Raw genomic sequence first — 72089 nt, forward strand, 5'->3', positions numbered from 1 at the left:
TATGATCAATGATGATCAAAGATGATTATATGAGATATGGAGGATGACGGTGGAAGTACCGTGTATGCCATGAGCCGGAGGGCTATATTTATTGATAAATGGCCCGTTCTTGATTGGACCATGAGCCGGATGGCTGAGTTATTGCCGGGTTACGGCAAAGCCATTATTGTTTATGGCTGAGTATAAATGCATATATGATTAATGAATGAATATGTTAAATGGATAATAATGAAAAATATTGAAATGTGATGTGCGACCCCGGGTAGTAGGCAGTGGCGTTGTCCACTTGCTCCGGGTATGAGACGGAAAAGGAGGATTATGATAAACGAGTTTAATCGTGGGGTTTTGAATAAATGTGTATTTGTGATACCTGGGTAGTAGCAAGGGTCATGGTTCGTCCCGCTTGCTCCGGGTCATTGTCTGAGGATTGATAATAATGAAGGGTGATTATGAATAAATGTTTATTTGTGATACTTGGGTAGTAGCAAGGGTTGTGGTTCGTCCCACTTGCTCCAAGTTAATGTTTGAGATTTGGTAACAATGAATGTTGATAATATGAATTGAGATTGAATGAATATATGTTTGAGATGCCTGGGCAGTAGCAAGGGTTGTGGTTCGTCCCACTTGCTCCGGGCCAATGCTTGAGATACCTGGGTAGTAGCAAAGGTTGTGGTTCGTCCCACTTGCTCCAGGTCAGAGATTGCGACGCCTGGGTAGTAGCGGCAGTAGTGGTGAATCCACTCGCTCCAGGTTGAGCTTTTAGACACCCGCCTGGGTAGTAGCCGCAGTAGTGATTATTTCACTGGCTCTGGGTTGAACGGGCAGTAGCAAGGGGGTTGTAGCTCAAACCTACTTGCTCCGCAAGGGGTGTTTCTGTCCAATGGTTAGCTACCAGGACATGTCGGGTTGGCTATATAACCGACAGATGATATCATCAGCCATAGGGCAGGCATTCATCATTTGCATATGTTTGAATTGTTTGGGTTTGCCATTTGTCTTGGATTTCTACATCATATATGCCATGTTACCTGACTATATGCTACTTGTTCTACTTGTATCATGTTTGTGTATTACTTGCCTGTATTGCTTGTGTTTGTACAACTGAGAGGCCCCTCATGCTGGTGTCGGTGGGTGTGAGGGCTGTTCTTGATGGGATGAATTGATGATGCGATTGCATGATGATGTATTGATATAGAACTGCTGAGGCAGAACAACTGGTGATGGTTTTGCTTATGATTCTGAGTCTGATTCGTGAAAGAGTCAGCGAGTTGGGAAACATGTGAAACATGAATTGAATTTAGCACTCCCTTATGACAGTTGCCTGTTCATGGATTAGTGAGAACCTAGGATGAATAATTGGTGAAGAAGTTTAGGATGCTTAGTGAGTTTTTGTTGCAGTACATTGAATTTATTTGGCACTTTTACCGTACTGGGAACCCATGGGCCCGGGGTTCTCATTCCGTATATATCTCTTGTTTTTCAGATACAGGTCCAGGTGCTCAGAAGTGAGTTGTGGGTCGTCTGAGAGACGGCGAAGATCTTTATTTTCTCTACTTTGTGTTTTGATTAGAATCTCTCCACATTTGTTTTGGAAAGTTTATATTATGTATTGAACTCTTTGAATTTGCCTATAGAGGCTCTCATGTTTCCTTCGGGAGAGATTAGGATATACTGTTGTCAACTAATTTCATAATGTACTCTAGCCGACCTAAACTTCGCGGGTCGCGACTAGTAGCTACTTACTTATGTTATATATATCTATCTGTTATCTATCTCTTAATCTCCTCTACGCCTTGTCCGTATATTGTTTTCGGCTTCACGGTTTATCTTTTGTTGTCGAAACGTGAGAGATACGTCTTCGCGATTTTATTTCTACTCTTTTCAGACTTCTCGATTAATACTCCTTTCGAAATTACCTATATTTATTTATTAAAAATCCACCTGAGAGTCGTACCACCGTAATATCATTGACTTATGACTCGAGCATAAGGATTTGAATATTAGGGTGTTACAAAAACCGTGACTGCTCTGCAATGCATAAAACCAGAAAAACAGCAGCAGCATGTGATATTCAAAATTCAATATAAAATCCAAGTTAAATCCAATGACTTTAAAAATTAATTTAGTTAAACTTCACTCATTCAGGGTTCTTTCTCAATTAGTTCTGAGTTAATACCATTTTTAATGAAGAAGTTACATTACCTGGAAGTTAAGTAAAAATGAGTCAAAATCTGTTTTAGAAACCAACAAGCTTAGTACCTTTCAATTTAAATAACTTTTATTACAAAACTACAATTAAGCTAAATTTTGATTTGGAAACTCCTAGCTCATCCAAAAACAAGTGTGTTATGGTTGTAACCCAATTTCTATTCAATTCTAAGAGTTACAAGCATTGGAAGTTGATGCATAGCTTGCTGAAATCTGTTAATTTTCAGCTTTGACTACCAATATTCAAAAATTCACAATTCCCAATCCTCAACTCTTAAAATTCTGAAGTTTTAGAGTAATAAAGCAAGTTAATCAAATTTTATAACAAAATTAGTTTTGCTCCAAAACTCAATTCATAGAAGTCGCAGCAAGACAAACAAGTTGCTGCCTTGTTTGACCTTTTCTGCTACAGGACAGATTTAACAACTTAACTTTAAAAATTTGCCATAAATTGTATATTTAACAAAAAGATCCCAAATTTTTCAGTTTAGTTCCTTATATTCCCAAGTTTTGTCCAAACTTAGTCTCATGCAATTCTGATAATTACATAATCAGTTACAGTATATGCAATACCACCACAACACAACTCTACATCCTTATTAACAAACACCAATCCTAATCCATCATAAATAAATATAAAAGCACACCATTAATAACTTCCATACCTCATAATTCTAATATATATATCCACCAATAAATCTATTCCAACAACATTACAAGACTAATCTTTAAGTACAACAAACAATTCAACTTATCCTATGGTTCCTCTAACCTAAGTTTTCACAACACCGTAAATATTAAACGTGCGAAACTTAAACCATACTATGGCCGATCACTTAGTTCACCCAAGTCAGCCTCACAACTCAAAATTACAGCTCCTCCAAGCTCAATCAAACAGCCCCAAAATAAGCCTTGGTCATCAACAAACCTCCAAGTAATCCCAATTCAATTCCAATGCTTATATACCCACTTAATCTACACCTAATACATATATATGTTCCAATTTCATATTTCTCATCATAAATTCAAGATTGGGCTAGGATTTAGATTGTCTTTATCATGACCACACGCGTAACAACTCGAGCTCAATAAGCTCCGCAAGCTAAATTAAACCTAAAATATCAAATTATACAAAATCTCAACACCAAAGCCCAATAAATTTAGAACTGGAAATGAGAAAATTGAGAAAGAAAGCGTGGCTTTCTTACCTTACAATATTATGAGCTTTGTAGAGCTCGACGTTGCGGTCGCGTGGCCGCAAACGGATCGTCAATCGGAGCTCGAAACGAGAAGTTTTGTGGATTTGAATGAAATCAAAGGTTTTGTAATCTTCAACATGTTCTTTCCCATTTTGTCTTTGCCCAGCGTGTTCTGCATGCTGAATGGAAATGAAATGAGCTTTAGCTCATTATTTATAGTGAGTTGGTTGGGCCCACGGGCCCCGTTCAGGTCCGATTTGACCGGTTCGGCCCAATTTTGGGCCAAATTTTTCAAAAGTGATATCAAAATTCTCGTTTTGACGAGCTCTATCCTATTTTGATATTAGTTTTGCATATTTAATTTTCCTATTGAAAATTTGATTTATTGACTAATTATTTACCAATTTAGCGGGGTTTACAGATTGTGTCCGTCGAAGTAATCAAATAGTGTGTACACGTGACTCATTAAATAATTTAGGTATAATTGTGACTAGCGTGTGAACTTTCAAGTGTATTTTTGTCTATTCTTCTTAAAAATAAATTATTAAACTCAAATTAAAAAAATATTTTAATTATCCTTTTCAATTTTTTTATTTGAAAAATTATCCTTTCAAATAAAATAGAATATAACTAAACTTAACTAAAAAAATTAATTCTAGTTTAAATAGAATTAGATTCCTTCGAATTTTGGATGTCAACTTTATAAATTCTCTTATAGATTTAAGTAATAAAAAATATATATTTATTTTTTATTTCATCTAAATATAATTTATGGGAGAAGATTTTTCTTATGATTCAGGATCATTTATTATAAACCGTAATAAAATCGTATTAGAAAATAAGAAAAATAGAATCTAACCTAATCACTATCCCTGGATTTATTTTCTGTCGATGTATTAATAAAACAGTATGCTAAAATGGTTATAAAATCCACCATCTTCGTCTCTAAAATTTCATCACAATTGGATCAAATATTTAAACCCAAATCACGTTTGCAATCAAAACATTCCTTAGCCATTTCTTACGATTTGCATCATTGTGCGAATTTTTACAAGATATTTTGATCTTATTGTTTTTTTCATGGTATTGATTCATGAGTTTGATTTTTTTTTTCAGGGTTTTTAAAGGATATTTTTTATCCTTGTTAATTAATTCATATAAAAAATATATTAGGTGATTCACACCATATAATTTTTTGTTGAATTTATCCTAATCGCTATTCCTGTTTTTGTTTTTCCGTCGCTAAATTATCATTTTAGTGTGCCAAAAAAGTTTTAAATCCACTATTTTTGCCTATAAAGTTTTATCACTGTTAGGTCAAAAAATTCAAACTGAAATCACGTTTACAATCAAAATATATCTTAAGCGTTTCTTACAATTTGTATCATTGTGCGAATTTTACAAGGTACTTTAATTATTTGTTAAATTTGTTATCACTTTTGTAACAAATTTCTATTTTTTATCAAAAAAATTTGTTACAAAATATTACTTTGTATTGTAACAGTTTCATTTTTTGTTACAAAAATTTTTTGTAACGGGACATACTGCAACAGGTCTTTTTTGTTACAAATTCTTTTTGTTTCAAAATTTTGGTTTTTTGTAACAATTTTTTTTGTTACAAATATTATTTTTTCTTGTAGTGAGCATAACCCCATGTGTGCACTAAAAGTAACGACGACACACGCCGATGTCTGGAAGGGTGAATGTGTCCATCGAAGTAATCAAATGGTGTGTGCATGTGACTCATTAAATAATTTAGGTATAATTGTGACTAGCGTGTGAACTTTCAAATGTATTTTTGTCTATTCTTCTTAAAAATAAATTATTAAACTCAAATTAAAAAATATTTTAATTATCCTTTTCAATTTTTTTATTTGAAAAATTATCATTTTAAATAAAATAGAATATAACTAACCTTAACTAAAAAAATTAATTCTAGTTTGAATAGAATTAGATTCCAACGAATTTTGGATGTCAACTTTATAAAGTCTCTTATAGATTTAAGTAATAAAAAATATTTATTTATTTTTTTATTTCATCCAAATATAATTTATGGGAGAAGATTTTTTTATGATTCAGGATCATTTATTATAAACCGTAATAAAATTGTATTAGAAAATAAGAATAATAGAATCTAACCTAATCACTATCGCTGGATTTATTTTTCTGCCGCTGAATTAATAAAACAGTGTGCTAAAAGGGTTATAAAATCCACCAACTTCGTCCCTAAAATTTCATCACTATTGGATCAAAAAATTAATCCCAAATCACATTTGCAATCAAAACATACCTTAGCCATTTCTTATGATTTGCATTATTGTGCGAATTTTTACAAGGTACTTTAATCTTATTGAATTTTTTTTTCATGGCGTTGATTCATGAGTTTAATTTTTTTCACGGTTTTTAAAGGATATTTTTTATCCTTGTTAATTGATTCATATAAAAAATATATTAGGTGATTCACTCCGTATAATTTTTTGTTGAATTTAACCTAATCGCTATTCCTGTTTTTATTTTACCGTCGCTAAATTATCAAATTAGTGCGCCAAAAAGGTTTTAAATTCCACCATTTTTGCCTATAAAATTTTATCACTGTTAGGTCAAAAAATTCAAACTAAAATCACGTTTACAATCAAAATATATCTTAAGCATGTCTTACGATTTGTATCATTGTGCAAATTTTTACAAGGAACTTTAATTATTTGTTAAATTTGTTATCACTTTTGTAACAAATTTCCCTTTTTTATCAAAAAATTTTGTTACAAAATATTACTTTGTATTGTAACAATTTCATTTTTTATTACAAAATTTTTTTTAACAGGACATACTGTAACAGGTCTTTTTTGTTACAAATTCTTTTGGTTTCAAAATTTCGCTTTTTTGTAATAATTTTTTTTGTTACAAATATTATTTTTTATTGTAGTGAGCATAGCCTCAGGTATGCACTAAAAGTAACGACGATACACGTCGATGTCTGGAAGGGTGAATGTGTCCGTCGAAGTAATCAAATGGTGTGTACACGTGACTCATTAAATAATTTAAGTATAATTGTGACTAGCGTGTGAACTTTCAAGTGTGATTTTGTCTATTCTTCTTAAAAATAAATTATCAAACTCAAATTAAAAAATATTTTAATTATCCTTTTCAATTTTTTATTTGAAAAACTATCCTTTTAAATAAAATAGAAAATAACTAACCTTAACTAAAAAAATTAATTATAGTTTAAATAGAATTAGATTTCTTCGAATTTTGAATGTCAACTTTATAAAGTCTCTTATAGATTTAAGAAATAAAAAATATATATTTATTTTTTTATTTCATCCAAATATAATTTATGAGAGAAGATTTTTTTTATGATTCAGGATCATTTATTATAAACCGTAATAAAATCGAATTAGGAAATAAGAAAAATAGAATCTAACCTAATCACTATCCCTGGATTTGTTTTTCCACCGCTGAATTAATAAAACAGTGTGCTAAAAGGGTTATAAATCCACCATCTTCGTCCCTAAAATTTCGTCACTATTGGATCAAAAAATTAAACCCAAATCACATTTGCAATCAAAATATGCCTTAACCATTTGTTACGATTTGCATTATTTTGCAAATTTTCACAAGGTACTTTAATCTTATTGAATTTTTTTCATGGCGTTGATTCATATGTTTGATTTTTTTTCCCAGTGTTTTTAAAGGATATTTTTTATCCTTGTTAATTGATTCATATAAAAAATATATTAGGTGATTCACTCCATATAATTTTTTGTTGAATTTAACCTAATCATTATTCCTGTTTTTATTTTTCCGTCGCTAAATTATCAAATTAGTGTGCCAAAAAGGTTTTAAAATCCACCATTTTTGTCTATAAAATTTCATCACTGTTAGGTCAAAAAATTCAAATTGAAATCACGTTTACAATCAAAATATATCTTAAGCATGTCTTACGATTTGTATCATTGTGCAAATTTTTACAAGGAACTTTAATTATTTGTTAAATTTGTTATCACTTTTGTAACAAATTTCTCTTTTTTATCAAAAAATTTTGTTACAAAAGATTACTTTGTATTGTAACAGTTTCATTTTTTTTTACAAAAATTTTTTTAACAGGACATACTGCAACAGGTCTTTTTTGTTACAAATTCTTTTTGTTTTAAAATTTTGCTTTTTTGTAACAGCTTTTTTTGTTACAAATATTATTTTTTCTTGTAATGAGCATAGCCCCCAGGTGTGCAGTAAAAGTAACGATGATACACGCCGATGTCTGGAAGGGTGAATGTGTCCGTCGAAGTAATCAAATAGTGTGTACACGTGACTCATTAAATAATTTAGGTATAATTGTGACTAGCGTGTGAACTTTCAAGCGTGATTTTGTCTATTCTTCTTAAAAATAAATTATTAAACTAAAATTAAAAAAATATTTTAATTATCCTTTTCAATTTTTTTATTTGAAAAACTATCCTTTTAAATAAAATAGAAAATAACTAACCTTAACTAAAAAATAAATTCTAGTTTAAATAGAATTAGATTTATTCGAATTTTGAATATCAACTTTATAAAGTCTATTATAGATTTAAGAAATAAAAAATATATATTTATTTTTTTATTTCATCCAAATATAATTTATGAGAGAAGATTTTTTTATGATTCAGGATCCTTTATTATAAACCGTAATAAAATCGAATTAGGAAATAAAAAAAATAGAATCTAACCTAATCACTATCCATGGATCTGTTTTTCTGCCGCTGAAATAATAAAACAGTGTGCTAAAAGGGTTATAAATCTACCATCTTCGTCCCTGAAATTTCATCACTATTGGATCAAAAAATTAAACCCAAATCACGTTTGCAATCAAAATATGCCTTAGCCATTTGTTACGATTTGCATCTTAGTCATTTGTTACGATTTGCATCGTTGTGCGAATTTTCACAAGGTACTTTAGTCTTATTGAATTTTTTCCATGGCGTTGATTCATATGTTTGATTTTTTCCAGGGTTTTTAAAGGATATTTTTTATCCTTGTAAATTGATTCATATAAAAAATATATTAGGTGATTCACTCCATATTATTTTTTGTTGAATTTAACCTAATTACTATTCCTGTTTTTGTTTTTTCGTCGCTAAATTATCAAATTAGTGTGCCAAAAAGGTTTTAAAATCCACCATTTTTGCCTATAAAATTTCATCACGGTTAGGTCAAAAAATTCAAACTGAAATCACGTTTACATTCAAAATATATCTTAAGCATTTCTTACGATTTGTATCATTGTGCGAATTTTTACAAGGTACTTTAATTATTTGTTAAATTTGTTATCACTTTTGTAACAAATTTCTATTTTTTATCAAAAAAATTTATTACAAAATATTAGTTTATATTGTAACAGTTTCATTTTTTTGTTACAAAAATTTTTTGTAACGGGACATATTGCATCAGGTCTTTTTTATTACAAATTCTTTTTGTTTCAAAATTTTGGTTTTATGTAACAATTTTTTTGTTACAAATATTATTTTTTCTTGTAGTGAGCATAGCCCCCATGTGTGCACTAAAAGTAACGACGATACAAGCCGATGTCTGGAAGGGTGAATGTGTCTGTCGAAATAATCAAATGGTGTGTACACGTGACTCATTAAATAATTTAGGTATAATTGTAACTGGCGTGTGAACTTTCAAGTGTATTTTTGTCTATTCTTCTTAAAAATAAATTATTATACTCAAATTTAAAAAATATTTTAATTATTCATTTCAATTTTTTATTTGAAAAATTATCCTTTATAATAAAATAGAATATAACTAACCTTAACTAAAAAAATTAATTCTAGTTTAAATAGAATTAGATTCCATCGAATTTTGGATGTCGACTTTATAAAATCTCTTATAGATTTAAGTAATAAAAAATATTTATTTATTTTTTTATTCCATCCAAATTTAATTTATGGGAGAAGATTTTTTTTATGATTCAGAATCCTTTATTATAAACCGTAATAAAATCGTATTAGAAAATAAGAAAAATAGAATCTAACCGAGTTACTATCCCTAGATTTGTTTTTCTGCCGCTGAATTAATAAAACGGTGTGCTAAAAGGGTTATAAAATCCACTATCTTCGTCCCTAAAATTTCATCACTATTGAATCAAAAAATTAAACTCAAATCACATTTGCAATCAAAACATACCTTAACCATTTCTTATGATTTGCATTATTGTGCGAATTTTTACAAGGTACTTTAATCTTATTGAATTTTTTTCCATGGCGTTGATTCATGAGTTTAATTTTTTTTCAAGGTTTTTAAAGGATATTTTTTATCCTTGTTAATTGATTCATATAAAAAATATATTACGTGATTCACTCCATATAATGTTTTGTTGAAATTAACCTAATCGCTATTCCTGTTTTTGTTTTTCCGTCACTAAATTATCAAATTAGTGTGCCAAAAAGGTTTTAAATTCCACCATTTTTGCCAATAAAATTTCATCACTGTTAGGTCAAAAAATTCAAACTGAAATCATGCTGACAATCAAAATATATCATAAGCATTTCTTACGATTTGTATCATTGTACAAATTTTTACAAGGAACTTTAATTATTTGTTAAATTTGTTATCACTTTTGTAACAAATTTCTCTTTTTTATAAAAAAAATTTGTTACAAAATATTGCTTTGTATTGTAACAGTTTCATTTTTTGTTACAAAAAATTTTTTTTTAACAGGACATACTGCAACAGGTCTTTTTTGTTACAAATTCTTTTTTTTCAACATTTTGATTTTTTGTAACAGTTATTTTTGTTACAAATATTATTTTTTCTTGTAGTGAGCATAGCCCCAAGTGTGCACTAAAAGTAACGATGATACACGCCGATGTCTGAAAGGGTGAATGTGTCTGTTGAAGTAATCAAATGGTGTGTACACGTGACTCATTAAATAATTTAAGTATAATTGTGACTAGCGTGTGAACTTTCAAGTGTGATTTTGTCTATTCTTCTTAAAAATAAATTATAAAACTCAAATTAAAAAATATTTTAATTATCCTTTTCAATGTTTTTATTTGAAAAACTATCCTTTTAAATAAAATAGAAAATAACTAACCTTAACTAAAAAAATTAATTCTAGTTTAAATAGAATTAGATTCCTTCGAATTTTGAATGTCAACTTTATAAAGTCTCTTATAGATTTAAGAAATAAAAAATATATATTTATTTTTTTATTTCATCCAAATATAATTTATGAGAGAAGATTTTTTTTATGATTCAGGATCATTTATTATAAACCGTAATAAAATCGACTTAGGAAATAAGAAAAATAGAATCTAACCTAATCACTATCCCTGGATTTGTTTTTCCACCGCTGAATTAATAAAACAGTGTGCTAAAAGGGTTATAAATCCACCATCTTCGTCCCTAAAATTTTATCACTGTTGGATCAAAAAATAAACCCAAATCACATTTGCAATCAAAATATGCCTTAACCATTTGTTACAATTTGCATCATTGTGCGAATTTTCACAAGGTACTTTAATCTTATTGAATTTTTTTTCATGGCGTTGATTCATATGTTTGATTTTTTTTCCCAAGGTTTTTAAAGGATATTTTTTATCCTTGTTAATTGATTCATATAAAAAATATATTTGGTGATTCACTCCATATTATTTTTTTTTTGAATTTAACCTAATCACTATTCCTATTTTTGTTTTTTCGTCGCTAAATTATCAAATTAGTGTGCCAAAAAGGTTTTAAAATCCACCATTTTTGCCTATAAAATTTCATCAATGTTAGGTCAAAAAATTCAAACTGAAATCACGTTTACAATCAAAATATATCTTAAGCATTTCTTATGATTTGTATCATTGTGCGAATTTTTACAAGGTACTTTTATTATTTGTTAAATTTGTTATCACTTTTATAACAAATTTCTATTTTTTATCAAAAAAATTTGTTACAAAATATTACTTTGTATTGTAACAGTTTCATTTTTTGTTACAAAAATTTTTTGTAACGGGACATACTGTAATAGGTCTTTTTTGTTACAAATTCTTTTTGTTTCAAAATTTTGGTTTTATGTAACAATTTTTTTTGTTACAAATATTATTTTTTCTTGTAGTGAGCATAGCCCCATGTGTGCACTAAAAATAACGACGACGCACGCCGATGTCTGGAAGGGTGAATGTTTCCGTCGAAGTAATCAAATGGTGTGTACACGTGACTCATTAAATAATTTAGGTATAACTGTGACTAGCGTGTGAACTTTCAAGTGTATTTTTGTCTATTCTTCTTAAAAACAAATTATTAAACTCAAATTAAAAAAATATTTTAATTATCCTTTTCAATTTTTTTATTTCAAAAATTATCCTTTTAAATAAAATAGAATATAAATAACCTTAACTAAAAAAATTAATTCTAGTTTAAATAGAATTAGATTCCTTCGAATTTTGGATGTCAACTTTATAAAGTTTCTTATAGATTTAAGTAATAAAAAATATATATTTATTTTTTTATTTCATCCAAATATAATTTATGGGAGAAGATTTTTTTATGATTCAGGATCATTTATTATAAACCGTAACAAAATCGTATTAGAAAATAAGAAAAATAGAATCTAACCTAGTCATTATCTCTGGATTTGTTTTTCTGCCACTGAATTAATAAAACAGTGTGCTAAAATGGTTATAAAAGCCATTATCTTCGTCCCTAAAATTTCATCACTATTGGTTCAAAAAATTAAACCCAAATCACATTTGCAATCAAAACATACCTTAGCCATTTCTTACGATTTGCATCATTGTGCGAATTTTTACAAGGTACTTTAATCTTATTGAATTTTTTTCATGGCGTTGATTCATGAGTTTAATTTTTTTTTTAGAATTTTTAAAGGATATTTTTTATCATTGTTAATTGATTCATATAAAAAATATATTAGGTGATTCACTCCATATAATTTTTTGTTGAATTTAACCTAATCGCTATTCCTGTTTTTGTTTTTCCGTCGCTAAATTATCAAATTAGTGTGCCAAAAAGGTTTTGAATTTCACCATTTTTGCCTATAAAATTTCATCACTGTTAGGTCAAAAAATTCAAACTGAAATCACGTTTACAATCAAAATATATCTTAAGCATTTCTTACTATTTGTATCATTGTGCAAATGTTTACAAGGAACTTTAATTATTTGTTAAATTTGTTATCACTTTTTTAACAAATTTCTCTTTTTTATCAAAAAATTTTGTTACAAAATATTACTTTCTATTGTAACAGTTTCATTTTTTGTTACAAAATTTTTTTTTAACAAGACATACTGCAACAGGTCTTTTTTGTTACAAATTCTTTTTGTTTCAAAATTTTGGTTTTTTGTAACAGTTTTTTTTTGTTACAAATATTATTTTTTCTTGTAGTGGATTTTCCCATTTAGGGACGTATTGTCTTCTCCTTTTAGTGTAGAAAAGGTCATTTTCTAGCCAAAATGTTTTGAACTTACCTTCTCTAGCCAACTCTACCAACTTCTTTTCTAATGGATCGTGATGCAACCCTTCCTTGATGGTTTGCACAATATCTCCTTCAACCATAGAAATGGCCGCCAACTCAGCGCATCTGCTACCACATTAGTTTTGCCTAACTTGTATTTAAATTCAAAATCAAACTTAACTAAGAAATCTTGCCACCTAGCTTGTTTGGGACTTAACTTCTTCTGAGTTTGGAAGTAGCTTGTAGCTACTGTCTGTGTTGACAATGAAGTGTGAACCAAGTGGTTAGTGACGCCAAGTTCTCAGACAATGCACTACCGCGATCATCTTCTTCTCTTGGATGGTATATCACCTCTCTGTATTATTCAAATTGCGACTCTCAAAGGCAATCGGATGTCCTTCTTGCATCAGAACCCCTCCAATAGCGTAGTCAAAAGCATCAGTGTGGACTTCAAATACCTTTGAGTAGTCGGGTAGTGCTAGTACTGGTCCTTTTGTGATAGCAGCCTTCAACTCATCAAAGGCCTTTTGACACTCCTTTGACCATTTCCAAGAGTGATTCTTCTTGAGAAAATCAGTTAATGGTGTAGCCTTGCAGAGTAACCCTTGATAAACCTCCGATAGTAATTAGCCAACTCAAGGAATGACCTTAATTTAGATACCTTATTTGGCGGCTCCCATTCTTTGATAGCCCTCACCTTTCCTTGATCCATGCAGAGAGTTCCATCTTTAATGATATGTCCCAAGAAGTGGACTTCGTCCCTTGCAAAGGAACACTTTTTCTTCCTCACATATAGGTTATTCTCTCGTAAAATCTTAAACACGGTTCGTAAGTATTCTACATGTTCCTCCAAGGTATTGCTATAGACAACAATGTCATCCAAGTAGACAACTACAAACCGATCAAGGTAAGGTCAAAAGATCTCGTTCATTAAGGTATAGAAGGTCGCAGGAGCATTGGTCAAGCCAAAAGGCATCACTAACTACTCATACGATCCATACCTCGTGACACACGTGGTCTTAGGCTCATCAGCATCAGCAATTCTCACTTGGTGATATCCTGATCTCAAATCCAGCTTTGAGAACCACTTAGCTCTACCAAGTTGATCAAACAAATCGGCTATCAAAGGAATATGGTATTTGTTCTTGATGGTTACCATGTTAAGTGCTCGATAGTCGATGCATAGTCTTAACGAACCATCATGCTTCTTTTGGAACAAGACTGGTGCGCCATAAGGTGCCTTCGATGGACGGATGAATCCAACATCTAGCAAATCCTTGAGTTGCTTCTTCAACTCCTCAATTTTTGGCAGTGCCATCCTATAAGGTGTTGAAGCAGGCGGCTTTGCTCTTGACTCTAATTCAATCTTGTGGTCTACCTTCCTCCTTGGTGGTAGTTGTTTTGGCAACTTGGGAGGCATCACATCCTTATTTTCTTCAAAGGCTTACTTAATTTTGGAAGGAATGTCTTCTCTTTTAGGTGTTGATTCCTCTTGTAATAGAGCCAAATATGTAATTTTGCCCTTCTTGAATCCTTTCTTGAGTTGCATAGCAGAGAGCATCGGTGATCCTCCAACTTTAGAGACTATAGGGACCACGCATGGAGACCCTTTCTCCATGACACATACCATGTCATAGTATGGCATAGGTATTATATTTGCCTTCCTTTGTAAATCAAGCCCGATGACTATTTTAAAATCGTTCATGGGTGCTACTGAGAAATCTACAAGGCCCTTCCAAGAACCAAGAGTCATCTCAACCCCTTTTACTACTCCCTTAAGGGGTTCACCCTTGGTGTTCACGAGTTTGAACCAACGATTCTTTTCGGTGATCTTTAACCCAAGCCTCTTTGCTTCATCAGGTTTGATGAAGTTGTGTGTAGCACCAGTGTCAATTATAGCCATGACAGGTTTTTCATTGATAAAGACTTTGACATACATCAAGCCTTTCTTTTCTGCAGTGCTTACCTCTTTGCCCTTCACAGCATTTATGTGTTGGATAGATCCAACACACTTAGTTACTTGAGTTTGAGCTTCTCGTTCTTCGGTGATAGATGCCAAAGTCTCTAGCTTGGGACAATCCTTCATTTGGTGTGGTCCCTTGCACACGAAGCATCCTCCTTTGGGCACAAAAGCCTTCTTTTTTTCTTTGTACTCTTTCTTTGAAGAGTATTTTTCTTCCTTCTTGGTTGAGAAACTCTTCCCCTTGTCTCCACCATCTTTAGTAGAACTAGGCTTGGAAGAAGACTTCGGTTTATAGTCTCCCTTATGATACTCAGTAAGTGATTCGGCCACCACAATGGCCTCATCGACATCTTTAACATTTCTTCTTTGTAGTTCTTGTTTTGCCCCAGGTTAGAGTCCATCAATGAAGAAGAACAATGCATCCTCTGATGCTAAGTTAGGAATTTGAAGCGTGAGAGTAGTGAACTCCTTTACGTAGTCGCTAATCATACTCTTGTGCTTCAACTCCCTCAACTTCTTCCTTGCTTCATAAACCATATTTTCAGGGAAGAATTGTCTTTTCAACTCCCTTTTGAAATCTTCCCATGTGGTTATATTGCAAGTACCATTTTCCATATCTACGCACTTTTCCCGCCTCCACAAAGTAGCATTATCAAAAAGGTAGAGAGCTGCAGTGCATACCTTTATTGCTTCTTCGATCACCCCTTAGCATTCAAAGTACCTCTCCATTTGTCATAGGAAGTTCTCCACCTCTTGAGCGTCCCTCACGCCCTTGAACTCCTTTGACTTTGGAAGATCAATCTTTGTCGTCTTCCTTATAATGGTTGGTCGAGATTTTGCCTCCTCAAACCAAACTTGAACTTTCTCAAATAACTTCAAGAAATTCTCAAGCTTATCTTCGATTCGGAGCATGCTTTCTTTTAAAGCATCTAGTTCTCCTAACACGTGAGCCTCGAAAGTCTCTTTGTCATGTTCTATCCTTTGGAAGTGCTCATCCATAGAGGATAGAATATTCTCCAACATAGAAATTCTCTCTTCTAAGAAGTTAGAGTCCTTACCTCTAGACTCAGTTAAAGAGCGCACCTTCTTACTTCTCCATTGAGAAGGAATAATATCCCTTCCCCTTTGAGACTCAACATGCTCCATGGTTACACTAGAAGTCATACCCACAAATCACTTGTACTCCCTCTCAAACCTTGCTCTGATGCTCAATTGTCACGGCCTTGGACACACTCCAACGCTACCGTGCCGGCACTCAGACTTACTCAACCTCTTGAGCTAAGACCAAGTCAGTCTAACCCTCATTATTTAGCAAGAAAGTTAAGAACACAAGAGAACACAAGAGAAAGAAAGTTTTAGTGGAAAGAACACTCTATTACTCAAGTGTTTATTACAAGTAACTCACACATAACTCACACTAACTCTCACCTCCTATTTATAGCCATCCACCTCCTTAATGGATGGTTAGGATTAAATATAATCAACGGTCCAGATTAATTATCTAGAACCTTCATTACAAATATCTATCCTACTACAACTTTCTAAATACTTCTAGATTCCTCCATACTACTCTTCATACTTCTATATACATCCACACTCTTCTAGAATACTCTATCACCTTCTAGAGTCTTCTAGAACCTTCTAGAGTATTCTGGAACCTTCTAGAGTATTTTGGAACATTCTAGAACATTCTAGAATATTCCGGAACTATCTAGAGCATTCTCAAACACTCTAGAAAATTATACAAACACTATTAAATATGTTCTATCGAACAGTTACCGGACGGTTCGGGTGGAGTTTTGCGGAGCTGGAAATGCTTCAATCGCGGTCATGCTAGGATCCGGTCAGCCGGGTAGCCGAGCTCTCGTTGTGGAAGGAGGGGGGTCACCTGCAAAGACACTCTGACGCTCTAGTCAGTTAGTGTGCAGGTCAGAAATGGATTTTTGGGGTGTGTGACGTACCTTGGGGGAGGGGTAGGACCCTCCCCTTATATACGATGTCAGATGTGGGTCCCACGAGGGTAGAACCCACCTTCTTCGAAGTTTCCTTGTACAGCTGTGGCGGCCAGCTGTCCCGGATGCGTGTGCGGGTCGAATGTGGGCGCGTCATCCTACCGTTCAGGTCGGGTTGTGAGTGGGTCGGGTCGGCCCACGTTCCCTTTTGGGCTGGGCCGTAACAGTCCCCCCGACACGTCGGCAACAGTCATGTGCGCTGTTGGGTGCATGTTATTTCTGATCTCATGCGTTGTCGCCAAGCCGGCCGTCCGTGGAGGGGACGCATCTCTTGCGCGCGTGTCTGTTTGTTGCTGGGGCGATCAGTTATCGCCTCGTTCTTCATGTGGAGCATTAAATGCTCATAATGGGTTTAAAACCCTTGGTGCAAAGACTAATATGCCCCTCGGCTTTCGCGCTCCTCTTGGTGGTGGTTTTAAAACTGTTCTGCAATGCCTTTGGTATTCATTTGACGTTTATCTTTCCGTTTCCGATTCTGCTACCTCCATCTTCTTCTCCCTCAGTAGTTCCAGGGAGTCGTTGTTGCTTTCCTTTCGAATCTTTGCTATCAGTGCAGGTAATCTCTTTTGTCTTCTTGTTATTCTTTTGCTTCTACCATTGCTTCCTTTTTGTGCATGCCGTTTGTTTATCTTTGCATGGTGGCTGATCTTAAGCCCTAAGTAGGTGTGTTAGGGGGGTTGCCATTCTAGGGTAACTTTGTTTGGGTCTTATCGTTTTTAACCGTGTTTAGTCTTAGTTGCGGAATAGACTGAGTGTAGCTTCTGTATTCACTCCGAGCACCCGACCTCTTAGACTGACTGGATGGTCCCCCCGTGTAGGTATGGCTCGCATCGCCTCCCGGGCTTCCCCTTCTCCCGCGGCGTACGACCCCTACGCCTGGGTTGTTTCTGATATAAGGGACTCCCCCAATCAAATGGGCGAGGAGGAGCTCACCGAGTTCCGTCAAAACGAGTATCTATGCGGAGGAACCGACGAGGAGTCCAACTATGACGTCTTCGTCCCGGCTCCTCACGAACGCTTGTACGAGCTCAACTTCCACGCTCCTCGAGTTGCCGATTGGATTTGGTTCTATAAATCCATGTTTACTCAAGTGGGGGTTCGTATTCCGTTCTCCGCTTTTCAAATGGCGCTTCTGGGCCGGGTTTTCGTGGCACCGTCACAGCTGCATCCGAACAGTTAGGCTTCAATCCGCTGTTTCGAGATGGTTTATGAATATCTCGAGCTGCCGGTGTCCGTAGATGTTTTTCTTTTCTTTTTCAACCTTACAAACCCTTCAAAGGAAGGGAAACATAAGAAAGGGTTCATGTCTTTCCGGTCTGCCCAAGGTCGGAGGATTTTTGGTTTGTTTGAGGACTCCTACCATGGATTCAAAGATAAATATTTCAAGGTCCGCCCCGTCAAAGGTCGTCATCCTTTTTGGTTGTCGTTGGAGGGGGCACGCCTCATCCCGACCTATTGGAGCTTCGGGGCGGGGTCCAATGCCTTCGTCAAAGTATCCTACAAGGGTATGTCTGTGGTGGATAGGAAGATTGCTGATGTGTTACTGGCAATCTTCGGGAGGAATCATGTGAATCCTCACCTCTTCATGGGTGATCGGGAAGCCGGTCGGAACTATATTTGTGAGAAGTCTTTACTTGCTTTGCCTTTAGTTTCTTGCTTTTCCCAATATTTCATTACGACTAAAGAATTTTCTTTCCTTGTTACAATGGGAATGTCTGCCGAGATAACGAGCCTCCCTAACTTGTTCCAAACCTTTTTATGCGCAAGTGACGACGAGGCGGCCAATGAGAAGTCGATTGTTCCCCCGGAGGACAAGAGCAAGGCCACTTCCGAGCAAGGGGCTGTGGCCGACGAGACCGGTACCTCGGCTCAGGGTGCCTTGGCTCAAAGTGACAAGGAAGTGCGCGTTTCCCCCTTTCGCGAAGTGGTCGGTACTGGGGGTTCGACGTCCAACCCCGCTGCCGACGATGAGGTGGAGGAGATGCCCAGCCTCAAAAGGAGGAGGACGTCCAGCAGTCCCGAGGGGGTTCTCACTGTGATGGAGAAAAATTTTGACGCCGGGAATTTTATAGATTCTCAATTGATCCCCGGGACTGAGGAGCACTTCCACGATACGTCTCTTGCCGGGCAAGCGAGGTGGATGTATCGTACCCTCTTGCGCGGTGCAGTGATAGCTCGGAAGGCCGAGTTTGAGTTGTCCGAGATGGAATCTCTCTGTAGGAGGTTGGAGTTTGCTGGGAAGGCCAATAATGAACTTAAACACGAAGTTGAAACTCTTCGGGAACAACTGACCCAATCCAATGAGAAGCTCGATGCTGCCGAGAAGAAAGCCTCCGCTACCGAGAAGAAAGCCTCTACCACCGAGAAAAAATTAGAAAAGTCGGACGCCACGGTTTCCCGATTTGTCGAGTGGGAAATGACTTTACAGAGTCAGGTTGGCGTGGCTCAAGGACGGGTGCCCGCGTTGGAGAAAGAGAAGGAGGCTGTCGAAAATAAGCTTGCAACGTTGAAGACGAAGTATAAAGACGTCGTTAAGCAAGGGAAGGGCGCAATCCTGGCGACTGAGGAGGCCCTTAAAGCTCAGGTTAAAATTGTTGCTCCTGATTTCGACACCTCGGCAATTGGCGTCTTCAAGGTGATCAAGGACGGCAAGATTGTTGACGTTCCTAAGAAATGATTTTTCTTGTTCTGTACGAAACTTTTGGTTAGCCGTCATGTTTTGGCTTTTGTGAACAGTTGGTTTCTTGGATCGTTTGCTCGTTTTATCATAGTTTATACTTTTTTATTTGCTTGGTTGTGTTGTCGTTTATATTCACCGTTATTGGTTTATAGTTGCCGTTCGTTCTACCGTGTTGATGACATTCCGGCTAAGCCGGCTGAGCCAGGTCGTGGCTTTCCGTGTAGCCATTTGCTATTGTGGTAGTTGATGGGCTCCCGGGGTGATCAGTCCCGGGGCCGTGTATCGTTGTCGCTTCGCGTGGAATTCGTTTGCGCAATGGGTTGTCCAGGAAGGGTGAACAAAACAAAAGAAACAAAACTTTGCACAAGTATATTTTAGTCGGCAATTGCACGAAAGATCTATAGACCATAGCGAAAAGTACAATTCCATGAATTAAATACTTAGCTCGATTGGTCGGCATGTCGCCTTATGTGCTAAGAGTAAAACCTTCTCAAGTTGCTCGCGTTCCACGTTCTTGGGACTTCTTTGCCATCCAGCCTTTCTAACTTGAAAGCACCTTTGCCCATCGCTTCTTTAACTTTGTAGGGACCTTCCCAATTTGCCGCCAGCTTTCCCTCCCCCGGGGTCGGTAAGCCGATGTCATTGCGCCTCAGGACGAGGTCGTTTGGCTCGAACTCTCTTTTAAGCACTTTGGTGTTGTAGCGTAGGGCCATTCTTTGCTTCAGCATTGTTTCCGTCAAGTGGGCCATTTCTCTAGCTTCATCTATCATGTCCTTCTCCACGGCTTCCCCTACTCCCTTCAAAAGTAGTCGTGGACTTGGTTCTCCGACTTCCACGGGTATTACCGCATCTAGCCCGTATGTTAGTCGGAAGGGGGTCTCTCCGGTGGATGATTGCTCGGTTGTACGGTAGGACCAGAGAACCGAGGCGAGCCCGTCGGTCCAAGCACCTTTTTTATTGTCGAGCCGCTTCTTAAGCCCTAGCAGGATGATCTTGTTTGCGGACTCAACCTGTCCGTTTGTTTGGGGGTGCTCTACCGAGGAAAACTTCTGTCTTATACCCAGGCCGGTGAGGAACTCTGTGAATTTCCTGTCGGTAAATTGTGTCCCGTTATCCAAGATGACGATCTTCGGGATGCCGAACCGTGTTATCACTTACCTCCACATGAACTTCCTGCAATTGGATGAGGATATGCTGGCCAGCGGCTCAGCCTCTATCCATTTGGTATAGTAGTCAATGGCGACTATGAGGTACTTGACTTATCCAGGACCAATCGGGAAAGGCCCCAAGAGGTCGACTCTCCACTATGAGAATGGCCGGGAAGACGTTAACAAGCTTAGCTCGGAGGCCGGTGCCCTGTGGAAATTGGCGTTCTCTTGACACTTGACGCACTTTCTAACAAATCCTTTGGAGTCTGCCATCATTGATGGCCAATAGTATCCAGCTCGGATCAATTTTCTTGCTAGGGCCTTGCCCCCTATGTGATGTCCGCAACACCCTTCATGGACTTCCCTGAGGACGTAGTCCGTTTGGTCGGGGTGTAGACATTTCAATAGGGGCTGGCTGAGTCCTTTCCTGAACAGCTGACCCTGGATGATCGCATACTTGGCCGCTTCCCTTCTCAGTTTCTTGGCGTCTTTTTCGTCGTCGGGGAGTTTGCCGTTTTCTAAGAAGCTGGTGATGGGGTCCAACCATAAGGGGCTTATCTTTGATAGGTGCAAAGTGACCGCTGGCTCCCTCATCATACCTTGGATGAGAGATCGGTTACCTTCTCCCGGTTTGGTGCTAGCCAATTTTGATAGGAGATCCGCCCGCGTGTTCCTTTCTCTTGGAACGTGGTGGATCGTGACCTCCTCAAACTTCTGGCTCAAATCCCTAACTTTCTCCAAGTACTTTTGTAATAGTGAGTCTCTGGCTTGGTAACTCCCGTTTACTTGGGAGGTGACGACTTGTGAATCGCTGTATATTTCCAACCTTGTCGCTCCAACTTCCATTGCTAGGGCTAAGCCCCCTATGAGGGCTTCGTACTCTGCTTGGTTGTTTGAGATGGAAAATTCGAACTTGATCGACTGTTCGTATACGACCCCAGCTGGGCTTTCTAGGATGATTCCGGCGCCCCCGGACGTCTGATTTAAGGCTCCGTCTACGTGGAGCTTCCACCGTGTGCGCGTCTCTTCGGTTGGTTCCCCCGTCACTTCTACTAGGAAGTCAGCCATCGCTTGCGCCTTGATCGCTTGCCGGGGTTCGTACCGTATGTCATATTGGGAAAGTTCAATGGACCAAGTCATCATCCTTCCTGCCAAATCGGGTTTTTGGAGTACTTGCCGGATTCCTTGGTCCGTCCTTACGATAATCCGGTGACCTTGGAAATATTGCTTTAACCTCTGGGAAGAGGTCAAGAGTGCCAGAGCTAGCTTTTCCAGTTTGCTGTACCTCAGTTTTGCCCCTTGTAAGGCTCTGCTCACGAAATAGACTGGCTGTTGGGCCCTTCCTTCTTCTTGTACCAAAACCGCGGCCAGGGCTTCTCCTGTTATGGCAAGATATAGGTATAACGGCTCCCCGTTCATTGGCTTCCCGAGCACAGGGGGTGCCGCCAGGATTTCCTTGAAGTGTCTAAAAGCTTCCTCGCATGCGGGCGTCCATTCAAACGCTATCCCTTTCCTCATGAGGTTAAAGAAGGGTAGGGCTTTTGTTGCCGAAGCTCCGAGAAAATGGGATAACGCGGTAAGTCGCCCTGCCAATCTCTGGACGTCCTTGATACAACCCGGGCTCTTCATTTGGAGTATCGCTTGGCATTTCTCAGGGTTAGCTTCTACCCCCCTTTGAGTTATCATGAACCTTAGGAACTTTCCAGCTTCCATGGCAAATGCGCATTTGAGGGGATTAAGCCTCATGCCGTGTTGTCGGAGAGACGCGAATACATTTGCCAGGTCACTCAGGAGGTCATCTGGTCGCGTAGTTTTCGCGAGGATGTCGTCCACATAGACTTCCACCGTCTTACCTATGAGGTCGCGGAATATTTTGTTCATCAGTCTTTGGTATGTTGCCCCCGCGTTTTTTAAGCCGAATGGCATCACCTTATAACAGAAGGTTCCCCCAAGCGTTATAAATGCTGTCTTGTCCTCGTCGGGTCGGTGCATCGGTATCTGATTGTAGCCGGAGTACGCAACCATAAAGCTCAGATACCGGTAGCCCGCCGCTGCGTCGACAAGTGCGTCTATGTTGGGGAGAGGGAAACAATCTTTAGGGCATGCCTTGTTAAGGTCGGAGTAGTCTACGCACATTCTCCATTTGCCGCTGTGCTTCTTTACCAGAACCACATTCGAGAGCCAGGTCGAGTAGTCTAGTTCTCGTATGAATCCTGCTTCTAGGAGGCCGGCCGTCTGCCTGGCCACCTCCTCCGCCCTCTCCCGCGACATCTTTCTCCTCCGTTGGGCTACCGGGCGTGCTTCCGACTTGACGGCCAGGTGGTGTGACATGACTTCAGGGTCTATGCCCGGCATGTCAGCCGGTGTCCAGGCAAACAAATCCCCATTGGCCCTGATCATTTCCACCAGAGGCTCCTTCAATTCATGTGGGAGGTTTCTATTGACAAACGTGAACTTTTCCTCCATGTCACCGACCCTAAACTTTTCCAAGTCCCCCTCTGGTTCTGGTCTGGGCTTGTCGTCTACCCTAGCGTCTAGGTCAGCCAGGAACACTCCCGATGCTTCCTTAGATTTCTTCCTTAGGGAGAGGTTGGCGTTGTCGCAAGCGACTGCCGTTTCTAGGTCTCCCCTTATGGACCCTATAGATCCGTCGTCGGTAACAAACTTCATGACTAGTAGCTTTGTGTTGATTATTGCTTCAACATCGTTAATCGTCTTCCTCCCCAAGATGATGTTGTAGGCCGTGGAATCTCGAAGAACCACGAACTCAGCCATTGCCGATCTTCGGCCTTGGGCTTGTCCCACAGAAATTGGCAGGGATATTACTCCATCTGGCTTGATGAAGTGGTTGCCTAACCCGATGACCCCGTGCTGATGAGTCGATAGGTCGGCGTCCCTTAATCCCAGTACATCGAACACGTTGCGGAACATGATGTTCGAGTCTGCCCCCGTGTCAACAAGGATTCGTTTTACGAGGCCTGTTCCCACCCTGGTCGTGATGACCATGGGTGGACTTTCAGGGGCCTCGTCGAACCACTGATCTTCCGGGCCGAAGGAGATACATGGGGGCTTCTTAGAGCTTCGCATCAGCGCGGAGGAGACCGCCAGGATCTTGGCGTCTTTCTTGTGCGCCGATCTCGACCTTGGTGCGGTGTTTTTAGCGGTTACTACGTTTATCACAGTGAGACCGTGGTCTTTGTCTTCTGGTTCTTGTCGCCGCTTTGCCACCCGGGTCTTGCCTTCCTCGTCTTGGTCGCGATGTCGCCTCCTCGGCTCCCTTATGAGATGGGAGAATTCCGAGAGTTTACTGTCCCTTATGGCTTGCTCTAGTGCATCCCTTAGGTCTGTGTTTGGTGCCCATAGCCCTTGTGGTAGTCACAGTAGAGGCTCTTGTTTCCCCCCGTGCGGTCCTTGAGTGGTCGGGGCTTCGACAAGATTCCTTTCTCGGCTATTTGCTGGTAAACTTCCATGATGGGGAGAGTGAGTGGAGTGTAGTTGGTGAATTTCCCAATCCGGGGAAACGTTCTGGGTGCCTTGCTCGGCCCTCCGCCTTGTTCTTTCTGTCTCTCTCCGTTACCTTGCTGCCTATTGGCAGCCACGACCTGGCTCACCTCCTCGTCATTTATGTATTCCTTAGCTACCGTTTGGATTTCGTGCATCGTCCAAATCGGTTTCGTGGTGAGGTGTTTTCGGAAATCCTCGTTCAGGAGGCCGTTCGTCAAACAGAGGCTGGCCACCGAGTCGGTTAGGCCGTCAATTTTCAAGCATTCGTCGTTGAAGCAGTCCAGGTATTTTCTGGTCGTCTCCTCAGACCTTTGGGTTATCCCGAGCAGATTGATCGGGTGCTTTGCCTTTGCTATTCGTGTTGTGAATTGAGCTAGGAAGGCACGGCTGATGTCCGAAAACCCATAGATGGATCCCTGCGGGAGGCCGTTAAACCACCGGATCGCAGGTCCAGCCAGGGTGACCGGGAAGGCCCGGCACCTCACCTCGTCTCCTACTCCCTCCAGATTCATTCTAGCCTCGAAGGCCATGAGGTGCTCCATAGGGTCTTGGGTTCCATCGTACCTCATGTCCGTTGGTTTGTCGAAGTGCTTCGGCAACCGGACCTCAAGGATGGACCGATGGAACAGGGTGGCGCCCATTATCACGGGTCGCTGCGTCCTCATAGGCCTCCATTCTCTGTCTTCGCGGTCTTGTCCCGGGTGACACATTTTCTTGCCTCGGGAGTAGATGATTGTGTCGTTTCGTCTTCTCGGGATGGGCGAATCTTCTCGGGTGCTTTCCGCTTCCGTTCTGGATGCGGAGGCGTGCCGGGGGAGACTCTGGCGGGAATCTCGCTCCCGGCTTTCAGGGGACGGGAGGTAGCTAGGATCTGTGCTTCGTCGATCGCGCTCCTGATCGGCTAGTTGTCGTTCCAGGTTCTGGACCCTATGGCGTAACTCCTGCATTATTCTGGCGCTGTCACCGCCAGTTTCTCCGAAGGGTCGTGTCTCCCGCGTCCTTGTGCGTGATTCGGCGTGTTGTCGGGGGGACCTTCGTCGCCCTCCCGGTGAGGCGACAGAGGCTACCCCCTCTGCGCCGGCTGTTCGGCCTTGGTCTCCAAAGCCCGGCACGACTTCCATTCAGAAGAATCCCCACAGACGGCGCCAATGTTCTATTGAACGGTTACCGGACGGTTCGGGTGGAGTTTTGCAGAGCTGGGAACGCTTCAATCGCGGTCGTGCTAGGATCCGGTCAGCCGGGTAGCCGAGCTCTCGTTGTGGAAGGAGGGGGGTCACCTGCAAAGACACTCCGACGCTCTAGTCAGTTAGTGTGCAGGTGAGAAATGGATTTTTGGGGTGTGTGACGTACCTTGGGGGAGGGGTAGGACCCTCCCCTTATATACGATGTCAGATGTGGGTCCCACGAGGGCAGAACCCACCTTCTTCGAAGTTTCCTTGTACAGCTGTGGCGGCCAGCTTTCCCGGATGCGTGTGCGGGTCGAATGTGGGCGTGTCATCCTACCGTTCAGGTCGGGTTGTGAGTGGGTCAGGTCAGCCCAAGTTCCCTTTTGGGCCGAGCCGTAACAAAATATAACATTCTAAAATTTACCGTGACAATGTGAATAAATTTTGTAGATAGAGAGTTAATACGCAATGTGTTATAACACACAGAATGCGTATTGGATACGTGTCATCATTTTAGCAACATTAAAAAAATATATTAAATATGTGTTATCATCCTAGTAACACGCAAAATACGTGTTGAACATTTTTTTTACACTTTCACAATATTGTAATATATTTTAAATACTATTTTTATCTTTATATTAAAAATAATTTCTGTTTCAATGTTTTTACATTTTTTTATTTATTTGTTTGGGCTGAATCCTTTAACCAAATTATGATATCATACCATACGGAAAAAGAAAAAGACTCAAGTAGGTACAACAGATTAATTATTAATTTATTAGACTAAAAAATACCGTTAAAAAAAAGGGTAGGCTCCGTTCCACTTCCAGTTCCAGTTAGTTTCTTTACAAGTCATAATCACAAACTGATCACTGATACAATATTGTTTGTTACCGTTTCTCATAAGTCACATCACATGTGACTCCCACTGTGGGCCCCGTTCTACATGGTCCACCAAATAATCACTTATTTGAGAGACAATAGAATAGTTTATCAGTGTATTTTTTACTCTGGTAGTAGAATAGTTTGAGAGACAATAGAATAAAGAATCAATTATTTTCCATTTGAGTAAACATGATAATCATAAAAAAATTAGACATTTTAATTTGGCATTTCGAAACAATAGTAGAAAAGTGATGAAAATAATTATTTAACACTAAATATATGAATAAAGAAATTTAATAATTTGCACAATAACTTTTTTAATATCTTCACGTTAAAAGGGAGGGAAGGGGGAGGGAGATGCATAGGTGAATTGATATATTATTTATTGTTAGGTGATATATTTTGATATTTTAAATATTTTTTAATGATAAAAATTCACGTACAGTTATTTTATACGAAATTGATAATAAAAATTTGTTAAATAATTTAATAAATTTGGCTAAATTATTATTTAATGATTCTTGACTAATCTGTTAAATTTTTTAACAATTTTTTACTATCAACTTTATATAAAAACAACAACAAATAAATTATTACCATTTTTAATTTATATTAAAATACTTTTTCCTTGTTTAGTCATTTCTTAAAATTTATAGTTTAATTCATGTGACCAAAGTAGTAAAATCATATTTTTCATTCCGACACGAAAAACTAATGCAAAATCGTAATTCATAAAATCGTTAGACGAAATGTAAATTTAACTCATAAATCATAAAATCTAAAAAATATAAGAAATATAACAAAATTACACATAATTGAATATAACACTAATTAAAGAAATTTTATTAAATAATTTAAAAAAATATTTATTTAACAATTTAAAAATATAATCGCATTCAGAATATTTATATATTTATAAAAAGAAAAGAGCTGCACATTCAAACCACACATTAGCAAATTTACTAATTTAAATGTTTCAGAACACAAATTTACTAGTGTTTCTTTTTTATTTTTTTATTGACATAGGTCTAGGTTCACAATTGGACCGACCCAACATAAGCTACTTATCCTTATCCCCATCACAATCAGACACCCTTTCCCAACCCGTTTCTCCCCAACCTAGATTCCCAACACTCGCTGCAATCCAAATACCCTATGATTGCGCTTACAAAGCTCCTTCCAATGGCAAATCCATCTCCTTTGGCATGTTGAGCATATTGTCCATAAAATTTCTTTGGAATATCTTTTCTATACTCCCCTCCTAAGTTTTGGGTCACTCAGTTTCCATGAAGAGACACCGCAAAATCACCGCATAAAGGAGATGTTGATATTACATTTTCTTTCACCTTCCTTGCTTTTCTGTTCAAGCTCCCGATTAGCCCTCCTCGTAAAGGAGGAAGACAGCGCCAGTCGCACTGTATGTGATGCCTCTGCTTTTCTCTACTTTTGGTTTGAAGAATGCCCCTGTTGCAAGAACTTTACTCCATTCTAGGGTTCCTTTTTAACTTTCTTCTATACGTTTTGGGCTGGATTTGGCGAATTTTAAACAAGGTTAGAAAACAATGAAACACCGTTTATGGATGGATGAGTCTTCTTCCTCTCACACGGGATCGCCAACAAAATCATGATTCCAGCGATTTCGCAACTTTACTCGGCGATTCCACGCAAACAACACTGTTGTCACTCGAACAATAAAATTGGAATGGAAAGGAGCTGCAAAATCGCAAATGTGATTTCACGAGTTAAGTCACGATTTTGACTACCTTACATGTGACAAGGGCTTTGATATGGAGTAAAAAATAAAAAATGTGTCTAACAGTAAAAGTTGTCTCTCAATAACCCAGATGGCTTATTATAAATAAATTAACTCCATCAAATTTAGCAAATTTTTTTAATAAATAATTTGATTATTTTAATTATCAAAATATATAATTTGTAACGCATTTACTAATTTATATCACATTAATTTATTTCGTTTACAAAATAACAAAATAATTATAAATGCATCTCCTTGAAACTTAAACATATCTCGTTTACACCGTAAACGAGATATATTCATTATCACGGTATATTTGTAAAGAAAAAATATAATTTTTAAAAATAATAAAAAATATTAATAATTTAAATTTAAACAAACTTTTAAAGATAGAACGTTTCAAATAATAGAAAAGATGAACGGTTTTAAAATAATAGGAAAAATAAACCGTTTTAACTCGTTGATTAATGGGCGACGACTAGGGTACACGTAATTTAAAACTGTTCATTTAAAATCAGCACAATCGCCTATTAATAAGTTAAAACCGCCTATCTTTCCTATTATTTTAAAACTATTATCTTCGGTCTTTTCTATTATTTGAAACCGTCCTATTATTTGAAACGTTCTATTTTTAAGGGTTTGGTCCAATTTAAATTATTAATATGTTTTATTAATTTTAAAATTATATTTTTTTATTTACAAATACACACATCTCATTTATACTGTAAACGATATCATTATAAATGTATTTTATTTATACTATAAAAAAAATATGTGTATTTTTTCAAATTTAATATATCTTGTTTGCAATATAAATAAAATACATTAATGTGATGCAAATTACTAAATACACTACAAAATATATATTTTAATAATTAAAATAAATAAATTATTTATTTAAAAAAAATGGCCTCAAATTTAAAACAAAATTACTAATCTCTGGCATGCTGCAAAAGGCTAATTTTTTTTATATTGTATAAATATATGTGTAATATATTGTTATGAGAAGATTAGGTGTCTTTTTTTATATGGTGTTTTATTTAAATTGGACGGTCCGATTTGTTTGAAAAAAAATAAAGTACAAATCGGAGGGTCGGTTTTGTTTGATAAAAAAAACTACAAATCGCATGGTCTGTTTTGTATTTTTTAATTTTTTTTATTTTTTAAAATAGAAATCGGACGGTCCGATTTCAACATTAAAATTTTTTTTATTTTCAAAAACACAAATCGGACCATCCCATTTATGATTGTTGATTTAAAAAATGAAACAAATTGGAGAGACCAATTTATTCATACCATAGCAATGAAAAACTCATCTCTTCTCCTATCATTATGAGATGCACTCAGCTCTCTCCCACATAAAAAATAATAAGCGTGCTGCAAAATACTACAGAACTTACAATATATCAAATCAATTATGACCACTTTCTGAACCGTCACAGTAGAGTAGTTATCCATGCGTTATCTTCGAGTGTAGACACTATATAGTTCCTCATGCGTAGAAATATTTTTCTTTTTACACCACAACGTTGCCCTTTGTTTATTTCTTTAACCGAGTTTGTACAATAAAAGAAGAAATATCTTAATTTCCAAATAAACGCGGGTAGTGGAGGTAGGGGGGAAATCGAAATCCCGTTTGAAGGGTTTTTTTTATAAATAAAAATAGAGTTTAATTTTAATGTATTAATAGTATAAAATATTTAATATAATTATATAATTATATTTATTTTTTACGATTATTTATATAATCAACAAAAATAATTATTATTTTTTATGATGTAATATTATATAGTTAAATATATATATTTTATATTAATTATACATTAAATTTAAATTTATAAAAATATTCATGATTTTTTGTTTAAAATTTTTTGTTTAAAAATAACACTAGTATGCTTATTTTTTAATTTTTAAAATTAACAATTTTAAATTGTTATTTTTAAAACATAATAAATAATTAATTATACAAAAATAATAATACAATTACATTTCTTTTTAGTAAATTTAATTAAATTATTAATATAAAATATATTTATTTAAATTTAAAATATTTAAATAAAATTAAATTAATTAAAAAATATACAAATATAATTAAAATCGTTTTCGACTTGTTTTATTATTAAAATCATTCTCAATATTACAAAACGTTATAAAATCGTTCTTTTGTCTCATAAATAATATTTTTTGAACAATTTTATCCTTAAACAAAAATAATAAAAAAATCTCCACACCCTCACTATTAACTTCACATCATCATTATTGCTTTGCATCTCTTCCCTCTCCCTTTTCTCACTATTATCACCACTGCCACCATAACCATCAGCACTGCCGTCATAACCAATACACCTTTTTTCTCTTTATTACCCGTTTATCATCCTAAATTATTATTACCCACTCATTATTCCCAACACTTTTCTTTCAGTAACAACAACAGCTCTAAATTAAATCAACAGCAACATCCACAAAATAAATCAACAAAAATTTTAGATTAAACAATAATTCAATAATCAACAATCACAATTTTATATCCAAAATCAGCAATAACAGAAATTACAAAAATAAAAAAAATGATATTTATGCTCTTCAAAAATTAAAAAAAAAATAAAAAGAAAGGAAGAACGAAGATAGAAATAGAGAACTCAAAGGAGGGTGGTGTTGCTGCCATCCGTTAACGACATGTGAGAAGCTACTGCTACTGGCGCTGTCGTATCTGTAGCTAAGGATAAGAACGACAGTGATAGAGAACGACGTGATGACGGCAGCCAAAGCTAAAACTACTGGAGTAAGAGATCTAAATAAGTGACTAAAGCTGAAACGACGCTATTGAGATCGATACCGACATAATTGTAATTGAGAACTAAAGAGGAACCGGAGTAGGAATAGAAGAATTTTTTTTTTAATTTTAATTTTATTAATTATTAAGATAATTTGATAAAAAAATTAAAATAAAAAATAATTTTATAACATTTTATAATATTAAAGATGATTTTAATAATAAAAAAAATTAAAAATAATTTTTATTTTAACCTCAAATCTTTGGAAGGAAAAAACTACTTACGCCTTCGCCTAACTTCTTAGCAAAATGCATCCAATATCCTAAAAAAGATTATATCCTGATAAAGAAGGTTTTTTTTTTTAATTTTTTTTTAAATAATGAATTTTTTTATTTATAAAAGAAAAAAAAAACCCGTTTGAAACTTTGTTACTACCACCCTGACACTGAACAGTGTGCCCAGGCTGTTGTTTTGTGTTGTCGTCCTATTATGGTTTGGGTGTTTTCTTCGTCTTTCAAAATTCCATCTCTAACAACACGCCCTCGTTACTCGTTAGTCTCAGCTACCTAAGGCCGCGTTTGCCTCTGTTGGAACTGGAAATGGAGGAAGAAGAACCAGTGAAAACGACGACGCATCAACATGAACCTCGAAAGTGTTCTGAGAAGAAGACCGTGAGTGTGAGTGTGAGGGGTGAGATTGATACTTCTGTGCCCTTTGAATCTGTGAAGGAGGCAGTTACTCGATTCGGTGGCATCGGTTTCTGGAAGCCTATTATTCCTTCTCTTCCGCTTCCTTTTCATTCTCACCATGTATGCTATTCTTATAATCCTCTCTTTTTCCTTTTTTCCCCTTTTGTTACTGTGTTGTGTATACAAAACTGGGAAGATAAAGATGAATAGTGGTAGTTCTCATGTGTAGTAGAAATGTTTTTGAAATTTTTTATTCTGCCATAAAATTATTTTATACCAGGTTAAAAATGGTACAAGAGATCGTTGAGGGAAAAAAACTGCTAGTATTTACTTATAAATATTATAAATTAAATTTCAGTTTAACAATAAAAAAATAGTAAAAGAATGTGAAAAATCCTTTGATTTTGCTTTATTATTCCGTATTTTCTTTTTTGAATTATGCTTCTCTTTCAAATGACATTTCCTTAAGATGGTTATTACTGAAGTTGCTTCCACTTTCGTTAGCAGCACGGCGGAGAAGAGGTGGACGGTGCAAAACTGGAGGAGCAGGCCATGGTGTTGGAGAAAGAATTGATCCTCAAAGAGAGGGAAACTCTTGATGTGTTAAAGGAATTGGAGAGTACCAAAAGGCTTGTTGAAGATTTGAGAACAAAGCTACAGAAGGAGGAAGCCGAAGCCAAAGAGAATGAAGAAAATGTGTTGGATGTTAGAAAGCAACAAGCTTCTAAGGAAGGTTTTATTCCCTGCCCTTCGTCTTCTCCGGCTTTGATACTAATGGAATTGAAGCAGGCCAAGTTGAACCTAACAAGAACTACTAATGATCTTGCTGATGTTCGAGCTTCTGTCGAATCGCTTAATAAGAAATTAGACAAGGAAAGAATCTCGCTTGAGAGAACCCGCGAGAGGCTTAGTCAGAATTCATTGAAAATATCTTCTCTTGAAGAAGAACTTAAACAGACCAGACTTAGAATAGAACTGGCAAAAGATGCTGAAATCAAGTGTGTTTCCGGTGACCCTTCGGATATCACGAGAGAGCTCCATCGATTGAGTTCTGAGACAGAGCATTTCAAGAAAATTGGAGAAGCCGCCAAGTCAGAAGTTTCGAGGACAATGTCTGAGATTGAACAGACTAGAAGTATGATAACAACTGCAGAAATTAGATTGGTTGCTGCCAGGAAAATGAAGGAAGCTGCTAGAGCCGCTGAAGCAGCTGCCATTGCAGAAATCAATGCTTTATCTAATCATGAGATTGAGAATTCACCCGAAAAGCATGATGGTGTTACTCTTTCATTTGAAGAGTATACTTCTCTTGCCTGCAAAGCTCAAGATGCTGAGGAACAATACAAGAAGAAAGTTTTCAGTGCCATGCTTGAAGTTGATGAGGCGAATTTGGAAAAAGAGAAAATCTTAAAGAAGGCAGAGGAAGCTTTGGAAGAATTGAAATCCAGCAAGAAGGTCCTTGATGAAGCTTTGGAAAGGGTCGAGGTGGCGAATAGAGGGAAGCTAGTGGTAGAGGAGGCTCTAAGGAAGTGGCGGTCCGAGAGTCACAAGAGACGCTCCTCGGTACAAAATTCTACCAAGTTCAAGACCTCTTATCCATCTCACCATCAGAGAGAATCAATATTACTTGATGTGAATGGATTGAATATTGTAAATGATGAAACCAAGCCGGTTCTTAAGCCAACGCTATCAATAGGACAAATACTGAGCCGGAAGCTGCTTCCGCCACAAGATATTGAATCCATGTTGCCTGGAGAAAAAAGCTCTGTGAAAAGGAAGATGTCATTGGGTCAGATGCTTGGCAAACAAAATTCTGATTCATCCATTGATACACAAATTGAGAAAGAAAATGGACAGAAGCAGTTTTCTTCCAAGAGAAAGAAATTTGGGTTTGTGAGATTCTCACTTCTCTTGTCTAAACAACAAAAGAAGAAGAAGAAGAAGAAGCCAATGTTGAATTTGAGGTGATAGAATGAGTTTGATCAATTAATATGTTGTTTCATCTTGTTTTCTATGTACACGGTTGTTTGTATATTAATCACCTATTTATGCTTCCTATGCTAAGTTCTAATTCCAGAGTTCTTAACTTATCCTCTTGAAAACTGGTAGTATGATATGCATTTGTCTGCTGTTTTTGTTGTGTTTATATTTGTATACTGACCTCCCTAGTTATTGCTTTCTATGCTAATTCTAGTTCTGCAGAGATCATTCACTTGAATAATTCTTTTTTTCCCTTGGTGATATCTGATTCAAATGAATTCTTAAGCTCTTGCAAATTGGTAGTGAAATATTCTCCTTTGTGTTTATAATTGTGGAATTTGACATTTCTATCAAACTTCAAAAGTAGTGAAGAAAGTACGTAATGCTATTAAAATATTGTTTTTAATGTTTAAGTGACATTTTATAACATAAATTTTTAGAATATTAAAATGGTCACTTTTTTTATATTTTATATGGAGCCTAATATGGGATTTAACACAAGATGGATCAGTAGGGTGTAATACATGGATATGGGCGAACTTTTTTCGTTGGAGCGAAAAGAGATTTCGCTCGTGGCGAAAAGCTCCATTTTGTTGGGAGGTGGAAACTGGTAGTGTAAGTTGGTGAAAAAAATGGCAAGAAAGAGTAGACAAAATGCGGTTACAAAGGAGAGAAGAGAAGGAAAAGAAGTTGTTGGTGTTCATGATATATTAGAGGTAAGAACAGAAAGTTCTAGCTTTTTTTTCTTTTTCTTTTTTTCAATGTCCGAAAAAGAAAATTTATATTTGATCAGTTTTTTTTTTTTTTTTTTATGTTATATTGTGAAGATGGTTCGTGATATTACCAAAGCGGATGATTACATCATTGACATCTTAATAATTCCCAATATGTAAGTGTTAATGTGTTATTTTGATTTCATTATTGTTATTGTAAGTGGCTTTATGTTATCAATAGTTTTTTCTTGTTGGCATAGTTGGTGAAACTGGTGGTAGCGTAGTAAATTTTTGTTATTGTAGATGTTAGCGTTAATGTTGCTAGAGACTTTGATGTTCCTTGGCGATCATGCTCGGTGGTGTAAAATATGATTAGTGAGAATTTTGAGGATGGTTTGAAAATTGATAATTTTTTACCTCGAGAAAAAAAAATTTGTTTTTTAGTTAAGTATGGTTTTTGTCTCTAATGTTTAGGGTAGGTCTCAAAGTTGTCCCTAATATTTGAATCGTTATATTTAAGTTTCCAACGTTTTAAAATTGACTCAATGTTGTCCTGCTATTAAGAATCTGTTAACGGAATTGACGGCAGGGCAAAATTGAGACGATTTTGAAACGTTAGGGACTTAAATAGGACGAAGCACGTTGGGGACAAAAACGATACATAGAAATAAATTTTAATTTTATCCTTCAATAATATCAATTTTTTACGGTACATAATTATTCAATTATTTTTTAATCATATCTAAGTAAATTACACTTAATCACATTAATTTTATTCTAAATAAATTTATTTTTTTATAATTTTACTCTTAAAAATTTTTACTCATCATAAAATGTTTGTAGAATGACTAGTACATAAACTTGTGGAAAAAAATGATAAATATACAATAAAGTAATGTGATTCTAGTAATTTTAAAAACATTTCATGATGAGTAAAAATCTTTAAGAGTAAAATTATAAAAAAAATTATTTAGAATCTATTCGGTTTGCCGGGTACCAAATGGGTCGGTTGAATGGAATGGTTATGAGGGATGAAGGGGATCTGGTCCTAGATTGCTGGGGAATGGATCTACCTCCCGGGTTTGTGTTTAAGGACGGATAGTTGGAGCCTCGCGACCTCCCGAGCTGTCGTGGTGTGAAGGGGGAGCCACCTGCAAAAAGGACTCCGACGCTCAAGTCAGAATCCGTACAAATTGCAGTAAAAGTGAGGGGATAGTGACGTACCGTGGGGGAGGGTAGGGCCCTCCCCTTATATATTCCATGCCTAAGGTGGGTCTCATAGGGGCAGACCCACCTTCCAAGAAATTTTCCCTCCCAGCTGTCATGTGCTTTGCTGGAGGGAGAAGAGGTATCCGGATGCTCCCTTTGGTTCGGGTGTCAGGCGCTCGTCGGGTCGACCGCCCGAGTCGGGGCATTGCGTTAGCTGGGTCGGGCCGGAACAATGCCCTCAACGCACCAACGAGGGTCGCGAGCACCGTCGTTGGCGCGTTCCTAGTTGCATTTGGTTGCTTCGACGCTTGGTCGGCCGCTCGTGATAGAGACGTGCCCCCTACGCGCGAGTGGGCTTCATCGCCTCAAAGAAATGCCCTTTGTCGCCTCGTTCTTCGCGCCGGACACTTAATGCTCTTAATTGCTGATTTGAACCCCGAGCAAAATGTTCGTTATACCCCTGCCATTCGCGCTTCTAAGCGTCAGTTACTGTTCAGTTTCCTTAGGCCCTTACGTTTTAGTTTCCAACTCCCAAATCATTACTATGTATTCTTCATTTCCTTTTCACATTCTTCCTTTCTTTTTAGCATTCTCTGAAGTCCTTCGACCCTATCACATCCAAACTCCTTCGAGATTCCTCAATTCCTTTCGATCATCATCCTCATTCTGGTAAGTTTCATCTTTCTTCTCTGCTTCTTAGTTTCATTTTGCGCTTATGCTGCTTTTCCTTGGTTTGGTTTCGTGCATATATTGTGTACTTGTTGGATTGCATGCTTGAATTGTACCAACGTTAGGTAGATACTAAGGGGTTACCATTTTAGGTTTCTGGTTTTTAGGCTTTTAGCCTTCTCTTGACTGTAGATTTAGCCTTTGTTTATGTTCCACCCCGGCCCAGCTAACGCAATGCCCCAACCCGGGCAGCCGACCCGGCAGGCGCCTGACACCCGAACCAAAGGGAGCATTTGGATACCTCTTCTCCCTCCAGCAAAGCACATGACAGTTGGGAGAGGAAATTTTCTGGAAGGCGGGTTTGCCTCTTTGGGACCTTCCCTAGGCATGGAATATATAAGGGGAGGGCCCTACCCCTCCCCCACGGTACGTCACTATCCCCCCACTTTTACTGCCATCTGTACGGATTCTAACTTGAGTGTCGGAGTCCTTTTTACAGGTGGCTCCCCCTTCACACCACAACAGCTCGGGAGGTCGCGAGGCTCCAACGATCCATCTTTAGACACAAACCCGGGAGGTAGATCCATTCTCCAGCAACCTAGGACCAGATCCCCTTCATCCCTCATAACCATTCCATTCAACCGACCCGTTTGGTACCCGGAAAATCGAACATTGGCACCGCCGCCTGTGGGAACTCTGGCCTAAATAGATTTTTCGTTGGGTTCGGTGGAAGGAGAGGATGGAGGCGAGCCACGTGGGGAGGAATTGGTTCACCGAACCAGTAGGGTAGCCTCCTTGGCTTCCTCCCACGAACACACAAGATCCCTCCCTCGGCGAGATGAGCTTCCCTCCCGTTCCCAGGAAAGGCGCCCCTTTGGAGGAACAGGGAGCGACAGCGCTAGAATAATGCAGGAGCTGCGCCACAGGGTGCAGAACCTGGAGTGGGAGCTAGCGAACAGGGAGCGCTACCAGCCCAGCCCAAGGCAACCTCGTTCCCGGTATCCTCAAAAGAAGGGGAAAACCAGAAGAAGAAGCCTCCGAAGAGACTACTCCAAGCGCACACCGACCCCCCGATCCGAGTAAGAGGGCCAAGGGGAAAGCAGGGAAGTGCCGAGGAGACGGTAAGACCCCATAATCTACACTCGACTCCAGCAAGACATACTGAGGAGGAAAACCGAGAAGATAGTAGAGAAACACCAAGGAGGCGGCGACACCCCGTAATCATGGAGGCAACCTCTTTTCACCACTCCATTCCCGAGGTCCGGCTACCGAAATATTTTGATAAACCAACGGACATGAGATATGATGGAACCCAGGACCCTCAGGAACATCTAATGGCCTTTGAGGCCAGGATGAATCTGGAAGGTGTGGGTGATGAAGTGAGATGTCGCGCCTTTCCTGTGACCTTGGCAGGACCGGCAATCCGTTGGTTCAACGCCCTCCCCCAAGGCTCCGTGACAACCTTTGCGGACATAACCCGCGCTTTTCTGGCTCAGTTTACCACGCGCATTGCCAAATCTAAGCACCCGATCAACTTTTTAGGGGTGATGCAAAGAAGCGGGGAACCGACTAGGAAGTATTTGGATAGGTTCAATGATGAATGCCTGCAGATTGACGGTCTAACCGACTCGGTGGCCAGCTTGTGTCTGACAAACAGGTTGTTGAACAAAGACTTCAGGAAACACCTTACCACCAAGCCTGTGTGGACAATGCAAGAAATCCAAAATATGGCTAGAGAGTACATCAACGAAGAGGAGGTCAGCCAAGTCGTGGCAGCCAACAACCGGCAGCTCTCCTATCACCCTGCTCGTCAGCCCGATAACGGGGAAAGGCCCAAGGAGCACTCCAAGGACAGAGGGCCAACTAAAACCTTCAAGTCGTTCCCCCGGGTAGGGAAGTTCACTAACTACACCCCCCTGATGCCCATGATCGTCGAGGTGTACCAACAGATAGCCGACAAAGGCATCTTGTCGAAGCCTCGCCAGCTCAAGAACAGAACCGGAGGGAACAAGAACTTCTACTGCGACTACCACAAGGGCTTCAGCCATAAAACTCAAGATTGTTTTGACCTGAAGGACGCTCTGGAGCAGGCGATCCGGGAAGGTAAGCTAGCGGAGTTCTCTCACCTCATAAGAGAACCCAGGAGGCGAGATCGCGACCGATCTGGTGACGACAAGAGCCGCACCGTGAAACCAAGGCAAGAACTCGAAGAGGACAGTGAACGCGGCCTCACCATCCTGAATGTCGTAGTCAGGAGGGACGTTGCACCAAGGACGAAGTCGGCATACAAGAAAGATGCTAAAATCTTGGTCGTGTCATTATCTAGTTCTGCGCCTTCTTTCAGGAGAGTCCCGACAATATCATTTGGACCAGAGGACCAATGGTTCCACGACGTACTGGAGAACCCTCCCATGGTAATCACAGCAAGAGTGGGAACTGGTTTTGTCAGGCGAATTCTCGTTGACACCAGAGCCAACTCGAACATCATGTTCCGAAATGTGTTTGACGCTCTGGGCCTCCGAGAAGCCGACCTAAAAACTCACCAGCACGGGGTGGTCGGCTTGGGGGATAACTTTATCAAACCTGATGGAACAGTCTCCATCCCAGTCTCCATAGGAAGAGGTCAAGGAAAGAGGTCGCTAATGGCGGAGTTCATTTTTCTAAAGGACTCCACGGCCTACAACCTTATCTTGGAAAAGAAAACAATCAACGAGTTCGGAGCGGTAATATGTACCAAGCTACTGATGATGAAGTTTGTGGCTGACGATTGGTCAGTGGGATCCATCAGGGGAGATCTGAAAACAGCGGTCGCGTGCGACAATGCCAACCTCTCCCTAAGGAAGAAGTCAAAGGAGGCGTCCGGGGTTTTCCTAGCTGATCTGGATGCTAGGGACGACGACAAGCCGAGACCAGAGCCTGAAGGAGACCTCGAGAAGTTCAGGGTCGGCAACTCGGAAGACAATTTCACCTTTGTGAACAGAAACCTCCCCCACAACTTGAAAGAGCCGTTGGTGGAGATGATTCGAGCAAACGGCGATCTGTTCGCCTGGATACCAGCCGACATGCCGGGGATTAACCCCTAGTTCATGTCACACCACCTGGCTGTGAAGGCAGAAGCCAAGCCTATAGCACAAAGAAGAAGAAAGATGTCCCAGGAGAGAGCTGACAAGGTGGCCAAGCAAACGGCCAGCTTGCTAGAAGCGGGGTTCATCCGAGAACTGGACTACTCGACCTGGCTGTCAAACGTGGTCCTGGTTAAGAAGGCCAATGGGAAGTGGATGATGTGTGTAGACTACTCCGACCTCAACAAGGCATGCCCTAAGGACTCCTTCCCCCTCCCTAACATTGATGCTCTAGTGGACGCGGCTGCAGAGTATCGTTTTCTGAGTTTCGTGGACGCATACTCTGCCTACAACCAGATACCGATGCACCAGCCATACAAGTAGAAAACGACGTTCATAATGCCAGGGGGTACATACTGCTATAAGGTGATGCCTTTTGGACTAAAAAACGTAGGAGCTACTTATCAATGGCTGATGAATAAGGTTTTTAGCAATCTTATCGGTAGGTCGGTAGAAGTGTACGTAAACGACATCCTGGTAAAGACCACCCAGTCGGAAGACCTCATCAGTGACCTAGAGACTATGTTCGCGTCCCTCCGACGGCACAACATGAGGTTCAATCCTCTCAAGTGCGCTTTTGCCATGGAAGCCGGGAAGTTCTTGGGTTTCATGATAACGAAGAGACGAGTCGAAGCCAACCCAAAGAAATGTGAAGCAATCTTGCGAATGACGAGCCCGGGATGTGTTAAAGACGTGCAGAGACTGGCAGGAAGACTCACGGCACTATCCCGGTTTCTCGACGCGTCGGCTGCTAGAGCCCTTTCGTTCTTCAACTTGATGAAAAAAGGGATAGTGTTCGAATGGAGCCTTCAACCACTTTAAGAGCATAATTTCGGCAGCCCCGGTCCTCGGCAAACCCAGGGATGGCGAGACACTATTCTTATACTTGGCAGTAACCGACGAGGCCTTGGCAACCGTCTTGGTACGGGAAGAGGGAAAAATCTAACAGCCGATCTACTTTGTGAGCAAGGCGTAGCAAGGGGCAGAGTTGAGATACATTAAACTGGAAAAGCTATCATATGAGCTCCTGACCTCCTCCCGAAGGTTGCAATAATACTTTCAGGGGCACCAGGTAATCGTCAAAACGGATCAAGCAATCCGCCAAGTCTTACAAAAGCCCGACTTGGCGGGAAGGATGATGATTTGGGCAATCGAACTGTCTCAGTATGACCTGTAGTACGAACCCAGACATGCAATCAAGGCCCAAGCGATGGCCGATTTCCTGGTGGAAGTAACGGGAAACCCTCCCGAAACACCGAGCACACGGTGGAAACTCCATGTGGACGGAGCTTCCAACCAAACGTTTGGGGGAGCGGGGATCATCTTAAAGAGCCCAACCAGAGTGGTATATGAGCAATCAATTAAATTCGAGTTCCCAGTGCCCGATAACCAAGCAGAGTATAAAGCCCTCATTGGTGGCCTGCTCTTAGCTAGGAAAGTCGGGGCGACCAGGGTGGAGGTGTGCAGTGACCCTCAGGTAGTCACATCCCAGATCAACGGGACGTATCAAGCCCGAGATTCCCTGTTGCAAAAATACTTGGAAAAGGTAAAAAAGCTGGGCAAAGAATTCGACATAGTCGCGGTGCAACACATTCCAAGGGAGAGGAATACTCGAGCCAACCTCCTATCAAAGTTAGCGAGCACGAAGCCAGGCGCGGGGAACCGATCTCTAATATAGGGATTAGTGAAGGAACCAACAGTGACTTTACATATAACCCAAGCAGCCGACATTTCCTCATGGATGGATCCGATAACTGACTTCTTGGAAAATGGTAAGCTCCCTGGCGTCAACAAGGCTGCAAAAGCGCTGAGAAGAGAGGCGGCCAAGTATACGATTATACAAGGCCAGCTATTCAAAAAAGGGCTGAGTCAACCCCTGTTGAAGTGCCTATGCCCCGAGCAGACGGACTACGTGTTGAACGAAGTCCACGAAGGGTGTTGCGGTCAATATATTGGGGGGAAGGCCTTAGCCCAGAATCTCGTCAGAGCCGGCTACTTCTGGCCCTCCATGATGTCAAATTCCCAAGAGTTCGTAAAGAAATGCAGGAAATGTCAGAAAAACGCAAACATTCATAAAGCACTAGCGGCGGAGCTGAGCTTGCTAATGACCTCCCGACCCTTCTCCCAATGGGGGGTTGACCTATTGGGACCTTTTCCAGTCGGCCCCGGGCAGGTCAAGTACCTAATTGTGGCCGTAGACTATTACACCAAGTGGGTAGAGGCTGAGCCATTGGCCAGCATATCTTCGGCAAACTGTCGAAAGTTTTTGTGGAGGCAGGTAATCTCCAGATTTGGCAAACTGCCCGTTGTCTGAGACGACGACATCAGGGACTCCGAATCTGGAGATTATCTGCCTCCACAAAAACTTTCGGCAGTTTGCCGAAGATATGCTGTCCAATGGCTCAGCCTCCACCCACTTGGTGTAATAGTCTACGGCCACAATTAGGTACTTGACCTGCCCGGGGCCGACTGGAAAAGGTCCCAATAGGTCAACCCCCCAATGGGAGAAGGGTCGGGAGGTCATTAGCAGGCTCAGCTCCGCCGCTAGTGCTTTATGAAAATTGGCGTTTTTCTGACATTTCCTGCATTTCTTTACAAACTCTTGGAAATCTGACATCATGGAGGGCCAGAAGTAGCCGGCTCTGACGAGATTCCAGAATAAGGCCTTCCCCCCAATATAGTGACCGCAACACCCTTCGTGGACTTTGCTCAACACGTAGTCCGTCTGCTCGGGGCATAGGCACTTCAACAGGGGTTGACTCAGTCCTTTTTTGAACAGCTGGCCTTGTATAATCGTATACTTGGCCGCCTCTCTTCTCAGCGCTTTTGCAGCCTTGTTGTTGCCAGGGAGCTTACCGTTTTTCCAAGAAATCAGTTATCGGATCCATCCATGAGGAAATATCGGCTGCTTGGGTTATATGTAAAGTCACTGTTGGTTCCTTTACTAATCCCTGTATTAGAGATCGGTTCCCCGCTCCTGGCTTCGTGCTTGCTAACTTTGATAGGAGGTCGGCTCGAGTATTCCTCTCCCTTGGAACGTGTTGCACCGCGACTTTGTCGAATTCTTCGCCTAGCTTTTTGACCTTTTCCAAGTATTTTTGCAGCAGGAAATCCCGGGCTTGATACGTCCCGTTGATCTGGGATGTGACTACCTGAGAGTCACTGCACACCTCCACCATGGTCGCCCCGACTTCCCTGGCTAAGAGTAGGCCACCAATGAGGGCTTCATACTCTACTTTATTATTGGACAACGGGAACTCGAATTTGATTGATTGCTCGTATACCACTCCGGTTGGGCTCTCTAGGATGATCCCCGTTCCCCCAAATGTTTGGTTCAAAGCTCCATCCACATGGAGTTTCCACCATGTGGTCGGTGTTTCGGAAGGGTTTCCCGTTACTTTCACCAGGAAATTGGCCATCGCTTGGTTTGATTGCATGTCTGGGTTCGTACTGCAGGTCATACTGAGACAGTTCGATTGCCCAAGTAATTATCCTTGTCGCCAGGTCGGGCTTTTGTAAGACCTGGCAGATCGTTTGATCCGTTCTGACGATTACCTGGTGCCCCTGAAAGTATTGTCGCAACGTTCGGGAGGAGGTCAGGAGCGCATATGCTAGCTTTTCCAGTTTACTGTATCTCAACTCTGTCCCTTGCAACGCCTTGCTCACAAAGTAGACCGGCTGCTGGATTTTTTTCTCTTCCTGTACCAGGATGGTTGCCAAGGCATTGTCGGTTACTGCCAAGTATAAGAACACCGTCTTGCCTTCCCTAAGTTTGCCGAGGACCGGGGGTGCCGAGATTATGCTCTTGAAGTGGTTGAAGGCTTCCTCGCACGATGTGGTCCATTCGAACACTATCCCTTTTTTCATCAAGTTGAAGAATGGAAGGTCTCTGGCAGCCGACGCGCCGAAAAACCGGGATAGTGCCGCGAGTCTTCCTGCCAGTCTATGCACGTCTTTAACACATCCCGGGCTCGTCATTCGCAAGATTGCTTCATATTTCTCTGGGTTGGCTTCGACTCCTCTCTGGGTTATCATGAAACCCAAGAACTTCTTGGCTTCCATGGCAAAGGCGCACTTGAGAGGATTAAGCCTCTTGTTGTGCCGTCGGAGGGACGCGAACACAGTCTCTAGGTCACTGATGAGGTCTTCCGACTGGGTGGTTTTTACCAGGATGTCGTCTATGTACACTTCTACCGTCCTGCGATAAGATTGCTAAAAACTTATTCATCAGCCTTTGATAAGAAGCTCCTGCGTTTTTTAGTCCAAACGGCATCACCTTATAGCGGTATGTACCCCCTGGCGTTATGAACGCCGTTTTCTCCTCGTCTGGCCGGTGCATCGGTATCTGGTTGTAGACAGAATATGTGTCCATGAAACTCAGAAAATGATACCCTGCAGCCACGTCCACTAGAGCATCAATGTTAGGGAGGGGAAAGAGTCCTTAGGGCATGCCTTGTTGAGGTCGGAGTAGTCTACACACATCCCCCACTTTCCATTGGCCTTCTTAACCAGGACCATGTTTGACAACCAGGTCGAGTAGTCCAGTTCTCGGACCCCGCTTCTAGCAAGCTGGCCGTTTGCTTAGCCACCTCGTCAGCTCTCTCCAGAGACATCTTTCTTCTTCTTTATGCTACGAACTTGGCTTCTGCCTTCACAGCCAGGTGGTGTGACATGAACTAGGGGTCAATCCTCGACATGTCGGCTAGTATCCAGGCGAATAGATCGCCGTTTGCTCGAATCATCTCCACCAACGGCTCTTTCAAGTTGTGGGGGGAGGTTTCTGTTCACAAAGGTGAACTTGTGTTCCGAGTCGTCGACCCTGAACTTCTCGAGGTCTCCTTCAGGCTCTGGTCTCGGCTTATTGTCGACCCTAGCATCCAAATCAGCTAGGAAAACCTCGAACGCCTCCTTTGACTTCTTCCTTAGGGAGAGGCTGCCACTGTCGCACGCGACCGCTGTTTTCAGATCTCCCCTGATGGATCCCACCGACCCATCGTCAGCCACAAACTTCATCATCAGTAGCTTGGTACACATTACCGCTCCAAACTCGTTGATTGTTTTTCTTCCCAAGATAAAGTTGTAGGCAGTAGAGTCCCTTAGAACAACGAACTCCGCCATTAGCAACCTCTTTCCTTCACCTCCTCCTATGGAGATCGAGAGGGAGACTGTTCCATCAGGCTTGATAAAGTTATCCCCCAAGCCGACCACCCCGTGCTGGTGAGTTTTTAGGTCAGCTTCTCGGAGGCCCAGAGCGTCAAACACATTTCGGAACTTGATGTTCGAGTCGGCTCCGGTGTCAACGAGTATTCACCTGACCAAACCAGTTCTCACTCTTGCTGTGATTACCATGGGAGGGTTCTCCAGTACGTCGTGGAACCATTGGTCCTTTGGTCCGAATGATATTGTCGGGACTCTCCTGAAGGAAGGCGCAGGACTAGATAATGACACGGCCAAGATTTTGGCGTCTTTCTTATATGCCGACTTCGACCTTGGTGCAGCGTCCCTCCCGACTACGACATTCACGATGGTGAGGCCGCGTTCACTATCCTCTTCAGGTTCTTGCCTTGGTTTCACGGTGCGGCTCCTGTCTTCACCAGATCGGTCGCAAACTCGCCTCTTGGGTTCTCTTATGAGGTGAGAGAACTCCGCTAGCTTACCTTCCCAGATCGCCTACTCTAGAGCGTCCTTCGGGCAGAAACAATCTTGGGTTTTATGGCTGAAGCCCTTGTGGTAGTCACAGTAGAGGTTCTTGTTCCTTCCGGTTCTATCATTCAGCTAGCGAGGCTTCGACAAGATGCCTTTGTCGGCTATCTGCTAGTACACCTCGATGATCGGGGCGTCAGGGGGGTGTAGTTAGTGAACCTCCCTACCCGGGGGAACGGCTTGAAGGTTTTAGCTGGTCCTCTGTCCTTGGAGTGCTCCTTGGGCCTTTCCCCGTTACCAGGCTGAAGAGCAGGGTGATAGGCGGGCTACCGCTTGTTGGCTGCCATGACTTGGCTGACCTCCTCATCGTTGATGTACTCTCTAGCCACATTTTGGATTTCTTGCATTGTCCACACAGGCTTGGTGGTAAGGTGTTTCCTGAAGTCTTTGTTCAACAGCCCGTTTGTCAGACACAAGCTAGCCACCGAATCGGTCAGGCCATCAATCTCCATGCATTCATCATTGAACCTGTCTAGATACTTCCTAGTCGGTTTCCCGCTTCTTTGCGTCACCCCTAGCAAGTTGATTGGGTGCTTGGCGATTGGCAATGCGCGTGATAAACTGAGCCAGAAAAGCGTGGGTTATGTCTGCAAAGTTTGTCACAGAGCCTTGGGGGAGGGCGTTGAACCAACAGATTGCCAGTCCTGCCAAGGTCACGGGGAAGGCGCGACATCTCACTTCATCACTCATACCTTCCAAATTCATCCTGGCCTCAAAGGCCGTTAGATGTTCCTGAGGGTCTTGGGTTCCGTCATATCTCATGTCCGTTGGCTTATCGAAATGTTTCGATAGCCGGACCTCAAGAATGGAGTGGTGAAAAGGGGTTGCCCCCATGATTATGGGGTGTCGCCGCCTCCTTGGTTTTTCTCTGCTATCTTCTCGGTTTTCCTCCTCGGTATGTCTCGCTGGAGGTCGAGTGTAGATTATGGGGTCCGTCTCCTTGCCACCTCCCTGCTTTCTCCTTGGCCTTCTAACTCGGATCGGGGGGTCGGTGTGCGCCTGGAGCGGTCTCTTCGGGGGCTTCTTCCTCTGGTTTCTCCCCTCTTTTGAGGAGACCGGGAACGAGGTTGCCTCAGGCCGGGCTGGTAGCGCTCCCTGTTCGCTAGCTTCCGCTCCAGGTTCTGCACCCTGTGGCGCAGCTCCTGCATTATTCTAGCGTTGTCGCTCCCCGTTCCTCCGAAGGGATGCCTTTCCTGGGAACAGAAGGGAGGGGGGAAAGGGGAAGGGAATCATGCTGGGGGCGGGGATTTCCAGGGAAGAAGAGGGAGAAGAGAACATGGGGAAGGGAAGGGGAAGGGAATCTGTCGCCGCTGCTCCTCGCTGTTTAGTCCTCGCCGCCGCCGTTGCGCCTCGTCATTCGGTCCTCGCCGCTGGATCTCACCGCCAGATCTTGCCGCTGCTCCTCTTCCTCGCTCAACGTCGCACGCCGCTCACCGTTTCTACTCCTCTTCCTCGCTCGGTTGCCGGTTGTTAATGCTCCTTGATGGTCGCTGCTGCTCCTCGTCCTCCTTGTCGGTTGTTGTTGTTGTTCTGATTCCATTATCCATTGTTGTTGTTGTTGTTCTGATTCTGGTTGTTTTTGTTTCATTGTTGTTGCTTCTACTTCTGCTTTCTGCTTCTACTTCTACCTCTATTTTTGCTTTTGCTTCTGCTTCTGGTTCTGCTTTTGTTGTTCTGATTCTATTATCCATTGTTGTTGCTGTTCATCTGATTCTGATTGTTGTTGTTTCATTGTTGTTGCTTCTGCTTTTGCTTTCTGCTTCTGCTTCTGCTACTGTTTTTGCTTCTGTTTCTGGTTCTACTTTTGTTGTTGCTCTGATTTCATTATCCATTGTTGTTTGTTGTTCTTCTGCTTCTGGTTGCTGTTGTTTTATTGTTGTTGATTCTGCTTCTACTTTCTGCTTTTGCTTTTATTTTTTAATTGATGCACTGGCAATTTAAAATAGTTTTACACATACATTCAATTAAATAACGTCACATCATTAAAAATAATTATCTTTCACATTGATCGCATGAATGGTCATCCAAAAAAATGAATATGATAGCACAACCGTGTAAAACATTTTACAGTATTAGTGCATCAAATAAACTCTTAAATTAATCTGAAAATAACTATTTTAATAATATTTCTTAAATTGTAAGTATGCCAAATTATAAGGTGTTTAATTTTTTTGGGCTGCTCATTAATTCTCAAAAAAAAAAAAATTAATCTATCATAAATTCGTTATCGAAAAGACCTAGTTTGGTAGATTGTGTATTTTCCTGCAATTTTATTTATTTATTTATTTTTTGTCAGATTGCATGAAGTTTCCATATGGTGACTAATAATTTGTTTCTTGCACAATCTCTTGATTTTCTGTACTAAAATTTTCTAAATTATTGCGATCGTAGCTTTGATTGCGTAAATGTGTTCGTTTTGTACATAAGTAAATTAAGTTAGTCATTCTTAACTTGCAATATTCATTAATTGAAATTTCCTTTTATTGGTACATCATTTTGGAAACACTGATCTCTAGCTACTATATGACCAAAAATGCACATTTGGAATTTCCCCCGACAAAATGCATACTAAAATTTCATTAGTAAAAAATATGAAAATAATTTAATTTAAAACGCTAACACTAAAATATTTTTTATTAAAATAATTTTTTTAATGTCATTTAATCACATTTTATCACCATCACAATTATGAAGACACCATCGATAAAATCATTTTTTTAGAAATTAAGAAAACGAGTTAGATCTTATATGTATTATTTAAATAATAATAATAATAATAATAATAATAATAATAATAATAATAATAATAATAATAATAATAATAATAATAATAATAATAATATGAACGAGTCATACTCCAAAAATTTTCACTCTGTTCTCTTTCGCACCGGATTTCTTTTAATAAATAAAATAAATATAATAAGTATTAATATTAAATGTGGGACTATTATATTTTTATTCCATGTTACATATTTTGTTTATGATAAAAACGAGATAAGTAATCATTTTTTTAGATATTCTATTTAAAAAATTACATTATGCATATCTTTTTTATATTGTAATACAGTTTGGATCGATTTAAAAAATATAAATGAATATAATTTGTTATCATTTGAATTATATTGGTTTGATTTTTTAATTTTATTCAAATGATTGCAATTCGTAGAGTATCAATTTGAATTTATTTTTTAATCTAATAACCATTCAAATTATTGTTATTTGAATTAGATCGGTTTATATCATATCTAAATTTTAAAGTTTAAATTTTTTATTCAAAATCATAGTTTATCCAAAATTTAAAGTTTAAAAAATTATAATTCAAAAGTTTTAAATTATTAAATTTTTTAACAAAATTTTAATTTAGATCATATCTTATCTCAACTAAATTTTAAATTTATCATATTATTATTATTATTATTATCCCTTGGTTGCTTTAGAAGAATTCTGATTCTTCTAATACATCAAGAGAAACAAGTCTTGTATTTTCTGTTGCATATTTTCTTTCTTTGGAATTTTGACAGATATTCCATTCTTCTCTGTTCAGTCATAAAGATCTTTCTCCTTAGAGATTTATTTTCTCCCACCATTCAAATTTCGAAGCCCTAGATTTTGCTGACCTCTTACACCGTTTTAAGATTCTGACACGTCATCATCATATTAAGTAACGACAAATAATGAGAGGCACACAAAGTCTTCCATGTACCTTGCCACGCCGAACCACTCCTCAATGGCCAAATCCCAACTTAATTTAAAAGCAACAAACATTTAGGGCTTGATTGGGTGAGCTTCTAAGAAAAGATCTTTTTTCGAGTTATCTTTTTTTAAAAGATTTTATAGAGAAGTAAAAGTAATTTTATATTTGGATATCTCATGTAAAAAGGTCTTTTTATCAATCAATTATGTTTGGGTATAACAATATAAAAGTACTTTTTTGTTTATTTATTACTTGAAAAACATCTTTTTTTTTAAGGAAAAAAGATCTTTTAAAAAAAGATGTAAATTACAGCTTCTCAAAAAAGATCTTTTTTTGATTTTACTAGTGCTTTTACTTTTACTGCTAGAAATTTGCCAAACACGTTAAAAAATAAAAAAATAATGGCGCCCAAACATGCACTTAAAGTGATGTACATCAAATCAACCAATGGGAAATTGAAGATTAGAACAAATTGAGAAAACAAAAACCAACCAACACGACACTCTTAAAAAGTATTAAAGTACTAGGATTAGGGAGAAGAAGAGAAAAAAAGGTTTATATTATACTTGTTTTAACAGGGAAGGAATATTACTCAGAAGAAACTAGTAAGACTTCTTTTTACTTATACTTGCCACTCTCTAATCCTCAATTTTAATAGAATTTTGATCTGTTCTTGTTACTGAATTCAAGTGCTCAATTATTAATTGGTTCCTTCTAATGCTTGCTTCAGTTTCTGTTTTTCTGTTAAATTACATCATAGTTGGCCATTAGGTGATAGGGTTATCCATGTTGCAAAACTAATTTTCAAATCATTATTATTTACCTATTTTATTTGGGGATGGATGCTGAGAAAGTGAGGATGAACTTGGTAGAATACTAGCATGTTTCTGGGGTTTGATTATGTCAACTCAGTTAAGATCTGATTCATGTATGGTCTTGACTAGTCTTTAATTGTTGGGACAAATATCTAATTTGATAACACTGGTCTATTAAGATAGCATCTTATATTCATGTGATCTTCAGTCTGAGATCTTAGGTTTCAATTTAACAATTTAGAAATATTACAGGAAACATGGAAGGGAAAATGGGACTCTTGTTCCTTGTCATGTTGTGTTCTGCCTGGGCTTGTGGTGCAAGAGAATTGCCAAACTCGGCGAATTCTGGTAAGTCATAACACTGATCATTGTTATCATTCTTGGCTTTCATTGCTTTTGCAGTATCCTGCTTAATATAAAGCTCTTATCTTTTATCGATATTGGTGAAAGTGAAATATTTGTAGCAGTAAACTATTCATAGTGCAAAGTTTATTGTTTATTGGTTTTGGGTGGGATACAGTAAAATTTTGTAAGTGAACAGATGGGGTGGAATATAATTTTTTGGATCAGTTGTGCAAATTTTACAGCGATTGCCTCGAATGAGCCATAAAAAATTGGCCAAAATAGGATTCTAGAGGTCTTGAATAGGTTAGTTAGTCTCCTTCATACCGATTCTTTGAAGACTTATTGGAACGAAGACGAGGAATGTTTTCTTATCTTGATTTGGGTTTATTTCATTGACAGAAATAAGAAAATAGGATGACTCATGCTTTGGATAGCAGGTTGTTAAGTTTGTTATTTAATGCAATTCGTTCTTGGCCTGGTGTTGCCAACAGCTTAGTGATTGCATAAAACATGTATTTTCTTTATTCAATTTCATCTTATTGATGTATGTTTGGAAATGCAGAATTGAGTAAAAAACAAGATGTGTGTACACTTTGTGCGGAATATGCTGCCAAGGCACTTGAATATCTAAACCAAAACAAGACTCAGAGTGAGATCATTGAAATCCTTCACAACACTTGCACCCAGCTTCACTCTTTCGAGCGCAAGGTTCGACGTAATTTCAATCTCTTATTTCTTCAGATGTTATAATATCTCACAAACCCCCTACTTAATCTCTCGTATCCAATGTGTATTTAGTTCTTTTATCTCTTTTGCATTCTACAGTGTGTCACTTTGGTGGATTATTATGCTCCACTTTTCTTTTCCGAAATAGCCACAATTAGTCCTGGAGAATTCTGCCACAAGGTCAACCTCTGCGAACGCACTGCGAAAATTTCACTACAAATTCAAGAAAATAGCTGCGATTTTTGCGAAGATGCTATGTCAGCTCTATTGGCTAAGCTGAAAGATCCTGACACTGAGGTAAGTAATTTTATCCGCTGCTGCTACTCCAATGAAGTTTGAGATGTGATTCATGTGAAATTTTCATATCACAAGTTTGAAACATGTTACATTCTTTTAGTTGAGGAAGTCTATAGTTTTGAAGCCAAATACAAAAGGATATTGAATAGAAATATGGATCCAAGTGAAAATATATATGTAGTACTTTGATTTCTCTGTCATTTTTGTTCTCTAAGAAGCCCTATAGTATCTTGAATGAACAACTAACCATTTATTCTAATATTTCAGCTGGAAGTCATTGAGACGTTGCTGAAGGTATGCGATACGGTCGACAAGTATGCGAATAAGGTCAGAAAAATCTTTTTTAAATATCATGTCTCATGGAATCTGTCCTTTGATTCAAACTCTCTAATCCATAGAAATTTCCTTGTAATGATAATTTCATGGATTCAGGATTGTCACCACCATCCATTATGCAGCAACAAATTCTAACATTTTATCATACGCGATTAACTACCTTTCCAGCTATGCAAGTTAGTTTCTTAGGTGATGTGCCAAGTTGAAATTGGTGCATTGTATACTAATTCAGGTACACGTCGCTCCAAGGTCAACTCGGTGCATCATAGCATCGTTCACTAGGCAAACAAACATGCATACCCAAGAGAAATTTTGAAGTGTGATATAGGAAGTGCTAAGACTTAAGAACATAATTTCCTTAACTTTGAATTGTTTTTTTTTTTTTTTTTTCATTTTCTTCAGTGCAAGAGGATGGTTTTCGAGTATGGACCATTGATTTTCAACAATGCTCAGAAGTTCTTGGAGAAAACAGATGTATGCACTGCATTACATGCTTGCAAGGATGATATAGCAGTTAGCCAAAAAGCCCTTCTTTCTGACTCTTAAATTCTTATTGAAAAAAAGAGTGTTCTTCTGAATTTGTGGCGTTCTTATTAGGGTAAAGATTGCTATTAACCCTTCATAAGCGAGAGAGCCAGAGTTTAAATTTGATGCATTGTCGCTGTTCAGCAAAGTTTGTTACATTGTTACTCTACTTTCAATATAGTAGTTTGTCATAGTTAACTATCTCAAATGATTTAATAATTTGTGCTTACATGGTGGAGTATCAAAAGTAAAACATTATATGTTGTATTTAAATTTATGGAAATTAAAATCTTTCTTGCCTTCAATTCATTCACTCTCTATCTGTCTTGAAATTTCGTCACATGAACATTCTTCTTGTATCTACCGTTCCATTTCATAATTATTTGCTCTTGTCTCTTGTAAGACAAATAATTGGTGTTACTATTTTTTCTCTCTCTTTTTTTTCCCTTCTTTTTGAGATATACGTGGTGTTTTATGAGCCAGAACACTGAGTACAGTACTGAAAATTGTTGGCCCTCATGTACCAAATCTAAATCAACTCAAAATCCATGCGTGTTTCGTGTGTTGTGGTACAATTTCAAACAGAATCAACAAACATCTGAAGTTCTTGCAATGCAATAATCTTTCTAGGCTGAACAATAATCTGGATCAAGACAAGGATCTTTGAAGCTGGGGACACGTGTGGAACAAGTGTCTTTCCTAGTTTCCGTTCGTTCTGGACCGTTTAATTAGTTTTTGCGCCGAACTCCAACATGGTGGACCCTTAATTAGTTAATAATAGTATTAGTATTACTATTTATTTTCGTAATACGCCACTGTTTTTTGTTTTTTTGTTTTTTGTCTTGATAATACGCCACTGTTAAATGTGCCAGCGTTTTTTTTAATTAAGTTAAATGAATTGATTCAATGACTGATTGGCCTAACAAAAACTATCTACACAAAATGGGCATGAATCATTGAATCACATACTTCTTCAAGAAGAAGAAAAACTTATGAAAATTAAATCGGTTATCAAATTGGTAAGGATTAGAAGTTCAAAAATTCAATCGAGATTCATCCAAGATTGGATCAGAAATAATAAAATATATAATTCTTTCAAAAAATATTGATTTTTTGTAAATTGTTATTTTAAATACTAAAAAATTACAATGATTTAGCCGGTTAATGGGTTTTTAACCGATTTTTCGACTTTTGACGGGTTTACTGTCAAATAATTTTTAACTTAAATCAGATCGGTCTAATAATCAGATCGGTCTAATAATCAATTTTTGATTAATCAAATCAAACTAGTCAGTTTAGCTCGAATCTCAAAACCATGAAAAATAATAAGAAAAAGCCGATCTCAATTTAGGTAAAAACAAAAAAAAAATTGTTTAATTTTAAAAATAGAAAGGATATTCAAATAAAATTATGAAAATAAACTTTTTTATTTTAAAATAAAAATTATGAATTTGTTATTTTTTAAAAGCACTAAAAACAAATATTCATCTTTATTATCCATTTTCCCTCTTTTTTCTTTTATATTTATGTGTCAAGTACAAATCAAAACACAAGTCCTCACCATTAACATGATGGAAACAATTGCCCAACAAAATTAATTAAGTGTTTAACTCTTGTAGCCAATGTTAATTGGACAACAACACAACACTGTTATTTGTCCCCTCTCTTTTTTGGTTGTCCACAGTATTTTCTATCTCGACAGATTAAAGATTAATTTATTGTAAATCTGAGTTCCATTTAAGGGTCTGACACTGGCCAATAAATGTTGTACACATAAAGCGAGATTTGAATATCCAACACTTAGTTAAGCGGACAAGTGAGTTGACTACTCGACCAACTCAATTTAGTTTTTTGTTCCCCTCTCTATTGAGGGTCCACAGACCACAGCAGTGTGAGTTTCATATCATGACAATATCAATAGCATATGGTTTTCATCAGTACCTGGATATGTGTTGTGTAGTGCCTGGTACTAGCAGCCTAACATTAATAATTTTATGGAAAATGTCCAGCCTATAATTAATTATAAGGCGATGCTTCTTGGAACTTTGATATTTGGATGTGGTTTTTTGTGGAGTGAAGCAACCCACTTCAACTTAGCACCATGTCCCACTTGTGGTACCAAGTTAGAATCTTATTTTTAAAATTTTTAAGTGAATAAAGTTTGAATACAATTTTCAATTTTGAGAATATAAAAAAATTTAATTTTGATATACTGACAGTGTAAAATATTTTATACTGTTAGAGAATCATTAGCATCAATTTAGATCAATTAGTATCGTTTATATTTATATAGCATATCTGTATATTAATTGTAGGATTCTATGCCTTTATTACTTTGATTCATTTAGCACCTATAAATACCCCTTGTATATTGTACTTTTCATCAGACTGAATAATATACTCTTCAAATTACTCTCTCAGTCTCTTGTTTCTAACTTGGTATCAAGAGCTTAGGTTATATTTTTTTTAGCCACCTTTGGTCGTTTGTTTTCTCTTCCGGCAGCCTTCTTTGTCCTTGATTTTTCGTTTCTTTTCGACGCTTTGGTTCGTCACCACCCACACCATCGTCTTCGTCTCGTTGTCACAAGTTCAACGAGTCCCGAAACGTCGCCGGAAGCCTCCCCACACGCCGCCACGCGCCACTAGAAGTCGCTGCCGTCACCAGCTTCTTCTCCTCTCCAGATTCTTCTCCCACCGTTGGATTGCACTTTCGATCAACGGTTCCGCAGCTCCCACGTGTCGCGTCTCTGCTTGCCCACCCAGCACCGTTGGATCTTCAGCAACGATCCACCCGTCCAGAGCGCGCCACGTGTCGTGGATTCAACGCCTCCAGCAACCCACGCCCGCGCCCGCGCCCGACCCGAACCGGCCCGCTTCGCAACCCACGCACCGCACCCGCTGATTCAGCGCTAACTAGGCTTCTCCTCTCCACTCAGACGTCGCCACGTGTCACCTTTATTGCTGACGTGGCTGCTGACGTGGAATCCGACGTGGCAGCTGACGTGTCAGACAGTGGGACCCTTCCTAAGGTTTTTTGGTGAGCTCTTTCCGATTTTGCCATCCGTTTCCTCATTTTCTGCTCCAAAATTGCAGTTTTCTCTCCTCTCTTTGATCTCTGAGACTACTATTATGGAAAAGTCAGATGTTTTTGCTGCCACAGACAGACAGGGTAAATCCTGTCGAAACTGTAACCGTTCTGGGCACCTCTTCTCCGACTGTCCTTCTGTTGAATGTCGCATATGCCACCAGAAAGGTCATATTAGCTACCATTGTTCACAGCTGTTCTGTCGTTACTGCAAGCTTTTTGGACATTTAATTACTGCCTGCCCTACTCGCCCACCACGTCCTGATCCACTCAACTCGTCTCCTGTCTCTCTATCTGATGTTGCATCTCTTCTTCAGCGTCTTCTCTCCGTTTCTGGTAATACCCCTGCTGCTTTTTCGACCCCTCCAAGTAATTCTAAATGGTACTTTGACTCGGGTTGCTTTAATCACATGTCTCCGTTGCGTAATATTTTCTCGTCTCTGTCTACCACTACAAATGGACCTTCTGTCAATACTGCAAATGGCTCCCTCTTGCACGCAACACACAAGGGCTCTATATCCCAGTCTACTCTTAATCTTCCTGATACTTATTACATTCCCAAATTAAACTTTAATCTTATTTCTGTTGGTCAACTTGTTGATCTGGGTTTTGAAGTCACTTTTTCCGTTTCTGGTTGTCGTGTACAGGATCCTCGGACGGGACAAATCATCGGAACTGGACGTAAGGTCGGAAGGTTGTTTGAACTCGAGAATCTTCATATTCCTCCTGTACCAAATCTCTGTGCTGCTTCTTCTCCGTCTACCCTTCACTTGTGGCATCAGCGTCTTGCCCACACCTCCTTAGGAAAATTGCGTCCTCTTGTGTCTCAGGGTGTTTTAGGTCAGGTTCCAAATGAATCCTTTGATTGCATTTCTTGCCAAACTGCTAAACAACCTGCTTTATCTTTTCACAATAATTCATCTCTTGCTTGCTCTCCTTTTGATCTCATTCACTCTGATGTTTGGGGCCCCGCTCCCACTGCCTCTATGGGCGGAGCTCGATACTTTGTCATTTTCATTGATGATTATTCCCGTTTTACTTGGGTTTACTTGATGACTAATCGCCATGAGTTACCTAAGATCTATATCAACTTCGCTACTATGATTAAAACTCAGTTTTCCAAGGTCATTAAGGTTTTCCGACGTGATAATGCTATGGAATACCGTGATTCCAAACTCTTAACCTTTCTTGCAGAACAGGGTACTTTGTCTGAATTTTCTTGTCCTGGTACGTCACAACAAAATGGTAGAGCTGAACGCAAACACCGTCACATTCTTGACTCCGTCCGTGCAATGTTCCTTTCTTCCTCGTGTCCTGAGCGTACTTGGGGTGAAGCTGTTCTTACTGCTGTTCATGTTATCAATAGACTCCCTTCTTCTGTTCTTGGTAATGTTACTCCCTTTGAGCGTCTTTATCATACCTCCCCAGATTATAGTTCTCTTCGAGTTTTTGGTTGTGTATGTTTTGTTCTTCTTCAGCCTCATGAACATAGTAAACTTGAACCTCGGGCTCGTATGTGTTGTTTTCTTGGTTATGGCACTGAACACAAGGGTTATCATTGTTGGGATCCTCTCTCTAAACGTATTCGTATATCTCGTCATGTTGTCTTCTGGGAGCACCACATGTTTTCTCGATTCTCATCCTTTGAGTCCATTCCTACTACTCAGTCACCTTTGTTTACTAACCCCAATGTTGATCTTTTTCCTAGTGATGATTCTATAGATTCTATCTCGAGTGACCCTCCACAGTCTCCTGTTCTTCCGCCTTCTCCATCTTCCGATGATTCCAGACCGGACGATGATCCTGCTCCTACCGTCATGCCTCCTCCTCCCACTCGTTCTTCTAGGGTAAGGAATCCACCTCCTCATCTTCTTGATTACCATTGCTTTTCTACTATTCTTCATCAACATGAACCTAAGACATTCAGAGAGGCCTCGTCAAACCCAAATTGGCAACAAGCAATGCAAGAAGAAATACAGGCACTTGAAAAAGCACACACTTGGGATCTGGTTGATCCTCCTTCTAATCAAGAAGTTGTGGGCAGTAGATGGGTATACAAGATCAAGACTCGCTCTGATGGTTCTATTGACCGTTATAAGGCCCGCTTGGTTGCTTAAGGTTGTACGCAAGAGTATGGTATTGATTATGAAGAGACTTTTGCTCCTGTCGCTCGTCTCACGTCTGTTAGAGCTCTTATTGCCATTGCCGCGGTTAAAAAATGGTCTCTCAGTCAGATGGATGTGAAGAATGCATTTCTTAATGGGGATTTGAAGAAGAAAGTCTATATGAAACCACCTCCGGGATATCCTTGTCCTTCTAGTAAGGTTTGTCTCCTTCGCAAGGCACTCTATGGACTTAAGCAAGCTCCTCGTGAATGGTTTGACAAGTTCAGCACTACCATATGCAGTCTTGGTTTTACCTCTAGCCCTCATGAGAATGCCCTCTTCATTCGTAAAAGCGGCCGTGGAGTTGTTCTTCTACTTTTGTATGTTGATGATATGATCATTACTGGAGATTATGTTGATGGTATCTCTAATCTCAAAGCCTCACTTCACCGTACCTTTGAGATGAAAGATCTTGGTTCCCTCAGCTATTTCCTTGGTCTTGAGGTCATCTCCACCGATGATGGCATCTATCTCTCTTAGGCTAAGTATGCTTCAGATCTTCTTGCTCGCGCTGGGATTACAGATAGTCGCACTGAGTCTACTCCTCTTGAGCCTAATGTTCGATTTACCCCTATGGATGGCACTGTTTTGGATAATCCGACTCTCTATCGACAGTTAGTTGGAGGCCTCGTCTACTTGACTGTCACCCGCCCAGACATCGCCTATCCGGTTCATGTACTTAGCCAGTTCTTGTCAGCTCCTCGTACTACTCACTATGCGGCAGTTCTTCGCATTCTTCGCTACATCAAAGGCACTTTATTTCATGGCCTTTATTTTTCTGCCCATTCCTCTTTGTCTCTTCAGGCTTACTCCGATTCTGATTGGGCTGGTGATCCCACTGATCATCGTTCTACTACGGGTTACTGTTTGTTTCTTGGCGACGCTCTCATTTCTTGGCGTGCTAAGAAGCAAACATTCACTGCTCGCTCAAGCACAGAAGCTGAATACCGTGCCCTCGCTGACACCACTGCTGAGGTTATCTCTGTTCGTTGGCTTCTAGAAGATCTGGGTGCTCCTCAGTCGTCTCCTACTGATGTTTTTTGTGATAACCGCAGTGCTATTCAGATTGCACATAATGATGTGTTTCATGAACGCACCAAACACATTGAAATTGATTATCACTTTGTTCGGCAACGTATCCTTATTGATGCTGTTCGTCTCATTGCTGTTGGCACACTGGATCAGACTGCTGATATCTTCACGAAAGCTCATCACCCGACTTGTTTCTGGACTTTGTTATCCAAACTCAAGCTGGTATCCTTAGCTCCTACTTGAGTTTGAGGGGGGATGTTAGAGAATCATTAGCATCAATTTAGATCAATTAGTATCGTTTATATTTATATAGCATATCTGTATATTAATTGTAGGATTCTATGCCTTTATTACTTTGATTCATTTAGCACCTATAAATACCCCTTGTATATTGTACTTTTCATCAGACTGAATAATACACTCTTCAGATTACTCTCTCAGTCTCTTGTTTCTAACTTATACAGTCGTGTAATTATAATCGTCCTTTTTTATGACTATTTTTTTTACGCGATAAATATAAAAAATAGTTATTTTTACTAATGTAACTCTATATGATTAGATGCATATTTAAAACAGCTTTACACTAATAATGCATCAAAACCATTGCACCGCCACAATATTTTGAGACTTAAAAAAAATTATGGTTTAAACCGGCCACAATTTTCTACCTGAGATTTAATTAAAAAAAAAAAAACTGAAAAATTAGGGTAGTTTATTAACTCACTAAAATTTGTTTACTACTTCTGAAGAGTTTCGGATAACATGCATAAAATCAATTTGCCGATATTTAACCCCACAAAACAAATTAATAAACCTGTGTCTTGTAAAGTTAGGGGAAAAAAAGAAAGTGAATGTAATAATGAGAGTGAAATTTTATCCTGTGACAATTTTATAAAATCTCTTTTTGCTCTTTAACAAAAGTATAAGTTTATTGCGACTTTTAATAATTAATTTCATCCGAAATTCTGATTTTTCTGTCAAAGTTTTTGTTAATAGAAGGAGTATAACCTCAACCTGGCTCTTAATGATTACCAATATTTATCACTATTTTTTGTATTCTCTTTTTTTTTTCATTATTTTTTGCCATCATCACCAACATCCACTGCTATTCTCTTTTTCACTGCACCACTCTAGTGTCATTATTCTTCTTTTTTACCAAACCAAAATCACGAAGTCATATCTCTCCTCCCATTTTTCTGTTCACCATTGGCAATCCTTCATCGCCGCAGCTATCCTCTCTCCTTTTTTCTTCTCCTTATCCTTACAATCCCTCTCTCACTAGCTTGCCTTTGTCTCTATTTGGTTTCACACTAAATTCCAAGTCTGCATTCCAAATAGAGAACTTTACCTCGAACAAATTAAAATATCGACGCACCCCATAATCACCAAATCACTTTTTCACATAAAAATCAATACTTTAAGTAAATATTTATACTCGATCATCAAAATCTAAAAAAAGACAACTCATAAGATCATATTCCAAACCAAATTTAAGTATTTAAACAAATAAAATTACTCAATTGAAAGGAGGTGGCAGTGGGTTGGTGCAACAAAGAAGAAGAAGGTAACAGTAAGTTGGTGTAGCAAGAATAGAAAATAGTAGTGAATGTTGGTGATGATGGTGGCCAAAAATGATGTTGAGGAGAAAGAAAAGTTGGCCTGATGGTGTTCTAATTTGCATAAAAAAAGAGAGGAAAAAAAAAAGATCAGAAAAAAAATAAATTATCCATTAAATTATTGACTTAACAGTTTACGTAGATAAATTCGTTAATTCTAGACGAAGACATTAATAGAGAGAATAAAAAATCTCGTGAAGTTAATTGTCAGAAATCGCGATGAAATTATATTTTTGTTAAAAGATGGAGAAAGAATTCATAAAATTGTTAGGACTTGGAGTTTCACTCTAATAATAATACCATATTAATTATCTTTAAAAATATGAATATATGATAGTTTTGTTTTTGTACTTGTTTATCAATTTTAGGAGCAAATGTAGCTTTTATGTGGGCAATCTCCGAGTCTATTTATCAAAAAAATAATAGTAAATAACATGAAATTAAAATTTCAAAAGCCATAAAATGAAATTAAACATAAGATTAAATAATTCAACCCTGTAACTAAGACTGTATCTAATTTTGAGAACAAGATAAAATAATATATTGAAAATAAAATATAAAAATATAAAAATTAATATTTTTATATTTTATTTAATAATAAACTAAAATAAATTATAAAAGTTTAATTTATTTTTATTTTTTTATTTAAAAATTTTAAAAAGATAAATATAATAATAAAAAATATAATTATAAAAAATATAATTATAAAAAATTAATAAAAATAATAAAAAAATAAAAAATAAATTATATCTCTTATTAGTATTTTTATATCCTTTTTAATTCAGTATTTTTTGACATAATGCAACCTAATTGAGCTTTAATTTTGGCATTGGTGTTGCTTGAAATTGTAAGGCGTGCAATCCATTTTTGCTTTCTGGTGAAGTGAAGACCAGACTCATATTTTGGAGTTTCTCTTTTCCATTTTTCATTTTTGGGTCTAATTGTTTTTTTATTTTTCTTCTAATTTTGGTAATTCATCTTTAGTTTGTCTTTTTTTTTTTCATGGCTGATAATGTAAAGGGCCTCGTGTAGAATATAATTGAAGAAAAGAGGAACAAAAAAGAAAAACACCCACTGATTGAAGAAGTGCACCCTACAAAGCATAAGAACTCCCTACCACAAGATTTTCAAATAAAATGCAATGAACTGAGAGGAAAAATTATATGTCCAACCATTTGTGAGGAAGCCATGTTCATTAGAAAATCATAGGGAGCTGAACCTCCATAAAATAAAATTTTAACATGTATAAAATTATTAATAATAATAATGAACAAATATACAATAGACTGATCTCTTTTGTGTAGTCAATTTAAAATGATAGCATACATGTGATGATGAGCCAACTTCACTACTTCAGTACTCTGAATATGGAATTATTTTGCATCATATCAAATGAAAGTGAAAGAAATAAAGATAGAAATTCTTTTTTTTTTATTATATCGTTAAAAAAATTCAAATATAATTTGTCGGCAAAATACTTTTAAAAATTATATTATTTTTAATTATATTTAATGTGTTTGATTAATTTGTAGTCATTGTTTGAACAAAAAACACAAATACCCGTATAAAAATATAGATCAAAGATCATCTAAAATAAAAAAATTAATATAACAGTGATAAAACAAAAAATAAATTATTTTTAAATTAAAATAATAAGATACACATTTTATAAAAATAATAAAATAATAATAATTAACCTTTTATTTTATTATTTTTTTAATTTTTTTTACAATTGAATACTTATAACCGCTCCGCTTTTAAGCTCCCTTTTTTCATTGATAGGAACCGCATTCGATCGTATGAACGTCTGAACTCTACCTAACCTATCCTTCAGAAATAGCACCATTCCGTTGCAGAGTTTGTCGGGTATGAAGAAAGGGAAAATGAGTTCCGAGATCTTTTTTTATTCCCAGTTTCGTCTCGTCTTCGGTCTTTAGTCTTAGAAAAATTGGTGGCATCAAGAGCAAATAGAATTAATAGATAATATTTTACCGCAAAATCGATTTTCACCGGAATGAAAAAGATATATATAGTAGAATCGTAACCATAGAATACGACAAATTGACTATAAATCCGCGGAATCCACTACTTTTCCCTGCTTCTTGGTCACCAGAATCCACTGTCTCTACTTGTGCTCTAGCTTCGGGTTCACCTAGGTGGGAAACGCTCTCTAAATTCTAAAAACAGAGTTATCGTAAAAAATCGCATAAAGATATTACATATTACATATATATATATATATATATATATACACTGAAATTTATAATTTTGTTTGATACACATATTTAAGATTATATGTGAAAACTACTTTGTAGATTATTCAGTGCAGGTATATTGGAGGCTGCTCTAAACACAATATGAAGACAACCAGAAGACTTATGTATTTTAGATCACGGAGGTAACAAATTTCAATTTTTCTTTAAGGATGAAATCGAATTGCTCAAGATGGAGAAAGGGATCCTTGGTTGTTCAAGAATTATACTCTAAACCTAAAAAGATGGAGGAAAGATTCAATGATCAATGATGCAGAATTCTCTCATATTCCTATATGGGTACAAGTGTGGGTTTACCAGAGCAATATAAAACCAAAGAATTGAAAAGAATGGTAGGAGAGACGCTGGGAAAGGTGATAGATGTTGCTGTCTTCTCTATGAAAAGAAAGGAGGAGAGCATTTAAAAATTCAAGTCCTCATAGACATCAAAAAACCATTGAAGAGGAAGATGAGAATCTCAGAAAGCAACAATAAAATTATTGACCTTCAACTCAAGTACGAGATGATTTGTAATTCTTGTTATTGTTGTGGGTGCATCGGGCATGAGAGATCAGGCATGTTCAGAAAACCTAGCAAATATAGTGCAAGGCAGAGAAGAAGAAGTGTAAACCCCGAGTAATTAGTAAATAATTAGTTAATAAATTAATTATTAATCAACTAAATAAGAAAATAGAATTTTATGATTTAGTGAAATAGAAATAATTAAAATAAGAATTTTGACACCAATTTTAAAGGATTTGGCCCAAGATTGGGCCGAATGGACAGAACCAATTAGACCGGATCCAACCGGGTCCATGGCCCATTATATAAATAGCCTAATTCAGCTTCCTTCTCCTTCCCGCAACCAAATTCACGATGAGCTCCATGAAAGGGAAGGGGCAAGATCTCAAACCCTAACCTCTCACTCAATCTTCCATAACTTTCGATTCGGAGCTCCGATCGTCGCACCGTTTGTGGCCACGCATCGAGCTCTACGAATCTATCAGAATAATTTCATAGGTAAGCCTCATTCTCATCTTCAGTTTCTCACCCCTCAATTTAGAAAATTTATGAGTGCATGTGTTGAGATTTGTTTAAAACTCAATGTTTAGGATCGAATTAGTTTCGTGAGCTTGATGGGTCTTGCATCAATTCTCCGTCGATAAGGTAAGGAAACCCTAACCCTTGTCACCTTACTAAATTTGTGAACCCTAAGGTAATTCCAGTGGTAATTATGTTGTTAGATTGGAAATTAGTTGAGAAGTGGAATTAATTTGAGGATATGGGAGCTTGAGACCGATTTTGGGAGGTGGGTTCCTCGGTGAGGGGCTGTGTTGATAAGCTTGCGGTACGGGAATGCTTGAATTGTTTTGGATTTATCGGAAAATCGGCCAAGGTATGGTTTAGGTTTCTCGTATTTAATATATAATGTCCTGTGAAAACTTAGGCTAGTTGACTATAAGATAGGAATGAATGTATGTGTATGTTAAATTGTTTAGTGTCTTGAGAATAATTGTGAATTTAATTGGGGGTTGATTGTTGTTTGATAGTGGAGATGAAGGTTAGAATGATTAAGGGTGTTGAATGTTTAGTAATTGTGACTTGGATTGATGATATATGTTGAGCATTTGTTGATAATTATGAACCAAGTTGAGTATGAGTTTGTTGTTTGATATTGAGAATGAAAATTTGGATGTTAAATGATGATTTAATGATGATTGATAAATTGAGAATAATGAATGTGAATAGATGATGGATGGTTGGTGGTCTTCTTGATATAATTATGAAGTTATGCATGAGAATTGTTTAGAATTGAGGTGTGATGGATGATGAAAAGGTGTAGAGCTGTGTTGTTGTGATATTGCAAGTGTTGGAACTAATTTTGAGTGTAAAAGGATTGATATTGAATGGTGAATTAATGAAAATAAAGGTTTGAAGGTTTTTGTGTAAAGTTGATCTTTTGCCGAACTTTGGCGAGCCGTAACTCGGCTTCCGAACCCCCAAATGGTTTCAAACTTATTTTTTATAAAAATTGGGCCCGTGAAATTTACCTCGTTCAAAGAATGGAATAAAAATATTTTAAAACGAAAAAGTTATACGTGTTGAAAGTTCGGAATGCAAACTGAAAAATTCTGCAGCATTCAGCATTTTTGCTGTTCTGCATAACTCGCGTACGCGACCACTGCACACGACGTGATCAACCTATTCGGGTTGCGTATTTCGCGTACGCGAGCATAGAAAATTGTACGCCCACGCGTAGGCCCACGCATACGCGTGACCTTTCAGAAATGCACTCCCACGCGTACGCGTGACCCCTGTTTTCAGCAAATGGCATTTTAGTATTTTAAACATGATTTTAAACCTTTAAACCTCTATTTTTTACTCCATTAGACCTTAAATTCTAGTTGAGGTATAGTGAAGAGGTTAATCTAGGAAGAAGTAGTTAACTTGGAGTTAAAGAAAGATAATTAATGGTCGGAAGAGATAGTACTCGAATTGATAAGATGATGAAAGTGATATATGAACCCCTTGAGAGAGTAAGGTAACATTGAGAATGATATGTGAGATAGTTGATGATATTAAATAATTGAAACTGATGAGTTGAGCTATGAATTATTATTGAGAATGAAAATGATATTTATGAGAAATGATTGAATATATTGAGCTTGGGGTGTTATCTCCCCCATGTCAGTTTGGGGTGTTGTCTCCCCATGTCAGCCTGGGATTCGTCCCACGGATAATATTGAGCTTGGGGTGTTGTCTCCTCCATGTCAGTTTGGGGTGTTGTCTCCCCATGTCAGCTTGGAATCCTACCCATGGTTATCATTGAGCTTGGAGTGTGTCTCCCCTATGTCAACTTGGAATTCTTTCCATGGTTAATTTCTACAGTTAGTTACCAGGACATGTCGGCCTGGCTACGTAACCGACAGTTGATATCAACAGCCATAGGATAGGCATATATCATGTGCATATTGTCTGATTTGCTTGCTTGTGAACTTTATGGGATTGCCCACGTGATTATAATATGCTATTTGTTATTAGGGGTGGCAACGGGGCGGGTAGGGGTGGGTTTTTACTCTACCCGACTCCGCCCCGCCGTACAACAACCCGCATGGAATACGCCCCGCTTCTACCCGCGGGTAGTAAAATGTTGAACCCTAATCCGCCCCTGCGGGTACCTGCCCCGCCCCTACCCGCTCCTATAATTATTAAAATTCAATAAATTAAATTAAATTTCAAAATTTATATAACCATCATCACATACATAACATAAATTAAAGTAAAAATTTAAATATGATACAATATTATTAATTATTTACTAATTATTTTACATATATTATATATATAGCGGGGCGGGTATTACCTAAACCCGACCCCGCCCCGCCCCTCCCAAGAACCCGCCCCGCTAAAAACCCGCCCCGGTGCGGGACGGGTAAGCGGGTAGGGGCGGGGTGGGTACCCGCGGGTTCGGGTGGTATTGCCATCCCTATTTATTATAATTGCTATCTGTATTACTTGTGAACTACTTGTGTTTGCCTTGTTTTGTTTATTTGTCTGTGCAACTCATAGGAGACAGAGGAACGGAGAAAAAGTGGAGAAGATTAGTGTGCAGGTTAAGTTTAGTTAGGATTGAGAACCTTAGCATTGAGAACCTCTAGATGACCACCCACTTATGGCGTTAATTTTTAGTTCCTTAAGATTTATATCTGAGTGTCGGCGTTCTAGGATTGCCTCTGGCATTTCCATGACCTTATATCTTATATGCGTGGCACCTTTACCATGCTGAAAAACTTCGGTTCTCATTCCATATTGTGTTGTTATTTTTCAGATGCAGGTCGAGAGGCACCTCGTTAGGCATCTAGAGCTTCTGCAGCGAAGTGGTTTTCATTTTGGGGTTTCTTTTGTTCTATATATATATATATCTCCTCTTATATACTTGTTTATTTTTCTCCTCCTAGAGGATTATGGAGAACTAGGGTTTTATCTCTGTATTTTGGATTTGGGATATGTATATATGTATGTAAATATTCTCCGGCCAGCCTTAGTTTCGCAAGCTGAGTTAGGAGCTTGTTATTTTTTATTCTTGACCTTCTATTCCTACTTTCTGTTTATTTTTGCCTTTGAACCTTAGTTTCTTCACACGCATGTAATCACGTTTTCTGAGCATTGCGCTTTTATTTTGTGATTTTGTTTTATCCGCTTTTCAAGACTCCTCGTATACTGTATCCTTTTCAATATTATTATATATATTTTCATTTTTAGAGGTCGTAGCACCTCGCCATCTCTATTTTACATCCTAGGTGTAAAGTTTTGTGTGGTAGGGTGTTACATTATGGTATCAGAGCAGATTGTTCTCGTAGAGGCTGGAAAATGGACTGACTATGCTTCTGAGCATACTCTAGCTGTGTGTACATGCTATTTAGGATGTCTGCTTGCCATATATAGCATAAAAGTCCATGAGCATTACCTTTGGAGATTCGAAGTACTAGATTTTAGATATTAAGACTGATCACCTTAATATCAATTGTTCGGTGTGGACAAGACCCAAATGGCATCTCGTGGACGCGAGCAAGGTAGTACGATTGATTTTCAAGCTGCTCTGGAGAATATGGTTGCTGCTGTGCGAGCTGCTGCTGAAGGAATGGAGCGAATAACCTAGGAATTATGATGGAGGCGATAATGGACCTAGCGATGAATGAAACCAAGGGATTCGAACTTGTGCAGCTAGGGCGAAGGTCGATAACATCTTCTTAGAAAGATGGAAAGATTCAAGGAGTTTTCAGGCATAGTAAGTGATGATTTAGAATCTTAGTGGCTTATAATCAGAGTAGCGATGCGAAAGCATGATGATTTTGGTGGCTCTAGAATTGTATCGATGTAAGAATAGAGTTTTAGGATATGAGGGTGTCTTGAGGAATCAGTGTAGGATCGAGGAGTGAAAAGTGTGTGTGATTTAGGCTATAACGGATTGAATTAGAATAAGAGATTGGAAAATTGATTAGTATTTGAGATAGTTGAGAAGGATTAGAGATCGATTTGGTTTAGATAGGATCTTTGGAGGATAAGCGAGTTCGTAGTCAATAAGAAAGAATTAGACGAAACTAAGAATGAAATAGACGGGTTTAGCTTAGACTTGAAATGAGAATAAGGTGTTAAATTGATGTTGGATAATGACAAAATGAATGGTAAGAGATCGGTTGAATCTGAGGGAGCGTATATGGAGAATTGAGAACAAATTTTCGAGGACGAAAATTTTTGTTAGGGGGGTAGAATGTAAACCCCGAGTAATTAGTTAATAAATTAATTATTAATCAAATAAATAAGAAAATAGAATTTTATGATTTAGTAAGGTAGAACTAATTAAAATAAGAATTTTGACACTAATTTTAAAGGATTTGGCCCAAGATTGGATCGAACGGGTCGAACCGGTTGGACCGGACCCAAACCAGGTCCATAGCCCATTATATAAATAGCCTAATTCAGCTTCCTTCTCCTTCCCATAACCAAATTCATGCTGAATCTCCATGAAAGGGAAGGGGCAAGATCTCAAACCTTAACCTCTCACTCAATCTTCCATAACTTTCGATCCGGAGCTCCGATCGCCATACCGTTTGTGGCCACGCGTTAACTGCATCGAGCTCTACAAATCTATTAGAACAATTTTATAGGTAAGCCTCATTCTTATCTACAATTTCTCACCCCTCAATTTAGAAAATTTATGAGTGCAAGTGTTGAGATTTGTTTAAAACTCGATGTTTATGATCGAATTAGTTTCGTGAGCTTCTTGGGTCTTACATCAATTCTCTATCGGTAAGGTAAGAAAACCCTAACCCTTGTCACCTTACTAAATTTGTGAACTCTAAGGTAATTCTAGTGGTAATTATGTTGTTAGATTAGAAATTAGTTGAGAAGTGGAATTAATTTGAGGATATGGGAGCTTGAGATGGATTTTGGATGGTAGGCCTCAGTGAGGGGCTGTGTTGATAAGCTTGCGGTGCGGGAACGCTTGAAGTATTTCGGATTTATCGAAAAATCGGCCAAGGTATGGTTTAGGTTTCTCGTATTTAACATATAATGTCCTATGAAAACTTAGGCTAGTTGACTATAAGATAGGAATGAATGTATGTGTATGTTAAATTGTTTAGTGCCTTGAGAATAATTGTGAATTTAGTTGGGGGTTAATTGTTGTTTGATAGTGGGGATGAAGGTTGGAATGATTAAGGGTGTTGAATGTTTAGTAATTGTGACTTGGATTGATGATATATGTTGAGCATGTGTTGATAATTATGAATCAAGTTGAGTTTGGATTTGTTGTTTGATGTTGAGAATGAAAATTTGGATGTTAAATGATAATTTAATGATGATTGATAAATTGAGAATAATGAATGTGTATAGACGATGGATGGTTGGTGGTCTTCTTGATATAATTATGAAGTTATGCATGAGAATTGTTTAGAATCGAGGTGTGATGGATGATGGAAGGGTATAAAGCTGTGTTGTTGTGATATTGCAAGTGTTGGAACTAATTTTGAGTGTAAAAGGATTGATATTGAATGGTGAGTTAATGAAAATAAAGGTTTGAAGGTTTTTGTGTAAAGTTGATCTTTGGCCAAACTTCGGCGAGTCGTAACTCGGCTTCCGAAACTCCAAATGGTTTCAAACTTATTTTATATAAAAATTGGATCCGTGAAGTTTATGCCGTTTGAAGAACGGATGAAAAATGTTTTAAAACAAAAAAATTATGCGTGTCGGAAGTTCAGAATGCAAACTGAAAATTCTGCAACATTCAGCATTTTTGCTGTTCTGCATAACTCGCGTACGCGACCACTGCACGCGACGCGACCAACCTATTCGGGTTGGGTATCTCGCGTACACGAGCAAGGTTCTTGCGTACGCGAGCATAGAAAATTGTATGCCCATGCGTAGGCCCACGCGTACGTGTGATCTTTCAGAAATGCGTGACCTTTTAGAAATGCACTTCAACACGTATGCATGGTTCACGCGTACGCGTGACCACTGTTTTCAGCAAATGGGATTTTAGTATTTTAAACATGACTTTAAACCTTTAAACCTCTATTTTTTACTCCATTATACTTTAAATTCGAGTTGAGGTATAGTGAAGAGGTTAATCTAGGAAGAAGTACTTAACTTAGAGTTGAAGAAAGATAATTAATGGTTGGAAGAGATGGTACTCGAATTGATAAGATGATGAAAGTGATATATGAACCCCTTGAGAGAGTAAGGTAACATTGAGAATGATGTGTGAGACAGTTGATGATATTAAATAATTGAAAATGATGAGATGAGCTATGAATTATTATTGAAAATGAAAATGATATTTATGAGAAATGATTGAATATATTGAGCTTGGGGTGTTATCTCTCCCATGTCAGCTTGGGGTGTTGTCTCCCCATGTCAGCCTGGGATTCGTCCCACGGATAATATTGAGCTTGGGGTGTTGTCTCCCCTATGTCAGCTTGGGGTGTTGTCTCCCCATGTCAGCTTAGGATCCTGCCCATGGTTATCATTGAGCTTGGAATGTGTCTCCCCCATGTCAGCTTGGAATTCTTTCCATCGTTAATTTCTGCAGTTAGTTACCAGGACATGTCGTGCTGATTACGTAACTGACAGTTAATATCAACAGCTATAGGACAAGCATATATCATGTGCATATTGTCTAATTTGCTTGCTTGTGAACTTTATGGGATTGTCTATGTAATTATAATATGCTATTTGTTATAATTGCTATCTGTATTACTTGTGAGCTACTTGTGTTTGCCTTGTTTTGCTTGTTTGTCTGTGCAAGTCATACGAGACGGAGGAACGGAGGAAAGGTGGAGAAGATTAGTGTGCAGGTTAAGTTTAGTTAGGATTGAGAACCTCTAGATGACCACCCACTTATGGCGTCTGTTTTTAGTTCTTTAAGCTTTATATCTGAGTGTCAACGCTCTAGGATTGCCTCTGGCATTCCCATGACCTTATATCTTATATGCGTGGTACCTTTACCATGCTGAGAACCTCTGGTTCTCATTCCATACTGTGTTGTTATTTTTCAGATACAGGTCGAGAGGCACCTCGTTAGGCGTCGGGAGCTTTTGTAGCGAAGTGGTTTTCATTTTGGGGTTTCCTTTGTTTATATATATATATATATATCCTCTTATATACTTATTTATTTTGCTCCTCTTAGAAGATTATAGAGAACTAGGATTTTATCTCTGTATTTTGGATTTGGGATATGTATATATGTATGTAAATATTCTCTGGGCAGCCTTAGCTTCACAGGCTGAGTTAGGAGCTTGTTATTTTGTATTCTTGACCCTCTATTCCTACTTTCTGTTTATTTATGCCTTTGAACCTTAGTTTCTTCACACGCAAGTAATCACGTTTTCTGAGCGTTGCGCTTTTATTTTGTGATTTTGTTTTATTCGTTTTTCAAGGCTCCTCGTATACTGTATCTGTTTCAATATTATTATATATTTTTTCCAATTTTAGAGGATGTAGCGCCTCGCCGCCTCTGTTTTACATCCTAGGTGTAAAGCTCTGTGTGGTAGAGTGTTAGAGGAAACGGAATGGGGAGCATGCCTAAGGGCAGATCAATTCGGTAGGCGAGTGGAGGATAAATAAAAAACAATCCAAATCAACCCAATATTGCACAGGGAGACATACATAAACAGAGAAAACTAATCCTAGTTAACCTGATCAGAGAATTTGCAAGTCTCTCTGTTCAGGGCCGGAACTCACAAATCAAACAAGATGATCAAGAGGTGTAAAGTGGCCAAAAAATGCTAAGAATGGAAAGGAATAAGGGGGGAGATAAGAAACATGGGAAGAAAGAGATAAAGATAGCAACATAGTGGCCTAATCAATAGAGCCAACTCTACCCAAATTAGATTATGGATGCTTCACCTTCAGTGCAGCAGGAGGTAACGGGAGGGGAAGAGAGATTAAGAAACTAAATCTAAAACAAATAGCAAGAAAAAAATACAGCTTTCAATCTATCTTAGGTATTAAGAGGAGATCTGGAGGATCAGGGGAGAGTATAGGTGTTAAAAAACTTTGTTAGGAGGAAGGGAGCTGAATAAAGGAGAGGGTGCCACCCAACAATTGGCATCCACGGAGGGATGAAAGTGATTATGTGGAATTATCGGAGTTTGGGAAAACAACATCAAAGGGATATCTAGATCCCATTCCCCTAAGGTATTATTTTTTTGTGAGACAAAAAATAATACCTTGACAATAGAGAGAGTGCTAAGGAGGGAAGGCTACAAATATGATTTTACAGTTGATCCAATGGGACCATCTGGAGGATTAGCAGTGGCTTGGAAGGATAAAGTGCGAGTTCACATAGTGGAATATGATCAGTTCTTTATCTAGTTTTCCATAGAGGACCAGCAAGCGGGTTTAAAATGGGATATTGTAGGAGTTCACTTGCACACATATGAGACAAATAGAGGGTATCAATTTGTAAAACTATTGCAGATAATGAAAAGAGGGAGTGAAACGCTGGCAATAATAGAAGACTTCAATGCAATTAAAAATCAAGACGAAAAGGAGGGAAGAAAACAAAAATTCAGCACTTCAATACAACAGTTTAGAAATTTCATCAATGAAGGAAGGTTAGTCGACATTGGTTATGAGGGAGATAAATACACTTGGAGTAATCGCCAATTCGGAGATAATCATATAAAAGAGAGATTGGACAAAGCTCTTGTTACAAATGAGTGGAGAAGTGAATTTCCAGCAACCACTCTTGCACACTTATCTAATTCGGGTTCAGACCATAAGGCCATTCTTCTTAACACGGGTGGTGAAGAAAGGAGGGTAAAGAGGAGGTTTAGATTTCAGGAGTGATGGTGTGAAAATGAATAGGTGATTAGCTTAATCAAACAGACATGGATAATAGATATTTATGGGTCTCCAATGTTTAAGCTAGTTAGAAAGCTGAAGTATTGTAGACATTCAATTATACAATGGCAGCAGCACTCTGAATCTAATTCAAGAAAAAAAATTCTGATTCTCAAGAATCGGAAAGAATAAAAAATGCAGAAAGGAGTTCAGGCGGATGAAAATGCTATCCGAATCTTAGAAACTAAATTAGAGGAGGCATTGGAGGAGGAAGAGCGATATTGGAGAGAGAAGTCTAAGGTGCAGTGGCTCAACTGGGGTGATATAAATACCAAATTTTTTCATTCCAAGTTTCAAACGAGGAACCAAAAAAATAGAATAAAGGAGTTAGAGGACGGGGAGGGGAATATGGCAAAGGAACCGGCAGAAATAGTGGAAGTTGCACAGAAATACTTTTAAAATCTATTCACAACAAGTTGTCCTAAATATCCGACTACAGAATTGGATGAAATACGCCAAAAAATAAATGC

The 72089-nt window shown here is 38.4% G+C and overlaps 2 protein-coding genes and 1 pseudogene across 6 annotated transcripts; all 3 read left to right on the plus strand.

The window, feature by feature from the left end:
- Positions 1-18331: 18331 nt before the first annotated feature.
- LOC148569054 (uncharacterized) lies at positions 18332-19747 on the plus strand (annotated as a pseudogene).
- Positions 19748-31159: 11412 nt separating this feature from the next.
- LOC148569055 (WEB family protein At2g38370-like) lies at positions 31160-34566 on the plus strand. Of its 4 annotated transcripts, none has more exons than XR_015881084.1 (4): positions 31160-31549; positions 31934-33393; positions 33924-34125; positions 34237-34566. XR_015881084.1 is itself a non-coding variant. In XM_088485242.1 (2 exons), exons 1-2 carry the CDS (start codon positions 31340-31342, stop codon positions 33395-33397), a joined length of 1674 nt encoding a protein of 557 aa, XP_088341368.1. In that variant the 5' UTR covers positions 31160-31339; the 3' UTR covers positions 33398-33575. The 4 variants fall into 4 exon arrangements, 2 of the variants coding, with proteins under 2 accessions (XP_088341368.1, XP_088341369.1); XR_015881085.1 differs by having other exon boundaries at positions 31205-31549; positions 31937-33393; XM_088485242.1 differs by lacking the exons at positions 33924-34125; positions 34237-34566 and having other exon boundaries at positions 31934-33575.
- Positions 34567-48512: 13946 nt separating this feature from the next.
- Positions 48513-51872, plus strand: LOC107639604 (uncharacterized). 2 transcript variants are annotated; one of them, XM_088484207.1, is made up of 7 exons: positions 48513-48595; positions 48946-49124; positions 49587-49682; positions 50242-50387; positions 50505-50702; positions 50970-51029; positions 51441-51872. In XM_088484207.1, the coding sequence occupies exons 3-7, from the start codon at positions 49592-49594 to the stop codon at positions 51582-51584; spliced, it is 639 nt and encodes a 212-aa protein (XP_088340333.1). In that variant the 5' UTR covers positions 48513-48595; positions 48946-49124; positions 49587-49591; the 3' UTR covers positions 51585-51872. The 2 variants fall into 2 exon arrangements, with proteins under 2 accessions (XP_088340333.1, XP_088340334.1); XM_088484208.1 differs by lacking the exons at positions 48513-48595; positions 48946-49124 and adding an exon at positions 49129-49447.
- Positions 51873-72089: the final 20217 nt, after the last annotated feature.

The sequence above is a fragment of the Arachis ipaensis genome, chromosome B4 (assembly GCF_059453495.1).
Source record: "Arachis ipaensis isolate K30076 ecotype BB chromosome B4, ASM5945349v1, whole genome shotgun sequence".
Taxonomy (NCBI): Eukaryota; Viridiplantae; Streptophyta; class Magnoliopsida; order Fabales; family Fabaceae; genus Arachis; species Arachis ipaensis.

Coding starts and splice junctions, on each gene's coding strand:
- LOC148569055 (XM_088485242.1), top strand. CDS start 31,340: ATGGAGGAAGAAGAACCAGTGAAAACGACGACGCATCAACATGAACCT. Junction 31,550..31,933: donor TTCCTTTTCATTCTCACCAT/GTATGCTATTCT, acceptor CACTTTCGTTAG/CAGCACGGCGGAGAAGAGGT.
- LOC107639604 (XM_088484207.1), top strand. CDS start 49,592: ATGGAAGGGAAAATGGGACTCTTGTTCCTTGTCATGTTGTGTTCTGCC. Junction 49,683..50,241: donor GCCAAACTCGGCGAATTCTG/GTAAGTCATAAC, acceptor TTGGAAATGCAG/AATTGAGTAAAAAACAAGAT. Junction 50,388..50,504: donor TTCACTCTTTCGAGCGCAAG/GTTCGACGTAAT, acceptor TGCATTCTACAG/TGTGTCACTTTGGTGGATTA.